Below are 72,089 nucleotides of genomic sequence, written 5' to 3'. Positions count from 1 at the left end.
GTTGGTGATTGGAGCGGAAGCTGAACTTGAGCTCCCAGATCGACCTACCGCTGATCAGAGACAATTATACCAAGCTTGGACAGAAAGAGCTCATAGAGTCTTGCACTGGCTCTCTTTATGTATCTCAGATGCCATGGTAATGCAGATAATGAACTGGAGCTCTCCTAAGAATGCATGGGACATTTTGGTCAAGCACTATGGCACAACCACAAGTGCCAGGAAGATATAGTTGAAGCAGAAGTTCAACAACATGGAGAGAAAGAGCAGATCTGTACAGGATTATGTCACGGAGGTTAAGACCATTGCGGATTAGCTGGCATCTGTTGGTTCAGAGGTTGAAGATGAAGACATGGTTGTTGTGACTTTGAATGGGTTGGGGCCTGAGTATAAGTCTTTTGACACTTCTGTGTCTGTGAGGGCTGAAAATGCCTAATTTTAATGAGCTGGTTGCATTACTTATATAGGAGGAGGTTAAACTTGGCTTGGCTACAAGGTCAGCAGTTCTAAAAATAAGAATGCAGTTTTTTATTCGAATTAGCGCGGCCGTGGCAGCCGAGGTAGAGGCTATGGATCTAGTAGAGGAGGCTAGCAGAATGCATCCTATGGCAATAACAACTAGCAGGTATCGAATGAAAGAGGTGGTGGAGACTTTAGAGGCAGGGGGAGATCTAGCCCTAGAGGTAGAGGCTCCTGGCAGCAGCAACGTCCATCAGACAATCCGAATAAGGATAAGGATTGTCATTGCTGCAGGAAGTATGGTCATATTTCCAAGGACTGCTGGAAGAAGCAGGGCAATCAAAAAGGCAACCAACATGGACACTTTGTTACGTATAGTCAGGTAGATGATACTTCAAGAGATAGATTTTTTTCCATGCAGTATATAAAAGACAAAGCTGCTGAAAAATCCACAGATGTTGCAGTTTGGTATATTGATTCAGGGGCATCAAACCACATGACCCCTCACGGTGATTGGTTTACTGATATGGTGGCTGAAAAACATGGCTATGTCTGTACAGGTGATGACATGCAGCATAGCATTGAGCGTAAAGGCAAAGTGCCTCTTGTGGTTCATGATGGTAGAAAGAAAAATTTGCATGATGTATTGCATGTTCCTTCGATTATGAAGAACTTACTGTCTATCGATCAGATGACGGAGCAAAACTTGCACGTTAGATTCAATAAGCATGGTTGCTTTATTGAAGAGTTTGGCAATGGATGCAAGTTGATAGCTCGTGGTCATAGGAATGACATAATGTTTACTCTTGATGCTACCTTGCCAGAGCTGAATTCAGATATGTTTGCCCATGGTTCTGGCACTATTAGATATTTGGAAATTCGGCACAAGAGAGTGGGGCATGTGAATTTACAAAGGCTGCAAATTATGCAAAAAAAAACAGCTTGTTATAGGTTTACCCAAGTTCCAATATTCAGATATTGGTCTTGTATGCAATGCTTACCAGTTTGGTAAGCAGTCAAGGTTGCCATTTGTCAGGCATGTAAGGCAGAGTACACGTCCGTTGCAATTAGTGAACTCTGATGTTTGGGGGCTAGCCCGTAATACATCTATGGGAGGCTCGAAGTATTATGTGACATTCATTGATGATTACAGTCGTTATACATGGGTTTACATTCTAAAGACAAAGGATGAGGTGTTTGTTGTTTTTTAGCAGTTTAAAAAGCAGATTGAAAAGGAATTTGACTACTATATCTCTTACTTGAGATCAGATAGCAGTGGGGAGTATGTGTCAAATGAGTTTGACAACTTTCTGGCTGAAAATGACATACATAGGCAGCTTACCTGCAGCTACACTCCTCAGCAAAATGGGGTAGCTGAAAGAAAGAACAGGGTCTTGATGGAAGCTGCTCGCGCCATGATGAATGAGAAGAAGATGCCGCTCTATTATTGGGCTGAGGTTGTCACGATAGCCATGTATATCTTGAATAATCGGACTCCCACTGGAGGTATTCATGAGATGACACCGTTTGAGAGGCTATATGGCTATAAGCCGAATGTAAGTCACATGAAAGTCTTTGGTTGTCTTGCTTATCTACACATTCCAGATGAGAAAAGGAAGAAGCTAGATCCAAAAGTGCATAAGTGTGTTTTCATTGGATATTCGCAGGAGAAGAAGACATAAAAATGCTATGATCCCTCTGCCAGGGAGACTTTGGTGAGCAGGGATGTTATTTTTTATGAGATGGGTTCTTGGTATGTATCACCGGCTAGAGTGCCATCAGATATGCCTTCCACTCATGTATCTACAATTGATTTGCAGCAGAGCACTGCTATGACAAGACCTAGTAGTCAGACAGTATCCCCATGGACAAGGAGATTGAGGAGCTCACCATCCGCTGACACCAGTATGTCAGTGAGGGGGAGATATGATGTCTTGGACAACAAAGGAAAAGAGAAAGCTACTGAGGATGCATCTGGTATGATGACACCTAGTAGAATGACTTCTGGCTATGAGTTTGCTGATACTTTAGACAGTGAACTTGGTATTCCGATTGTCTATAAGCCTAGCACAAGGCAGAGGATGTACATTTTGCCTCATGAAGCCTAGACTCTCACAGAGGGTCAGATACCCTATTGATAGGTTGACATACAATGGCTACTCTACAAAGCATTATACTTACATGACAAAAGTGATGGAGATCAAAGAACCAGATACATATGCTGAAGCAGTGAAAGATGAGAACTGGTGTGCAGCTATGGACGAAGAAATGAATGCCTTGGCTAAAAATAAGACATGGGATCTTGTGCCACTGCTGCCTGAAGGGAAAAAGACAATTGGTTGCAAATGGGTCTACAAAATCAAATGCGAGCTAGATGGCAGTGTGGAGAGATACAAAGCCAGGCTGGTCGCCAAGCGGTATGCCCAATAGTATGGACTTGATTATGAGGAAACATTCAGCCCTGTTGCCAAGCTGGCAACCATACGCACCATGATTGCTTTGGCTGCTGCTAGAGGCTGGAAATTGCAGCAGATGGACGTGAAGAATGCCTTTCTTAATGGTGACTTAGCAGAGGATGTCTATATGGTTTTGTCAAGATTCTGGGAGAGAAGGAAGGAGTCTCACTTGAAGCTTTCTTGCTTGCACAATGGGGGAATACACACAAGGGTGGAGGCTGAAAATAGTTTTTCTCTTCTTACTTGTGTAAGCCAAAAGAACTCTAGTACAAAGAAATAGAAGAACCCTATATATGGGTCTCAAACCAAACTCAACTAACTAAGGTGGCATACTAACTGAGCCACGAACTAGAGTAGATAAGGATAGCTATCATGTAGCTATTATTCATGGGCAGTGTACCAACCGCGTCTACAACTGACACGTCGGTGACATAAATACACAACGGTCACCCTGGCGTATCACGAGTGGAGCTCGATATCTCAACACTCCCCCTCGAGCTCAATCCCAATTCCTGCACACCAAGCAGGTCTCTGAACTTGCGCACCTTCTCTGAGCCCAATGCCTTCGTGAATATGTCAGCTACCTGATCCTCTGTGCTGACATAAACTAGATCAATAAGACCTAGTAAAACCCTCTCTCGCACATAGTGATAATGCACCTCAATGTGCTTTGTTCTAGCATGATAGGCTGGGTTATTTGCCAAGTGTATACTACTCATGTTGTCACAATAAATGACAAAGGGCCCATCTGTAGACTGATGCATATCATAAAGTAGCTTATGCAACCAAGCTACCTCACATGCAGCCATTGCTGCACCCCTGTACTCAGCCTCTGTGCTCGACAAGGCAACTGTAGGCTATTTCTTGCTGCTCCAAGTGACTGCAGCACTCCCAAAAGAGAACACATATCCACTGGTAGATCATCTATTAGAAATACTACCAGCCCAATCAGCATCAGTGTATCCATGCAACTGTATCTGAACCCCAGTCTCATAAAATAGTCCATAGTGCAATGTGGACTTCACATACCTGAGTATGCGTCTAGCTGCATCCAAATGTGGTTTCCTTGGAGCCTGCATAAACTCACTTACCAATCCAACAGCATAGCTCAAATCTGGCCTAGTAATAGACATATAAATCAAACTTCCTACTATGCATCTGTACATAGTAGGGTCTTCTAGAAGCTCACCTGCATCTGTGCTCAACTTCATATTCTGCTCCAAAGGAACTGAAATAGGCTTACAGCCTGTCATCCCAAATTTGGACAGCATGTCCAATCCATACTGCCTCTGCAAGAGCTGTATCCCACTTGGTGATCTAATCACCTCAATGCCCAAGAAATAATGCAGCTCTCCCAAATCCTTCATCTCAAACTTCTGCTTCAATAGCATTTTCACATGAAGGATATCTTCATCACTGTCACTTGTCATAATCAAATCATCAACATAAATGACAAGTAGCATAATATCTTTCTCTGTTTTTCTCACATAAAGTGAGAAATCTACCTTGGAAATCTGAAAGCCAATAGTGACAAGATACTGTCCTATCTTGTCAGACCATGCTCTAGGTGCTTGCTTCAAGCCATACAAGGCTTTCTTCAACCTGCAAACAAACTCAGGATGAACAGCATGCACATAACCTGGTGGCTGCTCCATATAGACCTCTTCTTGCAAATCACCATGCAAGAAGGCATTCTTTACATCCATTTGATGTAAAGACCATCGCTTTGATGCAGCCATAGCAATGACTACTCTTACGGTTGCCATCCTTGCAACCCGACTGAATGTTTCTTCATAGTCAATGCCATATGTTTGTGCATACCCCTTGACTACTAATCTTGCCTTGTATCTGTTCACAAAACCATTTGCATTGTGCTTCACCTTATAAACCCACTTACAGCCAATTGCATTTTTACCTTCAGGCAAAGGTACCAATTCCCATGTAGCATTTGCTTCCAAGACATCCATTTCTTCATCCATGGCTTTCTCCCATTTTTCTTTTCCCATGGCTTGCTCAAAAGAAGTGGGTTCTGGTTCCTGTATCACTTTTGACCATATATGCATAGTGAATGGCTATAAATCCATCATATTTTAGCCTATCCATAGGATACCTAGCTCTCGTAGACCTTCGCAAAGTAGGTTCACTCCTAGGTGCTCTCAAAACATCCCTGGTGTTCCTTACTCCAGGTGTAACAATAGAAGGAATACCCAACTCATCATCAATGATCTGTTCTGAGCCACTGGATTCACCATCCACATAAGAATGACCTGCATTCACATCAAACATGGGTTGATCAACCTTCTCTTTTCCTTTTTGTGATACCTGCATACCACTATCTGCATTGCTTTGAGAAGATTCTCTTGATCTCAATCTGCATGTCCATGGCGAAGAATGTGAACCACTGCTAGAGGACGCTCCAGGTCCACTAATATTTTGTGACTGCTACTGTGAATTCTGTCCAGCATTATCATTTTGTGCATCTACATCATCAATCACATTTACTGGTTTATACTAGCTACTCATCTCATCAAAAACAACATCTCTGCTCACTGTAAACTTACGAGTAGAAGGGTTATAGCATCTATACCCTTTTTGCTGCAGAGAGTAACCAATAAAAACGCACTTCTCAGCTTTTGGATCCAACTTGGATCTCAACTCATCTGGCACATGTACATAGGCAATGCAACCAAAAATTTTCAAATGAGAAATATCTGGTTTCCTACCAGTATACCTCTCCTCTGGAGTCATTCCATGTATTGCTGCAGTGGGAGTCCCGTTCATTATGTAGACAGCTGTAGCAACTGCTTCAACCCAATAAAAATCTAGCAAGTCTTTTTCATTGACCATGGCACGAGATACCTCTCCAATATGCCTGTTTTTCCTTTCTGTAATTCCATTTTGTTGTGGGGTATGACTGCATGAATATTGCTGCTTTATGCCATGCTCCTACAGGAACCTTGCAAACTCATTTGAGAGGTACTCTCCCCCTCCTTCTGACCTTAGGCATTTTATCTGCATGCCTGTTTCTTTTTCAACCATCTCTTTAAGAGTTTTGAAATGCCCAAAAACTTCACTTTTCTTTTTCATAAAATACACCCAAACTTTTCTGCTATAGTCATCAATAAAAGTGACAAAATAATGACAGCCTCCAAGAGATGTAGCTTTAGTTGTCCACACATCAGAGTGGATTAATTCCAATGGCTTCTTACTCTCTTGAACATGTCTAGGAAATGGTTTCCTTGCCTGTTTTCCAAACTGACAGGCTTCACATACCTTATGCATTTCTGCAACCTTGAATTTGGGCAATCCTGCAACAATATTTTGGGCCTGCATTGATTTAAGTCGATGTACATTAATATGACCAATGCATTTATGCCAGATATCAATATCGCCAACTACACCGATCCCATATGCAAACATTGCTGCACTCAATTCAGACATGTCTGCATCCAATGTAAACATTCTGCCCTTCTTCTTTCCTTTTACTATCAAGCGACCTTTATTTTTCATATCCTCAACAAAGCATCCATGAGGATTAAATCTGACCTGCAAGCCCTGCTCAACCATTTGACCAACAGAAACCAGATTCTTGGTGATATTCGGGACATGAAATACATCAGACAGGTATTTCTTTTTCCCATCCTGCATAGACAAGGGAATTTTTCCAATCTGCACAATAGGATGTGCAGTATCATCACCAGTCTCCACAAATCCTGGTTTTTCCATTTTCCTTGCATCCTCCATCCATTCTGCATGACCTGTCATGTGGTTTGATGCACCTGAGTCAACATACCATACATCATTGCTTTCTTCTACACTTGTCACATAATTGTTCATGTGCTGCACCATAAACAAATGCTCATTTCTGTCATCACCCTGTCTACTAGAAGATGCATAATTCCCTTGTTGCAGTTTTCCATTCATCATGTCATTCTGCTTTTTATAGCAGTCTTTAGCCATATGACCCATTTTACCACAGTAGTAGCATTCAACATTACTGTTTGCATTTTGGCCTCTTTGCCATCCACCACGACCTCTTTGGCTCCCCCTGCCTCTAGAGTTACCACGTCCTCCTCCATAGGACTAGTTTTCTTGAGTTTGCTGCATATTCTGATTTCTGCCACGGCCTCCAAATCGGCCTCCTCTACCTCTGCCTCTACCTCTTCTAGCATTTGAGTAGAAGACAACTTCTTTTGAAGTTTCTCCTGAAGAAGATGCACCACCATTTCTCTGTTCCTCAGAAATTAGAAGAGCAATCAACTCCTCAAAATCAGGAAATCTTTCACGAACTGAAATGGATGTCCGAAACTGTGCATAATCCTTTCCTAGACCATTCAAGGTCACAGAAACTAAATCATCATCTTCCACTGGCGACCCAATGGAAGCAAGTGTATCTGCAATCTTCTTCACCTTCATGTGGTAGTCATTGATGCTCATACTTTCTCTTTGCACATTATGTAACTCTTGCTTGAGCTGCATTTTCCAAGCTTGCGTATTTGTGCTATACATTTTTGACAAAGTGTCCCATGCCTCCTTTGGCGTACTTGCATCCTGAATATGCGCAATCATAGAGTCTGAAATGCTGATAGACAGCCAGTACATAACTTTCATGGCTCTCTCATGCCATGCTTTAAATGCCTGCATTTGTTGTTGATTGGGAACATCAGGAAGATTTGGTTCTTCTTCATTTCCTGCAACAAATTCCCAATATCCTTTTCCCATAAGGAAATTCGTCATTCTTGAAAATGAAACCAACACTGCTCCTCTTACCAGAACACCGCGAGCTTGGCTTGCTTTCTTGAGCTCCTTGTCAAGATTGTGGGAGAGAAGGAAGGAGTCTCGCTTGAAGCTTTCTTGCTTGCACAATGGGGGAAGACACACACGGGTGGAGGCTGAAAACAGTTTTCCTCTTCTTAGTTGTGTAAGCCAAAAAAACTCAAGTACAAAGAAATAGAAGAACCCTATATATGGGTCTCAAACCAAACTCAACTAACTAAGGTGGCATTCTAACTGAGCCACGAACTAGAGTAGCTAAGGATAGCTATCATGTAGCTATTATTCATGGGCGGTGTACCAACCGCGTCTACAACTGACAAGTCGGTGACATAAATACATAACGGTCACCCTGGCGTATCACGAGTGGAGCTCGATATCTCAACACTCCCCCTCGAGCTCAATCCCAATTCCTGCAAACCAAGCAGGTCTCTGAACCTGCACAGCTTCTCTGCGCCCAATGCCTTCGTGAATATGTCAGCTACCTGATCCTCTGTGCTGACATAAACTAGATCAATAAGACCTAGTAAAACCCTCTCTCGCACATAGTGATAATGCACCTCAATGTGCTTTGTTCTAGCATGATAGACTGGGTTATTTGCCAAGTGTATACTACTCATGTTGTCACAATAAATGACAACTGGTCCATCTGTAGACTGATGCATATCATAAAGTAGCTTATGCAACCAAGCTACCTCACATGCAGCCATTACTGCACCCCTGTACTCAGCCTCTGTGCTCGACAAAGCAACTGTAGGCTGTTTCTTGCTGCTCCAAGTGACTGCAGCACTTCCAAAAGAGAACACATATCCACTTGTAGATCGTCTATAAGAAATACTACCAGCCCAATCAGCATCAGTGTACCCATGCAACTGTATCTGAACCCCAGTCTCATAAAATAGTCCATACTGCAATGTGGACTTCACATACCTGAGTATGCGTCTAGCCGCATCCAAATGTGGTTTCCTTGGAGCCTGCATAAACTCACTTACCAATCCAACAGCATAGCTCAAATCTGGCCTGGTAATAGTCATATAAATCAAACTTCCTACTATGCGTCTGTACATAGTAGGGTCTTCTAGAAGCTCACCTGCATCTGTGCTCAGCTTCACATTCTGCTCCAAAGGAACTGAAATAGGCTTATAGCCTGTCATCCCATATTTGGACAGCATGTCCAATCCATACTGCCTCTGCAAGAGCTGTATCCCACTTGGTGATCTAATCACCTCAATGCCCAAGAAATAACGCAGCTCTCCCAAATCCTTCATCTCAAACTTCTGCTTCAATAGCATTTTCACATGAAGGATATCTTCATCACTGTCACCTGTCATAATCAAATCATCAACATAAATGACAAGTAGCATAATACCTTTCTCTGTTTTTCTCACATAAAGTGAGAAATCTGCCTTGGAAATCTGAAAGCCAATAGTGACAAGATATTGTCCTATCTTGTCAGACCATGCTCTAGGTGCTTGCTTCAAGCCATACAAGGCTTTCTTCAACCTGCAAACAAACTCAGGATGAACAGCATGCACATAACCTGGTGGCTGCTCCATATAGACCTCTTCTTGCAAATCACCATGCAAGAAGGCATTCTTTACATCCATCTGATGTAAAGACCATCCCTTTGATGCAGCCATAGCAATGACCGCTCTTACGGTTGCCATCCTTGCAACCGGACTGAATGTTTCTTCATAGTCAATGCCATATGTTTGTGCATACCCCTTGACTACTAATCTTGCCTTGTATCTATTCACAGAACCATCTGCATTGTGCTTCACCTTATAAACCCACTTACAGCCAATTGCATTTTTACCTTTAGGCAAAGGTACCAATTCCCATGTAGCATTTGCTTCCAAGGCATCCATTTCTTCATCCATGGCTTTCTCCCATTTTTCTTTTCCCATGGCTTGCTCAAAAGAAGTGGGTTCTGGTTCCTGTATCACTTTAACCATATATGCATAGTGAATGGCTGTAAATCCATCATATTTCAGCCTATCCACAGGATACCTAGCTCTCGTAGACCTGCGCAAAGTAGGTTCACTCCCAGGTGCTCTCAAAACATCCCTGGTCTTCCTTACTCCAGGTGTAACAATAGAAGGAATACCCAACTCATCATCAATGCTCTGTTCTGAGCCACTGGATTCACCATCCACATAAGAGTGACATGCATTCACAACAAACATGGACTGATCAACCTTCTCTTTTCCTTTTCGTGATACCTGCATACCACTATCTGCATTACTTTGAGAAGATTCTCCTGATCTCAATCTGCCTGTCCATGGCGAAGAATGTGAACCACTACTAGAGGACGCTCCAGGTCCACTAATATTTTGTGACTGCTGCTGTGAATTTTGTGTAGCATTACCATTTTGTGCATCTACATCATCAATCACATTTACTGGTTTATACCAGCTACTCATCTCATCAAAAACAACATCTCTGCTCACTGTAAACTTACGAGTAGAAGGGTTATAGCATCTATACCCTTTTTGCTGCAGAGAGTAACCAATAAAGATGCACTTCTCAGCTTTTGGATCCAACTTGGATCTCAACTCATCTGGCACATGTACATAGGCAATGCAACCAAAAATTTTCAAATGAGAAATATCTGGTTTCCTACCAGTATACCTCTCCTCTGGAGTCATTCCATGTATTGCTGCAGTGGGAGTCCTGTTCATTATGTAGACTGTTGTAGCAACTGCTTCAGCCCAATAAAAATCTGGCAAGTCTTTTTCATTGAGCATGGCACAAGATACCTCTCCAATATGCCTGTTTTTCCTTTCTGCAATTCCATTTTGTTGTGGGGTATAACTGCATGAATATTGCTGCTTTATGCCATGCTCCTGCAGGAACCTTGCAAACTCATTTGAGAGGTACTCTCCCCCTCCATCCGACCTTAGGCATTTTATTTGCAAACCTCTTTCTTTTTCAACCATAGCTTTAAGGGTTTTGAAATGCCCAAAAACTTCACTTTTCTTTTTCATAAAATACACCCAAACTTTTCTGCTATAGTCATCAATAAAAGTGACAAAATAATGACAACCTCCAAGAGATGCAGCTTTAGTAGTCCACACATCAGAGTGGATTAATTCCAATGGCTTCTTACTCTCTTGAACATGTCTAGGAAATGGTTTCCTTGCCTGTTTTCCAAACTGACAGGCTTCACATACCTTATGCATTTCTGCAACCTTGAATTTTGGCAATCCTGCAACAATATTTTGGGCCTGCATTGATTTAAGTCGCTGTACATTAACATGACCAATGCGTTTATGCCAGATATCAATATCTGCAACTACACCGGTCCCATGTGCAAACATTGCTGCACTCAATTCAGACATGTCTGTATCCAACGTAAACATTCTGCCCTTCTTCTTTCCTTTTGCTATCAAGCGACCTTTATTTTTCATATTCTCAACAAAGCATCCATGAGGATTAAATCTGACCTGCAAGCCCTGCTCAACCATTTGACCGACAGAAACCAGATTCTTGGTGATATTCGGGACATGAAATACATCGGACAGGTATTTCTTTTTCCCATCCTGCATAGACAAGGGAATTTTTCCAATCTGCACAATAGGATGTGCAGTATCATCACCAGTCTCCACAAATCCTGGTTTTTCCATTTTCCTTGCATCCTCCATCCATTCTGCATGACCTGTCATGTGGTTTGATGCACCTGAGTCAACATACCATACATCATTGCTTTCTTCTGCACTTGTCACAGAATTGTTCATGTGCTGCACCATGAACAAATGCTCATTTCTGTCATCACCCTGTCTACTAGAAGATGCATAATTCCCTTGTTGCAGTTTTCCATTCATCATGTCATTCTGCTTTTTATAGCAGTCTTTAGCCATATGACCCATTTTACCACAGTAGTAGCATTCAACATTACTGTTTGCATTTTGACCTCTTTGCCATCCACCATGACCTCTTTGGCTCCCCCTGCCTCTAGAGTTACCACGTCCTCCTCCATAGGACTGGTTTTCTTGAGTTTGCTGCATATTCTGATTTCTGCCACGGCCTCCAAATCGGCCTCCTCTACCTCTGCCTCTACCTCTTCCAGCATTTGAGTAGAAGACAGCTTCTTTTGAAGTTCCTCCTGAAGAAGATGCACCACCATTTCTCTGCTCCTCAGAAATTAGAAGAGCAATCAACTCCTCAAAATCAGGAAATGTTTCACGGACAGAAATGGATGTTCGGAACTGTGCATAATCCTTTCCTAGACCATTCAAGGTCACGGAAACCAAATCATCATCTTCCACTGGCGACCCAATGGAAGCAAGTGCATCTGCAATCTTCTTCACCTTCATGTGGTAGTCGTTGATGCTCATACTTTCTCTTTGCACATTATGCAACTCTTGCTTGAGCTGCATTTTCCTGGCTTGCGTATTTGTGCTATACATTTTTGACAAAGTATCCCATGCCTCCTTTGGCGTACTTGCATCCTGAATATGCACAATCATCGAGTCTGAAATACTGATAGATAGCCAATACATAACTTTCCTGGCTCTCTCATGCCATGTTTTGAATGCCTGCATTTGCTGTTGATTGGGAACATCAGGAAGAATTGGTTCTTCTTCATTTCCTGCAACAAATTCCCAATATCCTTTTCCCATAAGGAAATTCCTCATTCTAAACTTCCATGCTTGGAAGTTGTTCTTGTCAAGCTTTTCAGTGACAATCTGTGAAAGAGAATCAGATGCCATTACAGAAGACTGCAAAAAATTCTGTCACTGCAAAAACCACAGCTTCACCCTTACAAGGGAAAATCTGCAAAACTGGCGAAAGTGGTATTTGACCACACAGTCACTTTCTAGTGACGATTTTGCATCAACAGGCAACAGGGATGATTCTGTAACTCCCAACGTCTCTGCGCACAAGCATACAATGCAATTTTTACAGTAACTATTCACCGACCTGTAGAACAGTGGCTGCACAGCATAAAACTGAGCCTTTTCCTGAGTGCGTGCAGAAAACTTCCGCCTCCAAAACAGGCCCCGAAATGGCCTCAAATAAAAAAAACAAGGTCGTCAAGGGCTAAAGCCCTTGCCCGCAGCATATACTGCCCTCTTGCTTCACCGCGAAGGGAGTCTCAACCTGAGACAATGCACTCCCGCACTTCCCGGCTGTGCTACCTGCAGAGATCTGCTCCCAAAACAGAAAATGAAAGCAACACTGCTCCTCTTACCAGAACACCGCGAGATTGGCTTGCTTTCTTGAGCTCCTTACCACGAACAAGGCTCTGATACCATGTCAAGATTGTGGGAGAGAAGGAAGGAGTCTCGCTTGAAGCTTTCTTGCTTGCACAATGGGGGAAGACACACACGGGTGGAGGCTGAAAACAGTTTTCCTCTTCTTAGTTATGTAAGCCAAAAAAACTCAAGTACAAAGAAATAGAAGAACCCTATATATGGGTCTCAAACCAAACTCAACTAACTAAGGTGGCATACTAACTGAGCCACGAACTAGAGTAGCTAAGGATAGCTATCATGTAGCTATTATTCATGGGCGGTGTACCAACCGCGTCTGCAACTGACAAGTCGGTGACATAAATACATAATGGTCACCCTGGCGTATCACGAGTGGAGCTCGATATCTCAACACTCCTTACCACGAACAAGGCTCTGATACCATGTCAAGATTGTGGGAGAGAAGGAAGGAGTCTCACTTGAAGCTTTCTTGCTTGCACAATGGGGGAATACACACAAGGGTGGAGGCTGAAAACAGTTTTCCTCTTCTTAGTTGTGTAAGCCAAAAGAACTCTAGTACAAAGAAATAGAAGAACCCTATATATGGGTCTCAAACCAAACTCAACTAACTAAGGTGGCATACTAACTGAGCCACGAACTAGAGTAGATAAGGATAGCTATCATGTAGCTATTATTCATGGGCGGTGTACCAACCGCGTCTGCAACTGACACGTCGGTGACATAAATACACAACGGTCACCCTGGCGTATCACGAGTGGAGCTCGATATCTCAACAGGTTTAGCCGGAAGGGTATGTTCACCCTAATTTTCAGCATTATGTATGCAGGCTGAAAAAGGCATTGTACATGCTGAAGCAGGCTCCGAGGGCTTGGCATGCTAGGATCAGTAACTACTTGCAGACATTGGGATTTGCTGTTGGTAGGGCTGATCACAATCTGTTTATAAAAAAGACAAACAAAGGCTTGGTAGTGCTGGTTATCTATGTTGATGACCTGATAATCACAGGTGATGATGATTTGGGGATACAGCATGTTATGCAGATGATGAAATCTGAATTTGACATGAAAGATCTAGGTGAATTGAAGTACTTTTTGGGTATTGAGGTGATCAAGGCTGAAAATGGTTTATGGCTAATGCAGAAGCACAATGCCATGGAAATGTTGAAGAAGTATGGCATGGCTGAATGCAAACCATTGGATACACCTCTTAATCAGAATGTCAAGCTAGATATGAGCACTGGAGCTGAAGTAGAGGATGCAACTATGTACAGGCAGATGGTTGGAAGTATGATCTACTTGACCATCACTAGGCCAGACTTTAGTTATGTAGTTGGACTCATAAGTCAGTTTATGTAGAAGCCTACGAAGCCACATCTGGATGCTGTTAGGCGGATTATGAGATATGTTAAGTCCACTATAGATTATGGGTTGTTCTATGTGAGAGATAAGCCCTTGAGACTAGTTGGATACACAGATGCGGATTGGGCAGGATGCTCATATGATCGCAGATCTACGAGTGGTTATGCTTTTGGCTTTGGAAGTGGCATGATCAGCTGGAGCAGCAAGAAGCAACCAATGGTTGCATTTTCTAGTACTGAGGCAAAGTATAGGGGTGCTGCACTGGTAGCATGCGAGATTTCATGGCTACTCAAGCTTATGGATGATTTGGATATTCAGATGGATGCTCCAGTGACCTTATTATGTGACAATCTCAGTAGTGTACTCCTGGCAACGAATCCAGTATACCATGCCAGGAAAAAACACATAGAGGTACACTACCACTTCATCATAGAGATGGTTCTTGCAGGGAGAGTAGATCTCATGCATGGCAAGACTGATGAGCAGGTTGCAGATATCTTTACCAAGTCCTTGGGTAAAGATAAGTTTAGTGTTTTTAGATAGCTGCTTGGTGTGCGATGTTGTCTTGAGCTTGAGGGGGAGTGTTAAGAGTTCAAGCTCGATCTACTATCATTGGTATGACCATACCTGACACTTAAGTTGTCCAGCTATACCACACTATGCAGACATTAAATAAGTCGGTGCTTAGGACTTAACTGATTTTGTGTGAATGGTCCTTTGTGACCTTAGGTTGTACATCCACTAAGTAGTGTGTGGAATGATAATGAAAGTGAGAGAGTGTCAAGATTGTGGGAGAGAAGGAAGGAGTCTCACTTGAAGCTTTCTTGCTTGCACAATGGGGGAATACACACAAGGGTGGAGGCTGAAAATAGTTTTCCTCTTCTTAGTTGTGTAAGCCAAAAGAACTCTAGTACAAAGAAATCGAAGAACCCTATATATGGGTCTCAAACCAAACTCAACTAACTAAGGTGGCATACTAACTGAGCCACAAACTAGAGTAGATAGGATAGCTGTCATCTAGCTATTATTCATGGGCAGTGTACCAATCGCGTCTGCAACTGACAAGTCGGTGACATAAATACACAACGGTCACCTTGGCATATCACGAGTGGAGCTCGATATCTCAACACTCCCCCTCAAGCTCAATCCCAATTCCTCCACATCAAGCAGGTCTCTGAACTTGCGCAGCTTCTCTACGCTCAATGCCTTCGTAAATATGTCAGCTACCTGATCCTCTGTGGTGACATAAACTAGATCAATAAGACCTAGTAAAACCCTCTCCTGCACATAGTGATAATGCACCTCAATGTGCTTTCTTCTAGCATGATAGACTGGGCTATTTGCCAAGTGTATACTGCTCATGTTGTCACAATAAATGACAACTGGCCCATCTGTAGACTGATGCATATCATAAAGTAGCTTATGCAACCAAGCTACCTCACATGCAACCATTGCTGCACCCCTGTACTCAGCCTCTGTGCTGGAAAGGCAACTATAGGCTGTTTTTTGCTGCTCCAAGTGACTGCAGCACTCCCAAAAGAGAACACATATCCACTGGTAGATCGTCTATCAGAAATGCTACTAGCCCAATCAGCATCAGTGTATCCATGCAGCTGTATCTGAACCCCAGTCTCATAAAATAGTCCATACTGCAATGTGGACTTCACATACCTGAGTATGCGTCTAGCTGCATCCAAATGCGGTTTCCTTGGAGCCTGCATAAATTGACTTACCAGTCCAACAACATAGCTCAAATCTGGCCTGGTAATAGTCATATAAATCAAGCTTCCTACTATGCGTCTGTACATAGTAGGGTCTTCCATAAGCTCACCTGCATCTGTGCTCAGCTTCACATTCTGCTCCAAAGGAACTGAAATAGGCTTACAGCATGTCATCCCATATTGGGACAGCATGTCCAATCCATACTCCCTCTGCAAGAGCTGTATCCCACTTGGTGATCTAATCACCTCAATGCCCAAGAAATAACCCAGCTCTCCCAAATCCTTCATCTCAAACTTCTGCTTCAATAGCATTTTCACATGAAGGATATCTTCATCACTATCACCTGTCATAATCAAATCATCAACATAAATGACAAGTAGCATAATACCTTTCTCTGTTTTTCTCACATAAAGTGAGAAATCTGCCTTGGAAATCTGAAAGCCAATAGTGACAAGATACTGTCCTATCTTGTCAGACCATGCTCTAGGTGCTTGCTTCAAGCCATACAAGGCTTTCTTCAACCTGCAAACAAACTCAGGATGAACAGCATGCACATAACCTGGTGGCTGCTCCATATAGACCTCTTCTTGCAAATCACCATGCAAGAAGGCATTCTTTACATCCATCTGATGTAAAGACCATCCCTTTGATGTAGCCATAGCAATGACTGCTCTTACGGTTGCCATCCTTGCAATCGGACTGAATGTTTCTTCATATTCAATGCCATATGTTTGTGCATACCCCTTGACTACTAATCTTGCCTTGTATCTGTTCACAGAACCATCTGCATTGTGCTTCACCTTATAAACCCACTTACAGCTAATTACATTCTTATCTTTAGGCAAAGGTACCAATTTCCATGTAGCATTTGCTTCCAAGGCATCCATGTCTTCATCCATGGCTTTCTCCCATTTTTCTTTTCCCATGGCTTCCTCAAATGAAGTGGGTTCTGGTTCCTGTATCACTTTGACCATATATGCATAATGAATGGCTATAAATCCATCATATTTCAGCCTATCCACAGGATACCTAGCTCTGGTAGACCTGCGCAAAGTAGGTTCACTCCCAGGTGCTTTCAAAACATCCATGGTCTTCCTTACTCCAGGTGTAACAATAGAAGGAATACCCAACTCATTATCAATGCTCTGTTCTGAGCCACTGGATTCACCATCCACATAAGAATGACCTGCATTCACATCAAACATGGGCTGATCAACCTTCTCTTTTCCTTTTCGTGATACCTGCATACCACTATCTACATTGCTTTGAGAAGATTCTCCTGATCTCAATCTGCCTGTCCATGGCGAAGAATGTGAACCACTGCTAGAGGACGCTCCAAGTCCACTAATATATTGTGACTGCTGCTGTGAATTCTATGCAGCATTACCATTTTGTGCATCTACATCATCAATCACATTTACTGGTTTATACCAGCTACTCATCTCATCAAAAACAACATCTCTGCTCACTGTAAACTTATGAGTAGAAGGGTTATAGCATCTATACCCTTTTTGCTGCAGAGAGTAACCAATAAAGATGCACTTCTCAGCTTTTGGATCCAACTTGGATCTCAACTCATCTGGCACATGTACATAGGCAATGTAACCAAAAATTTTCAAATGAGAAATATTTGGTTTCCTACCAGTATACCTCTCCTCTGGAGTCATTCCATGTATTGCTACGGTGGGAGTCCTGTTCATTATGTAGACAGCTGTAGCTACTGCTTCAGCCCAATAAAAATCTGGCAAGTCTTTTTCATTGAGCATGGCACGAGACACCTCTCAAATAGGCCTGTTTTTCCTTTCTGCAATTCCATTTTGTTGTGGGGTATGACTGCATAAATATTGCTGCTTTATGCCATGCTCCTGCAGGAACCTTGCAAACTCATTTGAGAGGTACTCTCCCCCTCCATCTGACCTTAGGCATTTTATTTGCAAACCTCTTTCTTTTTCAACCATAGCTTTAAGAGTTTTGAAATGCCCAAAAACTTCACTTTTCTTTTTCATAAAATACACCCAAACTTTTGTGCTATAGTCATCAATAAAAGTGACAAAATAATGACAGCCTCCAAGAGATGCAGCTTTAGTAGTCCACACATCAGAGTGGATTAATTCTTTTCCCTTGGAGTGGAGCGTGTGTTTGTATATCTTCCTTCTTCCAAGGAGGGATCTATATGAGCAGGTTTGCTTGATTTCCTTAGGCCAGGAGAGCCAGTTGTTTTCAGGTTTTAATGATCTATTTCCTTAGGCTAGGAGGGCCACTTGCTTTAAAGTTAATAATGTCTACTTTCTTTAGGCCAAGAGGGCCAGCTAGTTTGCAGCACAATGTGCTATTTCTTTAGGCCAAGATGGCCATTCGTCTATTTGGTGCGGGTATGGTTAATGGGTACAAAGTCGCTAGAGGGAGCCTTTGTTGCGAAGGAGATTCTTGTGACCATTCCAAGTGGTTTCGTCCCCTTTCCGAGTCTTTTTCCTTAAGCAATTAATGATATATGTGTGTGCAAGGGTAACTTTCTTTTGTTTGTTGGGGACCGGCACTCACAAGGGATGAAGTCCCAGGATTCGGCTCTATATGTTTGGGGGAGGTCTAAGTAGTCATTACCTCCTGCAAGGCATTGTCAAGCATTGTAAGACATGTGTTAGATGGGAATTCTAGTGACCCTGTTCTGCTGACTTGCTAGGCGGCCATTCTAGGAGTTCCTATTAGTTGTGAGGCAGTTAGAGAAGCCTATTAAATTAATGATAGAAAGAGACAAAACCCTAAATATATGAAAGACAATATATGAATATACGGAGGTGTGTAAAAAGGGGTTCTAACCCCTATAAAAAAAGAAATGGAAAGAAAGAAAAATCTTTGAGTAGTTGTTCATTGCCTTGTGAAGGCTTGGTAGGTGCCTGGGGACGAGACAAGACTCGGGGCTGATGCCTTGTCTTCCAAGGGGTGGCATCTAGCTGAAAAACAAAGAATATAAGAAGGTTGGAGCGAAAATAAAAGTGAGTGTTAGAAAAGGATTAAGTGTCGCCTTGCACGGGCTTAGTAGGTTCTTGGGTACCGAAACATGACCTAGGGCGGATGCCTTGCTCTCCTTAGGTCACTATCCTCAACTCCCTCCTTTTTACACATCCAAGTATGGAAAATAAGAGGCTAAAGACCCAATGTGCTAAAAGACAATATTTGTTGATCATGCTATAGCAGTCCTCACCTAGTAGGAGCTCCTAGTTGAGTTGTCCTTAGTTAGGTATGTAGTTCAGACCACCACTTCGGATGACCTCTTTGATAGATCTTTTTAGCTTGGTTGTATTGGAGCAGTTGGTTAGTGACTAGCTTTTGACTTTCTATTCGATTATGCTAGGCCTACTCCTCGTGGATTTCATGCCTTGGTCTTGATTGGGGGTAGGGTAAGAGAGTTGTGTTGTGTTTTGTTGTGTATCTACTTTGTACCAGCTTGATACTCTTTGTGGTTGTGTTTATGTGCAGATTTGTTCGTGGGATTCGATGGGCTAAGTCGCCCTATCCGGTGGTCGTCGATGACAGATGATTTTTTATGCCAAGAAGTGCTTAAAAATAGCCAAAAATTCTGAATTTCAGGGGAAAAATAGACTTCGTCGAAGGTGGCGGTGGCAATCAGTACGATTTTAAGCGGCAATGCTTAGAAAAGGCTTAAAAGACCCAGTTGATGACAGTTGATGAGTTTTCATAATTATTTGGCGTGTCAGAAAGGACCCTAGGAGATGCCCGGCAGTGGAGGACTTCAAGATGAATGCCCAGGATTTTTCGGATTGCAATTCGAGTACCAGACGCAGGAGAGATAGGATGTCTGGGTGGCCAAGGACCAAAGGCAAGTGTGAATGGTCCAAAGGTCATGACCTTTGGGCCCCAAAAAAAACGAATTTGAGGGGGAGGGGGGGCGTTTTTTTTGGGCGTGAGCAGGGAGAAGGTGCCATCTCTCCAATGATTGAGAGGGGCTATGGAGGTTACAAACATGCCCCCCAACCGATTACATGCGTGCTCTACACTTGATCTTTGCTCTCCATCGCTCCAGACCACATGTCAAATGGCTGCCCGGTTGTGGAGATCACATTTCAATCTTTCTCTCTCCTCCCACTCTCTCCTGCAGGGGGCAGTTCCTGCGTGTGAAGAAGAATGAAGCTCAGTTGGTGAATGCTCGTCCCCGTGCGGTACTGGATTGCTTCCAAACCGAAGGTGGACTGAACATGGCAGTGTGGAGGTGGGCTAAGCATCAAACAGGGCCTTGTTTGCAGACCCACAAGTTTTAAAACCCAAAATAATAAAAAATACACGGTAACAGCATTTTTACAAAGAAAATGGCTCTTTTTTCACATTTGATGAGGTTAGCAATGTTCATCTGGGCTAAAAATTGACAAAAATGTTGTTTGCTGCTGGTTTTAGTCTTTCATAATTAAAAAACTCAGAAAATATACACTTCAAGTGTGGAAAATAAATGGAAAAATCTCGAAAAGCATGGTTTTTAGAGTAAAAATGGGATTTTTTGGGCTTAAAATGGGAAAAGCATGAAACAAAACACCAATAAAATCTACATGTTTGTTGTCCAAGGACTCAAGAGCCACAGCTCTAAAATAATGCTAATTTTCTTCCATTTTTATTGATAATAAATTAGAAAAAATAGGAAAAAATACTTTTTAAAAGGGAAAAAAAAAAGGAAATGGACGAAGAAAATTATGGAAGTTTATGGATGTATCTGTGAGTGTATAATGAGGATAAAGCATGAGGGTTTGTCTCAAGTTATCCCCATTTATATATTTTTGTGAGTATTTATTGCTTATTTCGTGCAAAATACACATGAAATCACCCCTTTACCTATGTAACGAGGCAAAACCTTAATCGATAGGGGAGGAGGGAAGTTTGAGTGCTGAAATGTAATATGAAATTTGATGCCTTTGCTTCATTATTCATATAGGATGACGTTAAGTTAAATAAAGGGAAGTAGAGCACGAGTGTAAGGCTCGGTGTCTTCTCTCACAGCAATTACGTGCTAGTGTATGGAAACATGAAAAGAATGGATTTGCACAATGCATGAGACTGTTTTCCAATTGTTTGAGGACTTAATCATATACACATTTGCATCAAGCATCATTAAATGGTATCAATTATAAGCTCCTGGATGCATAGCACATGGTTTCTCTAGGACTTGACCCACATAGAGAGAGTGAGCAACCTGGTTGTAGGTCTAGACGATGGGTCAAAGGGGATGGATAAGTGAGAATAACTGCATTCTTGGAATGATAAATATATTGGCTCCAATGCGTTTATGTGTGGAAGCAGCACATCGAGGGGCCAATCCCCAAGATGTAGGAGAGTTGTAGTAGGGCCACGGCAATCAGCCCCGGTGGGGTGCCCCTGTGTGTGTAATATGTGGCATTCATTGTCGATATATGTATAATCTCCCTTTGAGGAGATGGGGAAGGGAAAATTCGTTGGATTACAGACTATAAACGCGCAGTGATTAGTGTTTAGGATAGTGTATCCCTCCACAGACGCTCCTGACCCGCGAGGCCATGTTGGTGGAGTTGTCTGTTGAGGGCACGAGATTTGGCTAGTGTCTTAGCCAGTGCCAACCCATTTTAGGTCCCATCAGAGTAATTAGGCTACACTTGAAAATCAGTAATTACATGCTATTTTCTATAAATAAATAGAAAAAATAAAGAAAAAGATGAAAAATTAGATTTTTTGTGTCATAAAAATAAGATTAATGTGTGTGGATATATGATGGAGCTGAAGCATGAGGTTTAGCCTCATTTCAGTCTCATTTTTTATTAGAGTGAGTTTTTATTGCTTTCAATAAAGAAAAACACATTAAGAACCACACCTTGAACCTATCAATGCATGCAAAACCTTAAATGGTAGGGAGTAGGGGGTTGTTGAGTGGTTGAAGTGTCCTCAATGATGATGTTTCATGATGCATATCATATAGAGTTTGTGGTTGTTAAAAATTACAAAGGTACTAGTACCATGAGGAAACTCGATGCTAGCCCTAAGTAATGAAGCACTTGCGCAGAAAGGAAAATCATGACAAGAATCGTCTTCACAATTTCACATTCCTGATTTTCAATGAATATTTATTTGAGCATGATGGTCATATTCACACTTGCATTGATGCACCTCATGGTATCGTATCCTAGATGCATAGCACCTATTTATATGAGTAATGACTTGATTGATACTGAGTGTGAGGTATCACAAGCTGTAAGGCTAGATATTTGGTTCCTTAGGGGTTATTTGATGAGGTTTATCTATCATCTCCCAGATTTTATATCAAAAGAGTGGACTTGTTTCGAATGTATTTTATATTCATGATGCATCTTGGGGTCCCCAAGGTGTAGGAGAGCCGTAGTGGAGCCACGGTGATCAACCAAGGGGTGCTCCTTGTGTGTGTGCTATGAGGTATATAACACTAGCATGTTTAGGGACTCATTTTGAGGAGTAGGTAAAGAATCATTCATTGGACTACAAAATTGGACAAATGCAAAGTTCTTAAACACTCCTAGCTGTGCTCCTGGCCGCAAGGCTGTGTTGTGGGTTGGTTTTAGGTGAGGCTAGTGCCTAAGAGCCAATGTCGGGCCCGTTCTAGGTCGTGACACATGTCTAAGATTTGATTGTGGTGGTGAAAATGTATCTAATGAGTTTGATAGATACTTAGGAAAGAATGGAATTTACAAGTAGCTCACATATAGTTATACTCCAGAATAGGATGAAGTGGCTACGCCAAAGGAGGCATGGGATACTTTGTCAAAAATGTATAGCACAAATACGCAAGCCAGGAAAATGCAGCTCAAGCAAGACTTGCACAATGTGCAAAGAGAAAGTATGAGCATCAATGACTACCACATGAAGGTGAAGAAGATTGCAGATGCACTTGCTTCCATTGGGTCGCCAGTGGAAGATGATGATTTAGTCTCAGTGACCTTGAATGGTCTAGGAAAGGATTATGCACAGTTCCGAACATCCATTTCCGTACGTGAAAGATTTCCTGCTTTTGAGGAGTTGATTGCTCTTCTAATTTCTGAAGAACAGAGAAATGGTGGTGCATCTTCTTCAGGAGGAACTTCAAAAGAAGCTGTCTTCTACTCAAATGCTAGAAGAGGTAGAGGCAGAGGTAGAGGAGGCCGATATGGAGACCGTGGTAGAAATCAGAATACGCAGCAAACTTAAGAAAACCAGTCCTATGGAGGAGGACGTGGTAACTCTAGAGGCAGGGGGAGCCAAAGAGGTCGTGGTGGATGGCAAAGAGGCCAAAATGCAAACAACAATGTTGAATGCTACTACTGTGGTAAAATGGGTCATATGGCTAAAGACTGCTATAAAAAGCAGAATGACATCATGAATGGGAAATTGCAACAAGGGAATTATGCATCTTCTAGTAGACAGGGTGATGACAGAAATGAGCATTTGTTTATGGTGCAGCACATGAACAATTCTGAGACAAGTGCAGAAGAAAACAATGATGTATGGTATGTTGACTCAGGTGCATCAAACCACATGACAGGTCATGCAGAATGGATGGAGGATGCAAGGAAAATGGAAAAACCAGGATTTGTGGAGACTGGTGATGATACTGCACATCCTATTGTGCAGATTGGAAAAATTCCCTTGTCTATGCAGGATGGGAAAAAGAAATACCTGTCCGATGTATTTCATGTCCCGAATATCACCAAGAATCTGGTTTCTGTCGGTCAAATGGTTGAGCAGGGCTTGCAGGTCAGATTTAATCCTCATGGATGCTTTGTTGAGAATATGAAAAATAAAGGTCGCTTGATAGCAAAAGGAAAGAAGAAGGGCAAAATGTTTACGTTGGATACAGACATGTCTGAATTGAGTGCAGCAATGTTTGCACATGGGACCGGTGTAGTTGCAGATATTGATATATGGCATAAACGCATTGGTCATGTTAATGTACAGCGACTTAAATCAATGCAGGCCCAAAATATTGTTGCAGGATTGCCAAAATTCAAGGTTGCAGAAATGCATAAGGTATGTGAAGCCTGTCAGTTTGGAAAACAGGCAAGGAAACCATTTCCTAGACATGTTCAAGAGAGTGAGAAGCCATTGGAATTAATCCACTCTGATGTGTGGACTACTAAAGCTGCATCTCTTGGAGGCTGTCATTATTTTGTCACTTTTATTGATGACTATATCACAAAATTTTGGGTGTATTTTATGAAAAAGAAAAGTGAAGTTTTTGGGCATTTCAAAACTCTTAAAGCTATGGTTGAAAAAGAAAGAGGTCTGCAAATAAAATGCCTAAGGTCAGATGGAGGGGGAGAGTACCTCTCAAATGAGTTTGCAAGGTTCCTGCAGGAGCATGGCATAAAGCAGCAATATTTATGCAGTCATACCCCACAACAAAATGGAATTGCAGAAAGGAAAAACAGGCCTATTTGAGAGGTGTCTCGTGCCATGCTCAATGAAAAAGACTTGCCAGATTTTTATTGGGCTGAAGCAGTAGCTACAGCTGTCTACATAATGAACAGGACTCCCACCGTAGCAATACATGGAATGACTCCAGAGGAGAGGTATACTGGTAGGAAACCAAATATTTCTCATTTGAAAATTTTTGGTTACATTGCCTATGTACATGTGCCAGATGAGTTGAGATCCAAGTTGGATCCAAAAGCTGAGAAGTGCATCTTTATTGGTTACTCTCTGCAGCAAAAAGGGTATAGATGCTATAACCCTTCTACTCATAAGTTTACAGTGAGCAGAGATGTTGTTTTTGATGAGATGAGTAGCTGGTATAAACCAGTAAATGTGATTGATGATGTAGATGCACAAAATGGTAATGCTGCATAGAATTCACAGCAGCAGTCACAATATATTAGTGGACTTGGAGCGTCCTCTAGCAGTGGTTCACATTCTTCGCCATGGATAGGCAGATTGAGATCAGGAGAATCTTCTCAAAGCAATGCAGATAGTGGTATGCAGGTATCACGAAAAGGAAAAGAGAAGGTTGATCAGCCCATGTTTGATGTGAATGCAGGTCATTCTTATGTGGATGGTGAATCCAGTGGCTCAGAACAGAGCATTGATAATGAGTTGGGTATTCCTTCTATTGTTACACCTGGAGTAAGGAAGACCATGGATGTTTTGAAAGCACCTGGGAGTGAACCTACTTTGCGCAGGTCTACCAGAGCTAGGTATCCTGTGGATAGGATGAAATATGATGGATTTATAGCCATTCATTATGCATATATGGTCAAAGTGATACAGGAACCAGAACCCACTTCATTTGAGGAAGCCATGGGAAAAGAAAAATGGGAGAAAGCCATGGATGAAGACATGGATGCCTTGGAAGCAAATGCTACATGGAAATTGGTACCTTTGCCTAAAGATAAGAATGTAATTAGCTGTAAGTGGGTTTATAAGGTGAAGCACAATGCAGATGGTTCTGTGAACAGATACTTGGCAAGATTAGTAGTCAAGGGGTATGCACAAACATATGGCATTGAATATGAAGAAACATTCAGTCCGATTGCAAGGATGGCAACCGTAAGAGCAGTCATTGCTATGGCTACATCAAAGGGATGGTCTTTACATCAAATGGATGTAAAGAATGCCTTCTTGCATGGTGATTTGCAAGAAGAGGTCTATATGGAGCAGCCACCAGGTTATGTGCATGCTGTTCATCCTGAGTTTGTTTGCAGGTTGAAGAAAGCCTTGTATGGCTTGAAGCAAGCACCTAGAGCATGGTCTGACAAGATAGGACAGTATCTTGTCACTATTGGCTTTCAGATTTCCAAGGCAGATTTCTCACTTTATGTGAGAAAAACAGAGAAAGGTATTATGCTACTTGTCATTTATGTTGATGATTTGATTATGACAGGTGATAGTGATGAAGATATCCTTCATGTGAAAATGCTATTGAAGCAGAAGTTTGAGATGAAGGATTTGGGAGAGCTGGGTTATTTCTTGGGCATTGAGGTGATTAGATCACCAAGTGGGATACAGCTCTTGCAGAGGGAGTATGGATTGGACATGTTGTCCCAATATGGGATGACATGCTGTAAGCCTATTTCAGTTCCTTTGGAGCAGAATGTGAAGCTGAGCGCAGATGCACGTGAGCTTATGGAAGACCCTACTATGTACAGACGCATAGTAGGAAGCTTGATTTATATGACTATTACCAGGCCAGATTTGAGCTATGTTGTTGGACTGGTAAGTCAATTTATGGAGGCTCCAAGGAAACCGCATTTGGATGCAGCTAGACGCATACTCAGGTATGTGAAGTCCACATTGCAGTATGGACTATTTTATGAGACTGGGGTTCAGATACAGCTGCATGGATACACTGATGCTGATTGGGCTAGTAGCATTTCTGATAGACGATCTACCAGTGGATATGTGTTCTCTTTTGGGAGTGCTGCAGTCACTTGGAGCAGCAAGAAACAGCCTATAGTTGCCTTGTCCAGCACAGAGGCTGAGTACAGGGGTGCAGCAATGGCTGCATGTGAGGTAGCTTGGTTGCATAAGCTACTTTATGATATGCATCAGTCTACAGATGGGCCAGTTGTCATTTATTGTGACAACATGAGCAGTATACACTTGGCAAATAGCCCAGTCTATCATGCTAGAAGAAAGCACATTGAGGTGCATTATCACTATGTGCAGGAGAGGGTTTTACTAGGTCTTATTGATCTAGTTTATGTCACCACAGAGGATCAGGTAGCTGACATATTTACGAAGGCATTGAGCGTAGAGAAGCTGCGCAAGTTCAGAGACCTGCTTGATGTGGAGGAATTGGGATTGAGCTTGAGGGGGAGTGTTGAGATATCGAGCTCCACTCGTGATATGCCAAGGTGACCGTTGTGTATTTATGTCACCGACTTGTCAGTTGCAGACGCGATTGGTACACTGCCCATGAATAATAGCTAGATGACAGCTATCCTATCTACTCTAGTTTGTGGCTCAGTTAGTATGCCACCTTAGTTAGTTGAGTTTGGTTTGAGACCCATATATAGGGTTCTTCGATTTCTTTGTACTAGAGTTCTTTTGGCTTACACAACTAAGAAGAGGAAAACTGTTTTTAGCCTCCACCCTTGTGTGTATTCCCCCATTGTGCAAGTAAGAAAGCTTTAAGTGAGACTCCTTCCTTCTCTCCCACAATCTTGACACTCTCTCACTTTCATTATCATTCCACACACTACTTAGTGGATGTACAACCTAAGGTCACAAAGGACCATTCACACAAAATCAGTTAAGTCCTAAGCACCGACTTATTTAATGTCTGCATAGTGTGGTATAGCTGGACAACTTAAGTGTCAGGTATGGTCATACCAATGATAGTAGATCGAGCTTGAACTCTTAACACTCCCCCTCAAGCTCAAGACAACATCGCACACCAAGCAGCTATCTAAAAACACTAAACTTATCTTTACCTAAGGACTTGGTAAAGATATCTGCAACCTGCTCATCAGTCTTGCCATGCATGAGATCTACTCTCCCTGCAAGAACCATCTCTATGATGAAGTGGTAGTGTACCTCTATGTGTTTTTTCCTGGCATGGTATACTGGATTCGTTGCCAGGAGTACACTACTGAGATTGTCACATAATAAGGTCACTGGAGCATCCATCTGAATATCCAAATCATCCATAAGCTTGAGTAGCCATGAAATCTCGCATGCTACCAGTGCAGCACCCCTATACTTTGCCTCAGTACTAGAAAATGCAACCATTGGTTGCTTCTTGCTGCTCCAGCTGATCATGCCACTTCCAAAGCCAAAAGCATAACCACTCGTAGATCTGCGATCATATGAGCATCCTGCCCAATCCGCATCTGTGTATCCAACTAGTCTCAAGGGCTTATCTCTCACATAGAACAACCCATAATCTATAGTGGACTTAACATATCTCATAATCCGCCTAACAGCATCCAGATGTGGCTTCGTAGGCTTCTACATAAACTGACTTATGAGCCCAACTACATAACTAAAGTCTGGCCTAGTGATGGTCAAGTAGATCATACTTCCAACCATCTGCCTGTACATAGTTGCATCCTCTACTTCAGCTCCAGTGCTCATATCTAGCTTGACATTCTGATTAAGAGGTGTATCCAATGGTTTGCATTCAGCCATGCCATACTTCTTCAACATTTCCATGGCATTGTGCTTCTGCATTAGCCATAAACCATTTTCAGCCTTGATCACCTCAATACCCAAAAAGTACTTCAATTCACCTAGATCTTTCATGTCAAATTCAGATTTCATCATCTGCATAACATGCTGTATCCCCAAATCATCATCACCTGTGATTATCAGGTCATCAACATAGATAACCAGCACTACCAAGCCTTTGTCTGTCTTTTTTATAAACAGACTGTGATCAGCCCTACCAACAGCAAATCCCAATGTCTGCAAGTAGTTACTGATCCTAGCATGCCAAGCCCTCGGAGCCTGCTTCAGCATGTACAATGCCTTTTTCAGCCTGCATACATAATGCTGAAAATTAGGGTGAACATACCCTTCCGGCTAAACCTGTTGAGATATCGAGCTCCACTCGTGATACGCCAGGGTGACCGTTGTGTATTTATGTCACCGACGTGTCAGTTGCAGACGCGGTTGGTACACCGCCCATGAATAATAGCTACATGATAGCTATCCTTATCTACTCTAGTTCGTGGCTCAGTTAGTATGCCACCTTAGTTAGTTGAGTTTGGTTTGAGACCCATATATAGGGTTCTTCTATTTCTTTGTACTAGAGTTCTTTTGGCTTACACAACTAAGAAGAGGAAAACTGTTTTCAGCCTCCACCCTTGTGTGTATTCCCCCATTGTGCAAGCAAGAAAGCTTCAAGTGAGACTACTTCCTTCTCTCCCACAATCTTGACATGGTATCAGAGCCTTGTTCGTGGTAAGGAGTGTTGAGATATCGAGCTCCACTCATGATACGCCAGGGTGACCATTATGTATTTATGTCACCGACTTGTCAGTTGCAGACGCGGTTGGTACACCGCCCATGAATAATAGCTACATGATAGCTATCCTTATCTACTCTAGTTCGTGGCTCAGTTAGTATGCCACCTTAGTTAGTTGAGTTTGGTTTGAGACCCATATATAGGGTTCTTCTATTTCTTTGTACTAGAGTTCTTTTGGCTTACACAACTAAGAAGAGGAAAACTGTTTTCAGCCTCCACCCTTGTGTGTATTCCCCCATTGTGCAAGCAAGAAAGCTTCAAGTGAGACTCCTTCCTTCTCTCCCACAATCTTGACATGGTATCAGAGCCTTGTTCGTGGTAATGAGTGTTGAGATATCGAGCTCCACTCGTGATACGCCAGGGTGACCATTATGTATTTATGTCACCGACTTGTCAGTTGCAGACGCGGTTGGTACACCGCCCATGAATAATAGCTACATGATAGCTATCCTTAGCTACTCTAGTTCGTGGCTCAGTTAGTATGCCACCTTAGTTAGTTGAGTTTGGTTTGAGACCCATATATAGGGTTCTTCTATTTCTTTGTACTTGAGTTTTTTTGGCTTACATAACTAAGAAGAGGAAAACTGTTTTCAGCCTCCACCCGTGTGTGTCTTCCCCCATTGTGCAAGCAAGAAAGCTTCAAGCGAGACTCCTTCCTTCTCTCCCACAATCTTGACATGGTATCAGAGCCTTGTTCGTGGTAAGGAGCTCAAGAAAGCAAGCCAATCTCGCGGTGTTCTGGTAAGAGGAGCAGTGTTGCTTTCATTTTCTGTTTTGGGAGCAGATCTCTGCAGGTAGCACAGCCGGGAAGTGCGGGAGTGCATTGTCTCAGGTTGAGACTCCCTTCGCGGTGAAGCAAGAGGGCAGTATATGCTGCGGGCAAGGGCTTTAGCCCTTGACGACCTTGTTTTTTTTATTTGAGGCCATTTCGGGGCCTGTTTTGGAGGCGGAAGTTTTCTGCACGCACTCAGGAAAAGGCTCAGTTTTATGCTGTGCAGCCACTGTTCTACAGGTCGGTGAATAGTTACTGTAAAAATTGCATTGTATGCTTGTGCGCAGAGACGTTGGGAGTTACAGAATCATCCCTGTTGCCTGTTGATGCAAAATCGTCACTAGAAAGTGACTGTGTGGTCAAATACCACTTTCGCCAGTTTTGCAGATTTTCCCTTGTAACGGTGAAGCTGTGGTTTTTGCAGTGACAGAATTTTTTGCAGTCTTCTGTAATGGCATCTGATTCTCTTTCACAGATTGTCACTGAAAAGCTTGACAAGAACAACTTCCAAGCATGGAAGTTTAGAATGAGGAATTTCCTTATGGGAAAAGGATATTGGGAATTTGTTGCAGGAAATGAAGAAGAACCAATTCTTCCTGATGTTCCCAATCAACAGCAAATGCAGGCATTCAAAACATGGCATGAGAGAGCCAGGAAAGTTATGTATTGGCTATCTATCAGTATTTCAGACTCGATGATTGTGCATATTCAGGATGCAAGTACGCCAAAGGAGGCATGGGATACTTTGTCAAAAATGTATAGCACAAATACGCAAGCCAGGAAAATGCAGCTCAAGCAAGAGTTGCATAATGTGCAAAGAGAAAGTATGAGCATCAACGACTACCACATGAAGGTGAAGAAGATTGCAGATGCACTTGCTTCCATTGGGTCGCCAGTGGAAGATGATGATTTGGTTTCCGTGACCTTGAATGGTCTAGGAAAGGATTATGCACAGTTCCGAACATCCATTTCTGTCCGTGAAACATTTCCTGATTTTGAGGAGTTGACTGCTCTTCTAATTTCTGAGGAGCAGAGAAACGGTGGTGCATCTTCTTCAGGAGGAACTTCAAAAGAAGCTGTCTTCTACTCAAATGCTGGAAGAGGTAGAGGCAGAGGTAGAGGAGGCCGATTTGGAGGCCGTGGCAGAAATCAGAATATGTAGCAAACTCAAGAAAACCAGTCCTATGGAGGAGGACGTGGTAACTCTAGAGGCAGGGGGAGCCAAAGAGGTCATGGTGGATGGCAAAGAGGTCAAAATGCAAACAGTAATGTTGAATGCTACTACTGTGGTAAAATGGGTCATATGGCTAAAGACTGCTATAAAAAGCAGAATGACATGATGAATGGAAAACTGCAACAAGGGAATTATGCATCTTCTAGCAGACAGGGTGATGACAGAAATGAGCATTTGTTCATGGTGCAGCACATGAACAATTCTGTGACAAGTGCAGAAGAAAGCAATGATGTATGGTATGTTGACTCAGGTGCATCAAACCACATGACAGGTCATGCAGAATGGATGGAGGATGCAAGGAAAATGGAAAAACCAGGATTTGTGGAGACTGGTGATGATACTGCACATCCTATTGTGCAGATTGGAAAAATTCCCTTGTCTATGCAGGATGGGAAAAAGAAATACCTGTCCGATGTATTTCATGTCCCGAATATCACCAAGAATCTGGTTTCTGTCGGTCAAATGGTTGAGCAGGGCTTGCAGGTCAGATTTAATCCTCATGGATGCTTTGTTGAGAATATGAAAAATAAAGGTCGCTTGATAGCAAAAGGAAAGAAGAAGGGCAGAATGTTTACGTTGGATACAGACATGTCTGAATTGAGTGCAGCAATGTTTGCACATGGGACCGGTGTAGTTGCAGATATTGATATCTGGCATAAACGCATTGGTCATGTTAATGTACAGCGACTTAAATCAATGCAGGCCCAAAATATTGTTGCAGGATTGCCAAAATTCAAGGTTGCAGAAATGCATAAGGTATGTGAAGCCTGTCAGTTTGGAAAACAGGCAAGGAAACCATTTCCTAGACATGTTCAAGAGAGTGAGAAGCCATTGGCAGGGTGCGCAGCCCTAAATTAAATGCATCAAGTTATGGCCCATACCGCCTGTATATACAGCAAGAGGCATACACATAACATGTCGTCTAATCAAACTATGGGCCCAAGATAATAGTGGTAGATGGGTCTCAGCTACTCTCCTCATTACCCATGTCAACCATCGCCTACCATATAATGCATGGTCCGGACCAAAACGATAGATGATATGCTCAAGTAGGAAGCTAGCAGTCTCTTTTGCATTGTCCTGCCTCATCACCCGTGCTTCTGACCACTTTGTAAAGTAATCAATTGCTACTATAATGTATCTTTTCTGAGTAGTAGATGATGGGGTAATAGGTCCCACAAAATCGATGCCCCACTTCTCAAATGGAAGAATAGCCATAATAGCCATAAGTGGACGCTTCCTATTCTCTCGACTGTCATGTCTTTGACATGTATCACATCTCTTAACATAGTCAAATGAATCCTGGAAGATGGAAAACCACCAATAACTAGCTCATAAATCCTTCTATGCCCTCAACCGCCCAGCAAAGTGCCCTCCATAAGCGGAGTCATGGCACTCTTCCAAAATAAAGGGAACCTCGTCAGGCATCACACATCGGTGATAGATATCATCAACATCTTGCTGATATAATGTCCCTGTGATCAAGGAAAATTTCAATGCTTGCTGTTTAATCTTCCTCTTCTCGGGTTTTTATAGAGTAGCTCCAGTCTCTCCCATAGAAAGATAGTGCGTTATAGCAGTATACCAAGAGAGAATAGATGCTCTATCAATCTTAAACAATGTTTCAATGTCACTTCCTTCACTCACGACCTCTTTTGGCTCTCCAAAATCCAATAGACAAAACTTCGGTGGCTTGCTCTTAATCTTGCAATCAGAATCTTGCAAAGTGATTAACCACTTTGCTAAACGATCAGATAGCTCTAACTTATTCAACAACAATCAAAGCCCTTTCGCCTTCGTATAAAAAAAACACCCTCTCATAAAGAATGTAGTGCTTGAACTTCTTGGTCACAAATACCATCACAAGGCACAACTTCTCCATATAGGTGTAGTTAATTTTCGATATGCCCAACTTTCGACTAGCAAAAGCTATCGGATGGTACCACCTTTCCTCTCAAATTTGGGCCAAACAGCAACTGATACTATACATAGTTGCTGTTGAAAATATATAGAACATTTCACCCCTTTTTGGTGATTTTAAAACAAGTGCTTTGGCAAGCTCTTGCTTTAAATTGTCAAAAGATACTTTGCAAGAATCACTCCATGAAAATTGACAATTAAAGGACAATAGGTTCGTCAGTGGCAACATTCTTTTTGCCAAGGCATTGATGAACCTCTGATAATACCCTATCAATGACAAAAAGCTATGCACTTCCATTGGAGTACGCGGTGGAATCATGGGGACTATGACCTTGATCTTTTCAGGATCAGTCGTAATCCTTACGGAACTGACCACATGGCCTTACAAGAGCCCATAAGGGACTCCAAAGACGCACTTCTGTGGGTTGAGAGCTATGCAAAATTTTTTGCATTGCTCAAAACACTTCCGTAAGATAATTAATTGTCTATCCCTTACGGTAGTTGCCCCTAGATCATTAATGAATACTTTCAACTCCTCGGGGGAAATGTCACCAAAGGTCTTGTCGGTTGTTCCCTACCATGAACCTGGTGCATTACATAACCCAAATGCAATCACATGGTACGCAAAGGTACCAAAGATAGTAATAAATTTCATTTTTAGCTTGTCTTGCTCAGCAATCGCCATTTGGTTATACCCTGCAAAGCAGTCCATAAATGAATAGATTTCCCTACCCGCTAGTTGATCCAAAATTTGGTCAATAAACAGCAACGAGTAGTAATCTTTAACAATTTGTTTGTTCAACTCTCTAAAATCTACGCAAAGCCAAATCTGATTATTATTCTTCTTCCTGATCACAAGTGGTGAGCATCGTTCAGTTTGTTGAATAGGGAAGATCAAACCAGCTTTTCGTAACTTGTGTAGTTCCTCGAACAACTCGTCCCTTAATTCAAAAGGCAAACACCTTACTTTTTGACGTACAAGGCAGGTACCTTCCTTTACAGGAATAGTATGCACATCTAGACTGGGAGGAATACCCCTAAGTTCTCGTCATAGCTCCAAGAGATATCGCAAAACTCCTGAATCAGGGACACATAGTCCTCTCTCTCTTCCGAACTGAGCATAGAACCCAATTGGATTGGCCGCGAATCATTAGGCATACCAAGGTCTAGCTCAATAACATCCATGTCTCTTATTCGATCATGAGGCTCTATCAGCTCATTCAAGGTTATCTGATAAATATCCCCTATAGTGGACCCTTCCTTAGATCCATCGCTCGATGAAGTCTCACTATTAGATGGATTATCTATTGTTTCTAGTTTAGTGGAGGATAAAGGAGCTCTCTCACTCTAAGGAGACTCAAGGTAAGCATCCACTATTACACGATGGGCATCTCGACCTAGAATCACTCGACCAGCTCGTATATCAACTTGATAGTCTGTTCGTAAAATATAGGGCCTTCCTAGCAAAACTCTATAGTTAAGACTTCCTGAAAACCTTATCCCCCTAAAGTCCAGATAGCATTCCACGCTTGCAATAGTAACGTGGACTTTAGTGATGCAACCTTCCGGTTGTCTTAGACTATCATCCGCCATCCTAAGAAGTGTGGAGCTATCTTTTTGAATTTTGAGTCCTAGCTGCTCCATCAAATCTGGACTTATGATATTGACGGAGGATCCAGTGTCCACGATAGCGTGCTCTACTAATATTCCATCCACATACGCTGGAAACCTAGGGCAATGCTTTTCAACATGATCAAACCAATCTTCTCCCACTCTAGCTATGCCCAAAGATTCTACTATATATCCGATACACAATATTTTCTTGAATTAATTGCATACTCTTGGAGAAAGTTTAATCAATTGCAAGAGATTCACATCTGGTTTGACTTCGCAATGAGAACTTGCTAGGTCAAAGTCATGGTGGTTAGCCAAAGTTCTCTTCTCACGCCAAACCATTCTTTCCTTTGGTCATTGGACCGCCGGGCTTAGTGCCTCTTTTTTGACATTTGTCTTCTTTCTTGGCACCTCTCTATCCTTCTCGAGATCCACTTTACCGTCAACAGGCCTTAGAGGTCCACCTTCCATATTCAGATTCAGGACTCGGTTTTTTCTAGCATCCTACTTAGGGTTTCCCTCTACAGGTTTTACAGTTACTTTATCACCCTCTTTAATCTTTTTACCTCTTGTTACGGCTTGTAGATTAGAAATTTTAGCATCATTGACACGTATAACCTCAATAAGGCTGACTCCACTGCTATGAGGCAACTCCTCTACAACAGCCTTTCCTTGTTGCAGTATTTGTATTGGTCCCTCATCTTGCTGGAGATTATTCCCTTATGCACGATGATTAACTGGACTAGGTTGTTCACTTCCTTGTTGGAGAGAATTGATCTTACTCCAACAAGTAATAGCTAAGTGGCCAAAATTTCCGCAAATATCACATTTGACATTCGGGCAATTCCTAGGGAAATGTTGGCCACCACACCACTTACAGCTGAATCTTGAGGGGCCACCCTCTTTAGGGCGTCGACTCCCTATTAGATTATGTTGCTTCTTAAGGAAATTGATATCCACAACTATTTGTCGATACTGTTCAGAGATCATATCGGTATAGTGCTTGATCATGTCCTTAACTTCACCAAGGACATTAGAGGCACTCGACTCGTAGCCGTGATTGTCAGTTTGTCATCCCATGGGCCTAACCACTTGATTAGGGATTGGCCATTGACCTACTAGGACAACATTAGGATTCTTGTTTGGCCCCCACTACTTAGTGAGGCCGCACTGAGGCTGCCTGACTAGCCATGGGCATAGTCATGCTAGGAGGAGCTGGTAACATAGGCGAATTTGGCATGATTCCTCCTCTCCCATTCACATTTAACATGGGATCTCCTTGACTCCCATTGGTCAAGGCCAAGTTATTACCATTCCAATTTATCCTTACTGCATAAGCCGCTTGCAAGTGCGACTCTACTCCTTTTGCTTGGGTAATAGCAATGTCAATGTCGGCCAAAGCAACACTACTGAGCTGCACCTGGATATTCAAATCCAATCCATGTAAGAAATATTGTAACTAGGCAGCCATTGGAATGGGGATATAAGTATTTATTTTACGAAGAACTTGCTTTAATTTCTTGGCATAGGCCTGGACATTCTCATTTGGCTCTTGGCGTGTTACATTCAAGACACACAACCAATATTGTCCACCCTTATCAAGGAAAAAATCTCTACGGAAAGTTGTAAAGAATTGGGCATTGCTAGTTATGGTTCCGGCTTCGAGACTGTGGTACCATACTGCTACTATTCCTTTTAACGCCATGTTAAAGAACATCATTAGGTGTCCTTCGTCTTGGATTCAATAATTGAACATGAGTGTTTGAAACTCCTTAATGTGGAGTTCTCCATCTTCTTCTGCTAACCCATGGAAAATGGATAATGATGCTCCTAATGCCGGAAAATCCAGTGTCCCTGCTAGACTTGCGATAGGTTGTGCCATGACTACAACCAGATTGAGGAGTTTGTGTAGGTAAAACTACACCCCACTTTTTGTGGGCTGATTAACTGGAAGTAGGGAAGTACTAGGACTTCCACTTGCACTCAAAGAGCTACTTGTAACACTTAGGTTACTAGAACCACTACCTCTTATACGTAACGGGCTGCTCCTTTGAGGAGAATAACAACTTATGATCTCCAACCGCCATCTAGCCCTCTCAGCACATTCTACTTTTTGTATTTCCACTTGAGGGTCCTTGTCAGAGGACATAAACCAACTATTTGGTCCCTAAAAACCCTAGATTCGAGAACCACCACTTGTTGGCAGCTCCCTGAAAACGCACCATTGATGGGACCTAAAATGGGCAGGCACTAGCCGGACCTCATGCCCTGAATAGACAACCCCACCACACGGCCTTGTAGGCCAGGAGCGTCTGTGGAGGGATACACTATCCTAAACACTAATCACTACGCGTTTATAGTCTGTAATCCAACAAATGTCCCCTTCCCCATCTCCTCAGAGGGAGATTATACATATATTGGTAATAAATGCCACATGCTACACACATAGGGACACCCCATTGGCTGATTGCCGTGGCCCTACTGCAGCTCTCCTGCATCTTGGGGATTGGCCCCTCAATGCGTTGCTTCTACACATAGACACATTCAAAACAAACTCCCCTCTTAGTGCTAATATATTTATCGTTCCAGGAATGCACTTATCCTCACTTATCCATCCCCTTTGACCCACTGTCTAGACCTACAGCCAGGTTGCTCACTCTCTCTACGTGGGTCAAGTCCCAAAGAAACCAAGTGCTATGCATCCAGGAGCTTGTAATTGATACCATTTAACGATGCTTGATGAAAATTTGTATATGATTAAGTTCTCAAACAATTGGAAAATAGCCTAGTGCATTGCGCAAATCCATTCTTTTCATGTTTCCATACACTAACACGTAATTGCTACGAGACAAGAGAAGACACCGAGCCTTACACTCGTGCTGTGCTTCCCTTTATTTAAGTTAATGTCATCCTATATGAATAATGCAGCAAAGGCATCAGATTTCATATTACATTTCGGCACTCAAACTTCCCTCCTCCCCTACCATTTAAGGTTTTGCCTCGTTACATAGGTAAAGGGGTGATTTCATGTGTATTTTGCACAAAATAAGTAATAAATACTCACAAAAACATATAAATGGGGATAACTTGAGACAAACCCTCATGCTTTATCCTCATTATACACTCACAGATACATCCATAAACTTCCATAATTTTCTTCGTCCATTTCCTATTTTTTTCCCTTTTAAAAAGTATTTTTTCCTATTTTTCTAATTTATTATCAATAAAAATGGAAGAAAATTAGCATTATTTCAGAGCTGTGGCTCTTGAGTCCTTGGAAAAAAAACATGTAGATTTTATTGGCATTTTGTTTCATGCTTTTCCCATTTTAAGCCCAAAAATCCCATTTTACTCTAAAAACCATGCTTTTCGGGTTTTTTCCATTTATTTCTCACACTTAAAGTGTATATTTTCTGAGTTTTTTTATTACGAAAGACTAAAACCAGTAGCAAACAACATTTCCATCAATTTTTAGCCCATATGAACATTGCTAACCTCATCAAATGTGAAAAAAGAGCAAATTTCTTTGTAAAAATACCATTACCGTGTATTTTTTATTATTTCGGGTTTTGAAACTTGTTGTAGGTCTGTAAAGTCTTCATCCCACCTTGGGTTTGGAAACAATGTGGTATCGCGCCGGATGAGCATTCACCAACTGGGCTTCATTCTTGTTCACGCGCACGAATTGCCCCTTGCAGGAGAGAGAAAGACTGAAATCTTATCTCCACAATCGGGCAGCCATTTGACGTGCGGTCTGGAGCGATGGAGAGCGAAGATCAAGTGTAGAGCAGGCATGTAATCAGTTGGGGGGCTTGTTTATAACCTCCATAGCCCCTCTCAATCATTGGAAAGATGGCGCCTTCTCCCTGCTCAGGCAAAAAAAAAAAAAGGCCCCCTCCCTCAAATTCGTTTTTTTTGGGAAAGGTCATGACTTTTGGACCATTCACACTTGCCTTTGGTCCTTGGCCACCCGGAAATCCTATCTCCCGCTCCTATCTCCCACGTCTAGTACCTGAATTGTAGTCCGAAAAATCATGGGCGTCCATCTTGAAGTTCTCCAATGCCAGGCATCTCCCAGGGTCCTGTCTGACATGCCAAATAATTATGAAAATTCATCAACTATCGTCAAGTGGGTCTTTTAAGCCTCTTCCGGACATTGCTGCTTAAAATCATACTAATTGCCACCGTCGCCTTCAACGAAGTGTATTTTTCCCTTGAAATTTAGAATTTTTGGCTATTTTTAAGCACTTCTCGACATAAAAAATCATCTTTCATACTCTTATAGAAAATGATTTTCTTAGCATATTTCATTTCATAGGAACAATAAATGCACACCAAAACCCAAAAAATAGAATATTTTTCCTTAAGTCACTTAGTCTTGAGTTTTGCGTGTTTTGCATAGAATTATTATACGAATGATTTTTTCATGATTCTTTCAACATGATTGATTAAACAGAGCATTGGCAATAAAATCCAAGCATTACTAGCCATTTCAAACAAGAATTCATCATAAAACGATAAAATCTACATTTTTCTCATAAAATCACTCATTATGACACACGTTTTTTTATGTTGGAGGCTCACTAGTGCTCTTTCATGGTTGGCCGCTATCCAATTCGATTCATGTCTCTTTCCACTCTTTCATCATTGTTTGACCAAAAACATCCATCTCAACCCATCCCCCTCTCTTTTACATTAATCCATAAGAACAGTCCACAAGAGGAGAGAGGAGAGAGGAGAGAGAAATATTGAAATTAGATCTTGCTATAGAATGCATCAAATCCGATCATTTTTGTGGCAATGAAGAGTGAGAAAATGGTGGAGATTACAACCAAGAGGGTTCCTTTGATGATTGCAGGTCGAAAAATCCAAAATTTTAATGATTAAGGGGGCGCAAAAAAAAAAAAAGAAAATGGTTCCCCCCTCCATCCCTGGTTTCATAAATTGTTCCTTTTTATATCTAAAGCCACTAAACCAAGCTTAAAGTTTGGTTTTAAAAAAAACCAGTTCAAGTTTTGTGTTCACACTCCAACGGAAGTGGTATTTTTTCTTTTGAGGGGGTAAACACGCACGAATTTGAGATCCGTCTAGACGGTTGACTTCATGAAGTTGAAATCTATAAATCTAGCCACTGTGTCACACTTTCCAACTTTCGGATCATATAGCTACTTCATAACGCAAAACCTTTCATGGATCAAATGGGGGGTCAAACGGACTCCAATCGATGAATTAAGACTTGTGTTGGGTTCCTAGTATCAAACTCCATCTGGGAAAACTCCAGCTCATTAATCCGCAATCATTTCATTTTGCATGAAAGATTGGTCTTCGATGGCCTCCTAAACTCTTTTCTACTTCAAAAATTGCATCTAAAATCTACTCTTAACATGAGATAGGATAATCAAATTCCTTTTCAACTTGCTACTTATTATCCTTAAAAATAGTAAATACCTTATATTTATGCTTTAGGATATACGCCCATGTATACTTGCTAAAGTCATCTATAAATGTCACATAATACTTTGATCCTCCAAGAGATGCATTATGGGATGGTCCCCATACATGAGAGTGTATCAACTATAGTGGCCTAGAGCTGTTATGTACATGTTTCATAAAGGGAAACTCAATGTATGCAAACTTTGACAAGCACATCTGCTTTCTTTGTATAGTTTTTAGCCTTTGAATATTCACGTGGACCAATCCTCTTGTGCTAGATTTCAAGGTCTTTAACAATGCTATGTCCATGTACAAACATGGCTAATTTTAGTTGAGGCAATGTAGCATCCAGTGTAAACATTTGACCATATCTTTTTCCTCGAGCAATCAATTTGCAACCATTGTCGAATTCCTCTATAAAATAGCCATTCTTATTAAAGTGAAGCTACAAGTTTTGATTAGCAGCATATTCTTTTTTTTCTGGCCATCATGAACTACCAAGGGAACTATACCCTTATATTCAATACTATGCCGAGTGTCATCTCCTATACAAACAAACCCACATACCCATGCTTATTTGGAACAATGTCACTAAATCATTCCCCATGTGGTGTCATATGATTAGATGCCCCATAGTCAATATACCATACATCATCTAACTTATTCTCTTAGCAATAAGGTTCCAAACATACATCATAGCAAATAACATATCATAGTAGAAGCATCCTTAGCATGACTAGATGAAGTATAATGACCTTGCTGCTTGCTTTTCTAATTGGCTTTTTTCTTCTAACATTCCTTGGAAATGTGGCCATACTTTTCACAATAGTAATAGTCCTTATCCTTGCTTGCATTTTCATTCGTAGTCTGTGAGTCACTACCATGATCCTCTACCTCTAGAATTGGATCTCCCCCTCGCTTGAATGTATCCATCACCTCTAGCATTCTATCCATGTTGATTATTTGCATTCTAAAATGCATTCTATTGAGTTCCTCGTCCATAAGAGAACCCTTTGTCATGGTCTCTTTGATTCGAATAAAAAACCTCATCTCTACCTTTGGAGCTACTTAAGCTATAGCTAAACCAAATTTAACATCTTCATGAACAAGAAAAGTAAGGAGCTCATTGAACTTAGGTATTTCGAATCGTGATGATATGGATGTATCAAATGACTTATATACTCTATTCTAAGGCCATTCAATGTAATTGCAACCAAATCCTCGTCATCAACCTTAGCTCCAACATATGCTAGCTAATCAACAATGGTCATTATCTCTACTAGATAATCTTTTATAGATCATTCGTTCCTATCTATGGTATTAAACTTCTATTTCAACTAACTTTTGCATGCATTAGTGGTAGTACCATAGTATCACATCAAAATGTCCCATGCATCTTTTGGTGAATTGCAATTCATAATCTACATGACCATTGCACTAGAGATATATAAGGAAAGCTAGTGCAAGACATTGCAAGCATGATTAAGCCATGCACAATTTTCTCTCTATTTTCTAGCTATGAGATTGCATTTTGGAAGCTTAGATTTAACTTATTTGCCTGTCACTAGATCCCAATAGCCTTTTTTGATTAGGAAATTCTACAAAATTTCCATATAGCATACTTGTTGTTATCCAATGTTTCACCCTCTATTTAAGTGATATTGTTAGTCCTATCAGTATTTGCCATGGTTGAAGCTTTGTGTATTCATTGCAGTACTCTAACTGTCAATGCTTGACTCCCTACAAACAAAAAATAGTCTTTTCAATGACCCAATGCTTGCATAACACTCAAGCAACTTCCATAGACTCTATACTAAGTCTATTCTAGTTCATTTCAGTCATAGAGCAACCATCAATACATTAGAAAGTATCCAAAGATCTTAGTTGCATACCATAGATATACTTATTTCCAACTATTACAGTTTCAATTTAGAGTGATTGCACTAGTTTCTTCGCAATAGCTAGTAGTACAGATTTCTATACATCTCTAGAAATCTGACACAACATCCACAAGTGATAATGTACCCATGTAGATATCTTTTACTACATAACCATTATGCAGAAAAGCTTTCCAATAATAAACAAACAAGCAATCTATGAGATAACATTAGTTAATTCTTTGTGACAAAACTACAGCATTCGCAGCTCAAACAACTCAAGGACATCTTAGGAAAGTGCCCTAACCATTGGGAGTCAATACATGGGCATATGAGTATCAATGCTTGTACAATCTTCAAGTATTAGTAAGAAGAAAAATCTTTCAAATATGTTGTAGCTAGCCAATAACCCATTAAACTAGCCTTGTATGAGGCAAGAATGAGCATTCAATGCTCATGATCAACCCATTGATCATATAACACCATATCAGCATCAATGGCCAACACCTTGAGCTTCAATGAAAGCATTCAATTCAAGAGTTATGAGAGTTTCAACTTGTATGATTGTATATAGTCTAATGCATGTAGGGAATAAGTGATCACAATTCATCCAAATGCTACCTAGATATATAAGCATTTTTCCACATTGCTCACTAAGCATTTCATGTTGTTGAGTGTGCCAAATGAAGCACATAGTTTCCAAAAAATAGTGAAATCTTACACTAGTAAAAAATAGATGAAAATTCATGCTAGCTCTTCATCTCATCTTACTTCCATTTTTTATGTTTATTGTAGTCATTATGAGCATCACATAATGCATTTGTTAACCCACAACTATGCTTAGAGTTGGGAAGATGAATCTCTATCAAGTAAGGATGAAGAATGATGGGCCATCTACAACGATTCATGTTGGTTTCCGTGCTATCTTTGTAGGACTTGGGAGAGCACAATCATTGCAAATCTCCATCTGGTTGTTTCTTCTCACATGAATCAGTATCCAACATTCAACAGTGCTTCTTGTCTTTCTTCAATTGATATCTAATGGTTGATCAGAAGAGCACATGCCTCTTGCCTTTCCAATTTCAACTAACCTTTTAGCATACTAAATTTTCCCTAATACCATGATCAAAATGTAGAAAAGAAGATGTAAAGAAAGAAATGGAGCAGACATCAAGAGCAGTATGCTCCCTTCTTCTTCCGTTATTCTTTTTTTCTCAATCTCAATCTCATAGTCTACAATAGAGTAAAACGAAACCAAGCCCAACTTACTAACCATAGTTCACTAACTATGATTGATCTTAGTTTTCCTTACTTATTAATGACAGATACATGGTTACGGAAAATTAAGGTCTACAGTTGTCATGTCAGGATAAGCACGATGGTAGATGAGCTTGACTCTCAATCGTCTGTCCTAGTTAGGAATTCGATGGAGAACCTCATCGATTTTGATTACGTGGATGTGTATCCAATGATTCTAGAGTCTCGAAGATATGATGGCACAAGCTTAGATGTAGTGAGTGCCATCATAACAATACATGAGCAGATTGCCTTGGTTGAAGAAGATTACCTTGGGCTGGATATTGAGTTTGAAGCACTATAGCATGATCTTTTTGAACCAAGACCCCAACTTCCTACCAAGTAGTTTATGGATCTCTCTGCCTAGAGGTGTGCCTCATTGACACATGAGGAAACAACAATACGAGATGATCTAGAAAATGTAAGATTTCTAACTATCATATAATATTTTTCAATGAAACTTGAGTGTAGGGTGTATCCAATCCCTCAGATTCCATCGATGAAATCTTGGCAAAAAATAATGCATACAACTACACTATTTGGATTTTTTTGAGTGATACCTCCGACATATAGCTTGGAGAAAGTAGTGCTAGTGAAACAATCAAAGCTTCTCTACCCATTTGACCAAGCATGTGTTATAGCAATGTATGTATTTGCTACATTAGGTGAGCTCACAAAAGTGTCAGATTTGTGTCGTTGCTCTTGCGAGCATACTGCTAAGGCCCATGAGTTGCTTATTGTATCAAGCATTTCAAGCTGAGATCCAGGGACCCCTTATTGTTTCAAGCATTTCAAGTTGAGAGCCATGGCTACCTCTCACATAGCCATGTGCATTCTTCTACACGCAAATGTATGAGCTTATCTTTGAATCCGATTGAGTGCTTCTCCCACGAATCCATCCGTAGCTCCATGATTCAAGATACGCTCTCAAACAAGCTACATCTCCAAGCTTTGAGCTTCGACCTCCATAGCCATGTGCGCAAGAAAGGAGAAGATAAAAAGAAGAAAAAGAAGAGATGAGAAGAAGAGATTCTCTGCGGTTCCTCACTCTCACACACACACACTCTCCCTCTCTCACACCCTCTCTCCCTCTCTCATACACAAGAAGGAAGCAAGAGCAAGAAGCAACAAGAGAACAAGAGCTTCTCTACAATTCCTCACTCTCTCACATACACACTCTCCCTCTCTCACACTCCCTCTCTCCCTCTCTCATGCACAAGAAGGAATCAAGAGCAAGAAGAAAGAAGAGAAAAAGTTTGGCCACACACAAGAATGAGCTTATTCATTTGAGTTTTGACTTTTATACATGCCCTATCCCCTCCTTGGATAGCCATCCCCTTTTTGGTCCTTTATCCATTCCACTATTCCCTTTCCTCCTCCTTCCTATTGGCATTGGTCTTAGCTTGCGCCTCTCATTTCTTACAACTTGCATGAGAGAGAGCTCGACACTCTTTTACAAAATGAACTACAATGCGCCTCATGCTCTTCTTGTTGAAATATTAATGTGCGCTTATTTTGTGTGCTTCCTTCTACATTTTAGAAATTTTCATTTTCTTTGTGTCTTTAGATTTTTTGAGTGTGCCTTCGTCCTCTATCTTCCTCTTGCCTTGGGATTTCCTTCTACTACCGATTGTTTTCAAACTTTTCCATCCCGATCTTTTGAGAATTAACATTACTCATTACCCCCTCTAATCCCATGGCACTTAATGGTATGGATTGAAGTTGTTGAGGGTTCATGTGGAATGGTTCTTGGGGCCTTTGGAGAGGTGGGTCATGTTGGGAATGCTCTTGAAGCAAGTTTTAAAAGTTGCTGATGTTGGACAAAGATGGTTGGTTGAAGAGGGCCTCCATAGTTATTGTCTTTTAATTCCCTTATACAATGTACTTGAAAAGAAGAAGAGTGCACTTTCTAGGGGGTCATGTCTACCTTATCGTCCAATGTACTATACAAGTGATAGTGAAATTGGGAGATATGTCGAGGTAAGCCTAAGATGTTGTCCCACACTTGAGGATCCAGTTTGTGTAAAGGAAGGTGTTAGGAGTGACTTAGGGAGACAAGTCTATCAAAATTTCCTACCCTTGATATGCCCTAATTTGTGAAGTGGGGAAGGGCTAGGGTGGTCCCTAGGTTTAGTGATTGTGATGGTCATAAAGTGCAGATGGACGGATTTCATGTTTGTGTTCCTTTGCTTTTTCACTTCTTCTCTTCTTCTTTTTTTAAAAAATTTTCTCTTCTTCTTTATTTTTTCTTTTATTTTCTCTTATTTTTTAATTACAAAGAGAGAACATTAAGTGGCATCCTATTCCATGAAGTAGGGGTCAAGCTGCGTGGAGGCTTAAGGGATTTACTTAGGAGGGCCCTACTTTGCATATACATTTTCAAGTTATCTCTTACATTGAGAGGATTAGAAGACAAATATGGGTGGTTGCACCTAGTGAATCTACTGTCACTCATATCCTCTAATACTCATATAAAATGCTAGCAAGAGGGTGGATCTCATCTTGAGGTGGACCATTCCACAACTATGTATTCCTGCATTAATATAAAAAAAGAGGGGTGGCAATTGATCTTTCTATGCAATAGGTTTTTGTTTTAGTAGTATTCACAAAAGGCAAATATAGTTACCTATTATCAATAGTAGGTTTCCTGAGGAATACATATGATAATGAAAAATCTATGAGGAAACCTACAATTGATGGACGGAGATCTCTTTCAGTGAAGATCAAGCATTCTTCATAAGAGATGAGGCATTCACATTGTAGATAAGAGGGAAGTTAACTCCAATCCTTTGTAGGTAGTAGGTCATGTAGATAGGATCATCCCTTTTGTGTGGTAGAGTGCTACAAAAAGAAATCTAGGCCTCTAAGTTAGAGTCCCTGATGTTTCTATGCCACTTAGGTTAAGCCTCATACTCTTCCAATCTCTAGGGTTCCTCCACCACCTTGTCTTCCCAATACTCTTTAGGTTCTTATTGCCACCTCATGGGGTGTCTTTACCAATATCTTTATTACATCCTCCACCACTCTTGGAGATAATACCCTATCCATCATTCGAGGGAAAGTGAATGCTAATTTGAATGGGAAGCTGCATTTTTCCCACTACTCCCAGATAGCAAGTTCATGGTCCTAGTTTAGAGGATCACACTCGTCTCCTTGAGGGATGGCCACATATGGAACTTGCAGTGGCCTAGGTTAGAGCTTCTTGCATACTAGTTTTATCTGCTCTCTCCACATGTGTCTCATCTCCACCGTTCTTTCAGGTGGTACGGCAAAGGGGCGACTTGACTCCTATAGTTATTCTTCCTCTAGCTAGTCCTACTCAAAGTCGGGCCCTTCTTCATGGGTTGCCTCTATTGGATCTTGTGAGAGAGTTTGCACCCACTGCTCCAGCTCCTCAAACCCTAGCAAGTTGAGTTGTTTTGATTCTATCCTCATTCTTGGCTGCCCATTTGTTTCCTTTCTCTTTCATCTGCTCCAACACTTGATTATGATACTGATCTAGAGTGGTGATTACTTACTTCTGCTCCCACCACAATACATGCATTTGCTCTTTTTCTTGGTTTTGGTACTCTACTTGCTCCTTTAGATTGCATGTTAGTGGAGAGCTGCTTGAAGTTGGTTATGAAACTCTACTAGCTTCTTCCTAGCCTCCTCATCCTTTTGCATTTTTTTTGCATGTAGCTCTTTCCTTCCCTCCTCTCTTTGCTTTTTTAACTCCTCATTTTCTAGCTCTACACATCTATTCTCTCTGTGGAGTTGAAGGCACACATCTTCTTTACAACCATATGATTGTCTCTTTCTTCATTGTATATATATTTAAGGCTTTCTTCACCTTGACTTGCCATTAAGGCCTCTTTTAATGCAATCATATTCTTATTTATAATGGTCATTACCCTCGTTTTTTCTACCCTATAGGTTGCAAAGGCGTTCTTTGCTTCTTCCAACTTTGCAAGCATGATCTTTTTCTCCTTAGTCATCTTGTCAAGTTGGTTTTGAAGTTTCTATACCAACTCATGATATTCTTCTATGTCATGCATAGCTAAGGCCACCAAAGTAGTTGACACTTCCAAATAGGGTATCTTCGGCCCTTGGCACGATTCAGCATTCAACTTCCTATCAGCCTTCTAGTACCTACCAAAAGGAGGGCTTCTTCACTTGGTGCAGGTGCAAGTTATTACACTATGCTCACTAAATATTACATCCAAGCCATGACATTGGTTTCATTGATTGCCCCTCCACTGGTTCCTTACATTGGTGTGATCATCGAGGTGACCATGGCTGACAAGACTGCATATAGAGAAGCATTTCTCTTGCCTTGTGCCACACTGTCCTCTATCCTACCTCTTCTACTGCAGGACTCGTGGTGGCTGGCACATCCTTGTCCGTGGGGCTCATCATTGCTAATTCTTGAGATCAGGAGAGTTGCTCTACTGATTTCCTAATAGCCAATGCTATATGTTCCTTCTCTTATAGCCTCAATCTTTTTTTCTCTTCCTTTTGTTTCTTCCTATGCTTCTCTTCAAGCCTCCTACATTCATCTTCCACCCCCTATAGTTCTTGGTTTTCTTCTGAGGTGGATCAAGTTCTCCTAATGGGGATTTTTAGTGTGATCTTCCTTCTTCCTTCTGTTGAGATATCGAGCTCCACTCGTGATATGCCAGGGTGACCGTTGTGCATTTATGTCACCGACTTGTTAGTTGCAGATGGAATTGGTACACCGCCTATGAATAATAGTTAGATGACAGCTATCCTTATCTACTCTAGTTCGTGGCTCAGTTAGTAGGCTACCTTAGTTAGTTGAGTTTGGTTTGAGACCCATATATAGGGTTCTTCTATTTCTTTGTACAAGAGTTCCTTTTGGCTTACACAACTAAGAAGAGGAAAATTGTTTTCAGCCTCCACCCTTGTGTGTATTCCCCCATTGTGCAAGCAAGAAAGCTACAAGTGAGACTTCTTCCTTCTCTCCCACAATCTTGACATGGTATCAGAGCCTTGTTCGTGGTAAGGAGCTCAAGAAAGCAAGCCAAGCTCGTGGTGTTCTGGTAAGAGGAGCAGTGTTGCTTTCATTTTCTGTTTTGGGAGCAGATCTCTGCAGGTAGCATAGCCAGAAATTGCAAGAGTGCATTGTCTCAGGTTGAGATGCCCTTCGCGATGAAGCAAGAGGGCAGTATATGCTGCGGGATAGGGCTTTAGCCCGAGGCGACCCTATTTTTTTTATTTGAGGCCATTTTGGGGCCTGTTTTGGAGGTGGAAGTTTTCTACATGCACTCAGGAAAAGACCCTATTTTATGATGTGTGACCACTGTTCTACAGGTCGGTGAAAAGTTACTGTAGAAATTGCATCGTATGCTTGTGCGCAGAGACATTGGGAGTTTCAGAATCATCCTTGGTTCCTGTTTATGCAAAATCGTCACTAGGAAGTGATTGTGTGGTCAAATACCACTTTTCCCAGTTTTGCAGATTTGCCCTTGTGAGGGTGAAACTGAGTTTTTTGCAGTGACAGAATTTTTTGCAGTGTTCTGTAATGGCGTCTGATTCTCTTTCACAGATTGTAACTGAAAAGCTTGACAAGAACAACTTCCAAGCATGGAAGTTTAGAATGACGAATTTCCTTATGGGAAAAGGCTGATATTGAGAATTTGTTGCAGGAAATGAAGAAGAACCAGTTCTTCCTGATGTTCCCAATCAATAGCAAATGCAGGCATTCAAAGCATGGAATGAGAGAGCCAGGAAAGTTATGTACTGGCTGTCTATCAGTATTTCAGACTCTATGATTGTGCATATTCAGGATGCAAGTACGCCAAAGGAGGCATGGGATACTTTGTCAAAAATGTATAGCACAAATACGCAAGCCAGGAAAATGCAGCTAAAGCAAGAGTTGCATAATGTGCAAAGAGAAAGTATGAGCATCAATGACTACCACTTGAAGGTGAAGAAGATTGCAGATGCACTTGCTTCCATTGGGTCGCCAGTGGAAGAGGATGATTTAGTTTCTGTGACCTTGAATGGTCTAGGAAAGGATTATGCACAGTTTCAGACATCCATTTCAATTTGTGAAAGATTTCCTGATTTTGAGGAGTTGATTGCTCTTCTAATTTCTGAGGAGCAAAGAAATGGTGGTGCATCTTCTTCAGGAGGAACTTCAAAAGAAACTGTCTTCTACTCAAATGTTGGAAGAGGTAGAGACAGAGGTAGAGGAGGCCGATTTGGAGGCTGTGGTAGAAATTAGAAAATGCAACAGACTCAAGAAAACCTGTCCTATGGAGGAGGACGTGGTAACTCTAGAGGCAGGGGGAGCCAAAGAGGTCGTGGTGGATGGCAAAGAGGCCAAAATGCAAACAACAGTGTTGAATGCTACTACTATGGTAAAATGGGTCATATGGCTAAAGACTGCTATAAAAAGCAGAATGACATCATGAATGGAAAATTGCAACAAGGAAATTATGCATCTTCTAGTAGACAGGGTGATGACAGAAATGAGCATTTGTTTATGGTGCAGCACATGAACAATTCTGTGACAAGTGCAGAAGAAAGCAACGATGTATGGTATGTTGACTCAGGTGCATCAAACCACATGACAGGTCATGCAGAATGGATGGAGGATGCAAGGAAAATGGAAAAACCAGGATTTGTGGAGACTGGTGATGATACTGCACATCCTATTGTGCAGATTGGAAAAATTCCCGTGTCTATGCAGGATGGGAAAAAGAAATACATGTCCGATGTATTTCATGTCCCGAATATCACCAAGAATCTGGTTTCTGTTGGTCAAATGGTTGAGCAGGGCTTGCAGGTCAGATTTAATCCTCATGGATGCTTTGTTGAGGATATGAAAAATAAAGGTTGCTTGATAGCAAAAGGAAAGAAGAAGGGCAGAATGTTTACATTGGATGCAGACATGTCTGAATTGAGTGCAGCAATGTTTGCACATGGGACCGGTGTAGTTGCATATATTGATATTTGGCATAAATGCATTGGTCATGTTAATATACACCGACTTAAATCAATGCAGGCCCAAAATATAGTTGTAGGATTGCCTAGATTCAAAGTTGCAGAAATGCATAAGGTATGTGAAGCCTGTCAATTTGGAAAACAGGCAAGGAAACCATTTCCTAGACATGTTCAAGAGAGTAAGAAGCTATTGGAATTAATCCACTCTGATGTGTGGACTACTAAAGCTGCATCTCTTGGAGACTGTCATTATTTTGTCACTTTTATTGATGACTATAGCAGAAAAGTTTGGGTGTATTTTATGAAAAAGAAAAGTGAAGTTTTTGGGCATTTCAAAACTCTTAAAGCTATGGTTGAAAAAGAAACAGGTCTGCAAATAAAATGCCTAAGGTCAAATGGAGGGGGAGAGTACCTCTCAAATGAGTTTGCAAGGTTCCTGCAGGAGCATGGCATAAAGCAGCAATATTCATGCAGTCATACCCCACAACAAAATGGAATTGCAGAAAGGAAAAATAGGCATATTGGAGAGGTATCTCGTGCCATGCTCAATGAAAAAGACTTGCCAGATTTTTACTGGGCTGAAGCAGTTGCTACAGCACTCTATATAATGAACAGGACTCCCACTGCAGCAATACATGGGATGACTCCAGAGGAGAGGTATACTGGTAGGAAACCGGATATTTCTCATTTGAAAATTTTTGGTTGCATTGCCTATGTACATGTGCCAGATGAGTTGAGATCCAAGTTGGATCTAAAAGCTGAGAAGTGCATCTTTATTGGTTACTCTCTGCAGCAAAAAGGATATAGATGCTATAACCCTTCTACTCATAAGTTTACAGTGAGCAGAGATGTTTTTCATGAGATGAGTAGCTGGTATAAACCAGTAAATGTGATTGATGATGTAGATGCACAAAATGGTAATGCTGCACAGAATTCATAGCAGCAGTCACAAAATATTAGTGGACCTGGAGTGTTCTCTAGCAGTGGTTCACATTCTTCGCCATGGACAGGCAGATTGAGATCAGGAGAATCTTCTCAAAGCAATGAAGATAGTGGTATGCAGGTATCACGAAAAGGAAAATAGAAGGTAGATCAGCCCATGTTTGATGTGAATGCAGGTCACTCTTATGTGGATGGTGAATCCAGTGGCTGAGAACAGAGCATTGATGATGAATTGGGTATTCCTTCTATTGTTACACCTGGAGTAAGGAAGACCAGGGATGTTTTGAGAGCACCTGGGAGTGAACCTACTTTGCGTAGGTCTACCAGAGTTAGGTATCCTTTGGATAGGCTGAAATATGATGGATTTACAACCATTCACTATGCATATATGGTCAAAGTGATACAGGAACCAGAACCCACTTCTTTTGAGCAAGCCATGGGAAAATAAAAATGGGAGAAAGCCATGGATGAAGAAATGGATGCCTTGGAAGCAAATGCTACATGGGAGTTAGTACCTTTGCCTAAAGGTAAGAATGTAATTGGCTGTAAGTGGGTTTATAAGGTGAAGCACAATGCAGATGGTTCTGTGAACAAATACAAGGCAAGATTAGTAGTCAAGGGGTATGCAGAAACATATGGAATTGATTATGAAGAAACATTCAGTCTGGTTGCAAGGATGGCAACCGTAAGAGCAGTCATTGCTATGGCTGCTTCAAAGGGATGGTCTTTACATCAGAAGGATGTAAAGAATGCCTTCTTGCATGGTGATTTGCAAAAAGAGGTCTATATGGAGCAGCCACCAGGTTATGTGCATGCTGTTCATCCTGAGTTTGTTTGTAGGTTGAAGAAAGCCTTGTATGGCTTGAAGCAAGAACCTAGAGCATGGTCTGACAAGATAGGACACTATCTTGTCACTATTAGCTTTCAGATTTCCAAGGTAGATTTCTCACTTTATGTGAGAAAAACAGAGAAAGGTATTATGCTACTTGTCGTTTATGTTGATGATTTGATTATGACAGGTGACAATGATGAAGATATCCTTCATGTGAAAATGCTATTGAAGCAGAAGTTTGAGATGAAGGATTTGGGAGAGCTGCGTTATTTCTTGGGCATTGAGGTGATTAGATCACCAAGTGGGATATAGCTCTTGCAGAGGCAGTATGGATTGGACATGCTGTCCAAATATGGGATGACAGGCTGTAAGCCTATTTCAGTTCCTTTGGAGCAAAATGTGAAGCTGAGCGCAGACGCATGTGAGCTTCTGGAAGACCCTACTATGTACAGATGCATAGTAGGAAGTTTGATTTATATGATTATTACCAGGCCAGATTTGAGCTATGCTGTTGGATTGGTAAGTCAGTTTATGCAGGCTCCAAGGAAATCGCATTTGGATGCGGCTAGATGCATACTCAGGTATGTGAAGTCCACATTGTAGTATGGACTATTTTATGAGACTGGGGTTCAGATACAGTTGCATGGATACACTGATGCTGATTGGGCTGGTAGTATTTCTGATAGACGATCTAACAGTGGATATGTGTTTTCTTTTGGGAGTGCTGCAGTCACTTGGAGCAGCAAGAAACAGCCTACAGTTGCCTTGTCGAGCACAGAGGCTGAGTACAGGGGTGCAGCAATGGCTGCATGTGAGGTAGCTTGGTTGCACAAGGTACTTTATGATATTCATCAGTCTACAGATGGGCCAATTGTCATTTATTGTGACAACATGAGTAGTATACACTTGGCAAATAACCCAGTCTATCATGCTAGAAAAAAGCACATTGAGGTGCATTATCACTATGTGCGGGAGAGGGTTTTACTAGGTCTTATTAATCTAGTTTATGTCAGCACAGAGGATCAGGTAGCTGACATATTCACGAAGGCATTAGGCGCAGAGAAGTTGCGCAAGTTCAGAGACCTGCTTGGTGTGCAGGAATTGGGATTGAGCTCGAGGGGGAGTGTTGAGATATCGAGCTCCACTCGTGATATGCCAGGGTGACCGTTGTGCGTTTATGTCACCGACTTGTTAGTTGCAGATGCGGTTGGTACACCACCTATGAATAATAGTTAGATGACAGCTATCCTTATCTACTCTAGTTCGTGGCTCAGTTAGTATGCCACCTTAGTTAGTTGAGTTTGGTTTGAGACCCATATATAGGGTTCTTCTATTTCTTTGTACAAGAGTTCCTTTTGGCTTACACAAATAAGAAGAGGAAAACTGTTTTCAGCCTCCACCCTTGTGTGTATTCCCCCATTGTGCAAGCAAGAAAGCTACAAGTGAGACTCCTTCCTTCTCTCCCACAATCTTGACACCTTCTTGGCTCGATAACTCTCAGCCTTGTTGTTTGTTGAATGTCCTTTTACTTGAGGTTCCTTGCTATTAAGTGGGTCAGTTAGTCTTTTTCTCATTATCAGGTTGTTCTATTTTATCTTATTGATCCCTGTTGAATTCTTTCTCTCTCTACTCTTTTGCTAAGAATGAAATATGGGGGCTCATTGGAGTGGGAAAGAGATGCTCCTCCTGGATTCGTGATGGTTTTGGGGTTTTCTCTACTACTTCTTATCTTTTTACCTCCCCTAGGGCCTCCTCAATTATAGTTGTTAGTACCCCTCAAAATCCTACAGTTGATGCCTTGGAAGCTGGTTTTTTCATTTTTAGCTCCACTCAAAGACTCTCCCCGTGTTGCCCTTAGAAACATTATTGCTAGCATCTTTACTAATGCTTAGATTGTTTTCATTAGGAGAAATATGGACTCTCTTTTTTGCCCTTTAAGGAGTGAATAAATAAATATAGGCCTAACCAATGAGAGAGATGGGATTCTAGATTCATGTAACATGAATCTTCTAGCCATATCTTGGCCCAAATCTTCCCTCAGCAATAAAATAAGAGGAAATGTGGGGAATAAAATGCTGACACTTCTTGGAAGTTTGTGACTCAAATTTTCATTTCTTATTTTTTCATGTTTGACTTTTCATTTCTCCCTTTTTCAGTTTTCCCCTCTTTCTTAGGTGGATCTCAAATTCATCATATCTCTTTCCCCGCTTCTTCTTTCCTGACGAAATCTTATAGCCTCATTCTTGCTTTCCCTATCTATAACCCTGTGAAGTTTCATTTCCTCTACACAAACACATAGTGAGTTTCACACGTTTTATGAGAGCAGAGCTTTTTCTACCAAAGCCCTAAGATTTTCTTCACAAAACTTTATAGGTATATCGTTCTCTTCCATGGATGTTCTATGCTAAAGTTTTATCTTGTTTTGACAAAACTTGTGCAAGTTATGTGCATTCTCTAACATGTAATTTCTTTTGTTTTGGTACTCTAGGAGTCTCTTACAGTCAAGAAAAATGATCTTTTGAACACTCAACTTCTTCTTCAATATCTTACGATTTCTTTGTAAAAAAAGTTATAGGTATGTTGTCTTGTTTTTTTGCTGCTCCATGGTTAAATTTTATCTCGTTTGGAAAAAATGTATGCAAGCTATATGCATACTGATTTTTTCTTTGTTTTTTTACTCCCAGAGTCTTTGAGGGTGGAGAACAATGATTTTTTAAAAACTCAACTTCTTCAATATCTTTGGGTGTAATATTCCGCGTAAAAAAACGAATTGGATAAATGGAAATTATTATTATTATTATTTCCCCCTATCCCTCCACCCGACTGACGAGCTGGAGGGGGAGGGAAATAGTAGGAGCCATTAAGCTCCTTGGTGGAGCCTTATGGAGGGAGGGGGAATATGCGTGATGACACGCAGGGGAGGGAAGATCCCCCTCCCCTCCACTATTTAATGAGGAGAACGCTGCAGGCCGAGGGAAGGTGGTAAGGCTAAAAGAAAAGGAGGGAGTCATAAAGCCTGAAGGGAGATTCTGAGTGTGAGGGGTGAGAGAGGGAGAACGACGTGCTGTGCGCCAGCTGTCGCCGTACGGGAGGAGCCACCGCCTTCAACCTGAAGCCGCCGCTGCCAACGTCAGGAGCCGCCGAGTTGCCAATCGACTCGCCTTCATCCACGTGGCCAACTCAGGCCCAGAAGCTTCTTGAAAGCTTCTAAGGCCTCCTCCAAGGCCCCCTTTCCCGTGGGGTTCCACCGAAGTTCATTTAAACCCCCTTCCCATGATTTGTTTCCCCCCCGCGTTTTAATCCCCATAAGGCCCTTGTTTTCCCCTCGAGTTTAATCCCCCCTAAGCCCTTGTCCCCCCCCCCCCCCCCCACTCCTCTTAACTCTTTAGGCTAATCGAGTCACACCCATAGGCTACTTTGTCCTTAGGCTACCTTGAAGACTTTCATTCTCTTTCATTGATTCCTTCGTTCACTTTTTAGATCTTTTTGTGCATGTGCTCTCTTAGCTGAGCTTTGTTTTCTTAATTTTATCAAACAAGCCAGTGTCCACACACCCCCCATGTCCTAAAATCCCCCAAGACCCCCTTCCTATACCTTTCACCCTCGGGTCTTAAAATTTTCCCCCAAGACCCCCTTCCTATACTTCCCCCCCCCCCCCCCCCCCCCCCGTGTTTTATTCCAGTAAGCCCTTTTCACCCCCTCATAACTCTTAGTTTTTTCTTTTCCCACAACTCCCTAAGCTTTCTTCTTGATCCCCCATATCCCTATTATTTTTTCCCCCTTGAACTTCAAAACCCAAATCATCATCATGGCCTCGTATGATATCCCGTAAGGGAAAAGTAGCCGTGAGATAAAAGATAGGGAGGGAAAGTAGAGGGAGTGAAAAGAAGGAGTGAAGGAGGAAGAGTGGGAAAAAGACAAAAGAAAGGGAAGGAAGGAGAATAAGTGCTTTCTATTCCTTCTACACCAAGTCAAAATCCTCCAAGGGTTCCTGTGGTTGCAAAACCACACTCACCCATAAACTTTTTTGATCCAAAGAGATGGTGGAATTCCAGAAGAAAGAGAAAAAGGCTATCTCACATTCGAACTACGATGCCGCCGAAGAAAGTCCAAGGTGTAGCTGCAGGAGGGTCATCTCCCGGTATCCATGTGGATATCTCACCCCAAAACTAGGTTTTTCTTCTTGGCTTTAATTCGGTTTTAAGTCGATCATGCAAAGAAAAATTGTTAAGGATAGGTTATATTTGTTCAAGTTATTTGTAACGAAGGAGTTTAGCTTATGAATGACAATGTATACAACTTAGCTTTCTTCGAATTGCATCAAGCATTATAAATTACGAGCAAGATTAGCCATAAACTATAGTAGTATATTTTAGTTAAATCCTAAGGTGTTGAAATTATATCTTGCACTAGTTGCCACCCCTCGAAAGACAAGGTATCGGCCAGGGGTCTTGTCTCGTCCCTAGAAACCTACCACGCCTTTGCAAGCCAATTTCTTTTTTGAGACAAGAAATCCAATTAATGTCCAATGAGCCCCTCTGCAACTTCTATTTCAAGTTAGATAATAGAAAGGTCAGGATTCGTAGTGAGCAATCCATGACATGTAAACAATGTGCTTCTCTACATATCCTTGAGATAGTGGAATCCTTGTAAATTTTTTTATATAAAGAACGAATATAATTTTTTTAAAAAAAATTATTCGTACTTTAAATTTAGATAATCTTAGTTTACTATGATCCAAGTGTGTGATAATACATACTATAATTAGTCAATCGTGCTGGTTAAAATCATAATTAAATTGCAGGTTGGAGTTCTATAACCTATGCAATATTGTCTTTGCATAATGATATATTATAGCTCATATCTTCTACTTATTTCTTAAAATTAAATATCAAATTGGATCCAAGGGATTTTGAAGGTCTTTCATATTTCTTTTCTTAAAAATTTTCTATATTTTTTGTAGCTAGACTTGCATATACTCAACGATCTAAGTATATTCGAGGATATAATAATGTAGAACAAAGCATTTGTCTGTATGAGTAATTTTAATGGTTACTTTAAAGTATTGAAATAAAGAAACTAAGGTAAGAGTTCTAATTTGAAACTTTAGTGTTAAAAAAGAACCTTTATTTAAAACCCTGGATACATAAAAGCTATAACTCCAAACTCATTTTCACTTTCATTCGCTACTTCCCTACACTTGTACTCTCCTCCCTTCTCTCTTTGTATGCCATGGCTTACCACTCCCACCTTCTCCACATGCTACACACACATAGGAGTTTAGATATACCCTAGGTTTTGCATGACCTTGAGTCTAGAGAGCTCACTTTCCGCCATAGACCCTAGCTCTAGTATACTAGCATCATTTTGTGATGCGGCAACCCTCTCACTTGCTCTATTCCGAACTCTGCTCTCAGATGGGTCCCATAGATTTCCTATATAGTTTACGTGCTCAATCAAGTAATGCAATGGTAGTAAATTGAGCCCTCGTGCATGTGGGGCAATATCTCCATGCCATAGCAGTGTCCACCTCATCCTAGGACCATGCCACAATGGATCTCATTGAGCGCGATGCAACATTTTCCATATATGTTTTTTGCACTGAGGTGCAAGAGGACAGTGAGGAAGACATCGACACACCCTCTCAGCCATAGCTAGAGTATTTCGAGAGGGAGCTTGAAGAGATCACACTTGATCCGAGAGTAGAGGCATGAGAGTGGAGTTTTGAGCCCGAGATGTGCCTAAAATTTGCCAAAAAATCCAGAATTTAGGGGAAAAACATTCAACGTCAAAGGCGGCAGCTCCAGCTAGGAGGAAGAAGAGTCAAGCTTACAAGCGGCCTACCCCTCAAGGGAAAATCTAAATTCGAGCCTTAGTCCTGGAAACAATTTGGGATTGGTTAGTGGAGATCAAGGAGTAATCGATATCCTTATGACCAACCCAAATGGTAGAGAGAGCATGATGCAAAATGTGCCTTTGTTACCAACTCCTCCAAATGTTGTTAGGCCAATAGCTAGCCAAATATCTCCTTTTGTAAACCAAGGGTCAATACATGTAGCACCTCCTTTGCACGTTGTGCAACCTAGTGGGAGAGTAGCTCCTGAAGCCACTAGTTATGAGTTCTCTACATCAAATGTTGTAGAGAAATTAAAAGATATGATGAAACACTATACCGATATGATCACTGAGCAATACTGCTAGATCATCATAAATGTTAACTTTTTAAAGTGCTTTAAAAATCTAATGGATACTAGGAAGCCTGATGATCTGGGCCCATCACGATACAACTATAAGTGGTGTGGTGGGTAGCATTTATCTCATAATTATCCTAGTTTCTAATGTGATATATGCAAGAAGTTTGGTCGTTTAGCCACTACCTGCTGGAGTAGGGTTTTTCTCTCTAGTAAGGTAGTTAGCAACCTGGGCCTATAAATCATTGTGCCAATAACAATAATACTAAAGGAGAGGGCCCTAAGTAAATTTTGCAAAAGGGTAAAGCAGAAATGCCTAGCGGAGTAAGTCTAGTTGAAACTTTTCCAATCAGTGAGAGTTTGTCTCCTAACAATATTAGGGTAGTAATTAGGGGTCAGAAGTTGAAAGACAATAAAAAAGATGACCCTAGTACAAGCAAACTTAATCATAAACCTAATAGGGATTATAAGAAGATATTAGGTACCCATGCGGGTCCTCTTAAAAATTATGGTTTTTTAGAGGAGTTTCTAGTAAAAATAAAACAAAAATCAAAAGAAAAGAAAGATACTAAGATTATCAAGAAGCAAAAAGAGCAACTAGTTGGAAAGAGAAGAATGTAGTGGCCAACTTGCGTGAGTTTGACCTAGCAAACACACTATGTAAAGTCAAACCGGATGTGAATCTACTACAACTAGTCCAACTATCAAAACAAATGTCTGTGAATAGTTTAAGAAAATCCTAAAAATGGGTTATATCATAGAACCTTTTGGTATCCATCAAGTGGGCAGTGAATGGTCGGATCATGTAGAGAAGCAGTGCCCTAGGCTACATGCATATATTGATGGAATCCTAATAGAAAATGTAGTGTAATCATTCGTAAACATTATGAATATGGATCTATTGTAGAGGCTAGGTCTACCAATCTAAAAAGATGCCATGATAGTTTTAAAAATGGTGGCTAATGATAGCCTAAGGCAACCGGAAGGAATGGTAGTGTAAGTACATGTGAGAGTTGCTAATATTGAGTGTGTCCTTGACTTCCATGTTGTTCAATTTGCTAGGAGGCCAAGCTATTAGTTATTTCTTGGATGTTCATGGCTATTACATTTCGATTGTTTGGTGGATATCCTAGTTGGTTGACTATTTTTTGGGCATGAGCTAAAGAGAATAATTTTGGATGCATACCATGAGTGCCCATTGGATGAAAGGGCATTACCTCCCACTATAAAATTGGAGGCACTAGAGGGAACTTTAGCTATTTGAACCTCAAGTTGCAATGATTTTGAAGAGGATTCTACTACTTTGGAGATTTACCAAGTATGTTTAAATGAGACAGTAGAGGCAAAGGATAGGACATGGAATTCCAATAATCCTTGCCCTATTAAACTCAGCACTATGTTATCTATTGATGAGCATGCAGATTATATGGCACTCCTAAAGGAGTTTAGGGATATATTTGTATGGATGTTTTATGAACCGAAGGGAATTGCCCCCTTGTTGTCATGCATACAATCTCATTGAAAGAAGGAAGTCAGCTAGGGAGGTAGAAGGTTAGACGTATGCCTTTTGAGTTGGGAAAGCCCCTCTTTTGAGGAAATGATGTGTTTAAGATTGGTCTGATCTTTCCAGTTGAACATACATAATGGTGCTCACCAGTGGTAATAAGAAAGTTTTGGAATAAAGAAAATAGGAAAAAAAATAGTTTTTACATTCAAAAAATCATGGAAAATTAGGATTATGTTTATGCAAGTATAATGGATATAAAGCATGAGGATGTGCCTCAGTTTACCCATTTTTATGTTTTAGTGCATATTTATCACTTACGTTATATAAAGAAACATCTATGGAAATATCTCTTAACCTACCCATCACATGCAATACCCTAAACAGTAGGAAGAGAGGGGATTTTATATGTTGAATATGGTTCAAAATATTATTTACTTGCTACACTTTTCATACAAGGTTCGATCTCATTTAAATATTAAGAGGTATAGTGGCATGGAGTAGTCTAACATTACTTTATCATCGCACCAATGTCGTTAGTGGTAGAAAATCATAGAAATAATGTTTGAGCACATTCACAATGTTGATTTTGTTTAAGTAAAATGTTTGTATATTCAAAGTCATTCATTTTTCATTGCATTGCATCAACATGGTATAAAGAGAACTATCTTTTGAATGCATAGCACTTGATTTCAAACTATTGAACCAGGATGAGTGTGAGGCTCCTATGTTATAGATTTAGTATAATTGTTTCCTTGGGGGACTGATTTGGTGAGGAGTATACTATGTCATGGAATAAATATGGTAAAGTGATCTTTATGCGTATGTGTTACATGTTGAGACGGTGCATCCTAGGGCTAATTCTCGAGGGGTGATGTAGCAGAGCCGTAGTGGGGCCATAATGATAAGCTAGAGGGTGCTCCCTTTGTTTATATTACAAAGTGCTAGCCACTAATATATTTAGGTACTCCATCTACTTGGAGCCAGAAAGGACATCAGCTTGGACTACAATCTAGAGATAGTATCTACAAATGCATTCATTTGATAGATTAGTTGATAGTGCCTACACGCTCCTAGCCTTGAGGCCATGGGGTTTTTTAGGTGAGTATAGGAGGTCCACGGTGGCTAGAGCTCTAGAGCTAGTGTTGGGCCCATTTTTGGTTGCAACAAGATCCACTATAAGTCATTGGTAATAGAGCTACTTAGTTGCGATTAATGAAAGATTTTCATGTGTTGGGGGTAAAGGCACTTGTGTTTAGGCCACCTTATATCTACTACACACACAATAACCATAGACTTGTATACTACATGTGGCAAGCACCCATCATTGTCACTTTATTCATTATTCTTTTAGTGACTATTGAATAAGGTAAGGTCAATGATACATTGTGACTATTAGAGTTTCCACATCTTGAGTCTCTCTCTCTCTCTTTGTCTCTTGCTCCATCCTCTCTCTTGCTTTCACTTCCTCGTGCTTCTACATGGGCTTCTCTCTTCAACTAGTATTAGAGTCTACCATTCAAGGAGCTTCTTTATCATTGACTTTAGCTTGTGACAAAGCTTCAGTTCAAACCTTCATGGTAGTAGCCATAGATTCTTCATCCTGAGATATACATTGAGTCTATGTCTTCTCCAAGGCTTTGAAGGTTTATTTTGGAACCTCAAAGAGGTTTTTTGGGAATTGCTTGAGGTCCTACTATGTCTAGTAGCACCCAAGAAATAGAGCACGTAACAACTCACAACTTTTGATGCATTTTGTGGGCTGCAGTCACACTTGGCTTAGTTCAGCCATTGGCTACTTCTAGCACTTGAAATACTTATTAGCAATCATTTTGGATTTTTTTGACTTGCTCCTAGGCATCATTTTAATATTTCTTACTCAACCATTGATTCAAAGTTTAGTATAAACATGTTATATACCCTATGGATTGCAAACATTGAGCTTCATAATGCAAGTTCAATGCTTTGGTGATGCCATTTTGGTGTTTGGATGATCTGTTTATGTTTTGGGATGCAACTTGGATTGTTTAGAGCTTGATTAGATCAATTTTATAGAGGTCTATTGCTATCATAATAGTTTGGACAACAAGTAAACAACATTGAGCTTTATGCTTTAAATGCCTCTTGTGTCTACATGATATTTTGCACTTGGTATATGTACGTAGTGATATCTAGCATTGATGTATGATCCAAGATATGTTTGTGGAAAGCTTTGGGACTTGGTTTTGAGCTACGCATGATGTTTTAGAGCTTTGGCTACTTTCTTCAATTGCTGCAATGCTTGTCACTTTATGGTTTCAAAGACTTATCGGGTTCTATGTTCTCGAATGTATTGGTTGATGTCTACGGCTACCTGAATGTTATATACTTTATATACTAAGCCTTGTATTTCTCTTTTGCACTCTATATATTCTTAGTGGAAGCGCTTTGAGATGTTTGTCTTTACTTGGATATTTTGCATTAGAGCATTGGATCTTCTATGCAATTGAGCTTGGTTAATTGAGACAATGACACTCTTGTCTTATGTAATGTTCTCTTGGATACTTGTGGATGTAGTTACACCTACTAGTGGATTGATTTGATCTACATGCTTTGGATGTTGGTACTTAGCTTTGTTAGCAAGATTCAAACAATGCAAGCTGTAAAGTTGGGAAACAAATAATAATCCTTTCACACTTCTCATTAGCTTGCCTCTTTAAATAGGCATATAGATACATCAAGTGCATTGTATCAAGTCTAGTTTGACTTGCCAACTTGGATCCTTATCCTTCCAACTCATCATAGTTATCTCTTAACACTCTAAGAACTCATCTATATTGAATTTTTCATACGAAGAAGCCACCGCTCTTACATACACACAAGCCTCACATATTCTTAGTATGCGCATCATGCGCGATCACTCTAAGGGGCTTCTTTACCTATCACATCAAGCATATAAATAGAAGGTGCATGAAGGATTCTATATACAGGATGTTAAGCCTATTGGATGTCCATTATATTTCAATGTAAAGGTTAGTTAGGTCAACTGTCCCCAATCAAATGAAAAAAAGGCCAAGATGGCTAGCCTCTATTATTCATCTATAGTGCATACTTTGATATATGCCATGATAGCCACTCACCTAGATATATCATTTGTAGTGGGAGTTGTCATATGCTATATGGCTATACCTAGCTGGTGAGATTAGGACGTAGTGAAGAGCATCATGAGATACCTAAAAGGCACTATAGATATAATCATTTGCTATGGTGGCTAGAGTACTACAACCATGGATTACACTAACTCCGTATGGTAGGAAATCAACCTCTGGGCACGTCTTTGCTTTTGTTGGACGTTTTATTTCTTGGATGTCAAGGGTACAAGAATGCACAAACTTATCTACTACTAAGCTAGATTATATTACAACCAGTGAAGATTGCAAGGAGGCCCTATGGTTAAGGCGGTCTGGTGGCAAATCTTGGTGTTATTATTACTCGTACACTATATTCGAATTCTATGAGTGCTATTCAATTGGCCCATAATCCAGTCTTCCATGCAAAGACAAAGAAGATTGAGATGTACTATCACTTTATTAGAAAAGTGATAGAGCATAGGTCTATTGAGATTGTCGATTAATGAGAATCTTGTAGATCTACTCAGTAAAAGTCTCTCAACAAAACATTTTACCTTCCTTAGGAAGATGATGTGTTTAGAATGAGATGATGTGTATTCCTCATCTCTTGTACCTTATGTAAATTTGTACTTTGTCACTTTTTTCTTATTTTCCTTACTAGGGGCACATGCACCTTTAAGTGGGAGGTTGTTGGGGGTATGGACACTTGAGCCTACACTACCATGTATCTACTATACATTGTGACCATACCTATACTATCATGTATCTACTACACACACTATGAGACACACCTATACACTATGGGTAATGGATTCCCAACATTTTTACTTTATTATTTATTCTTTTAGTGACTATTGAATAAGGAAAGGCTGGACACACATTGTGATAGTTAGAGCTCCCACATCTTGAGTCTCTCTCTTTCTCTCTTGCTCTCTTGCTCCATCCTCCATAGTTGGCATCTCTCTTTCTTGTGCTTGCTTATGCTTCCACTTGGGATTCTCCCTTCATTATGAGAGTTTGTGAGTTGGCCATAGAGGTTTTTGGGATACATTTGAGAATATCATGGAAAGATATCGGTGGCAAGGAATGTACAAGGATATTGCACACTTTGCGGAATCATGCATAGTTGCCAAATGTACTCATTTTGAAGCATTGAGATGGGTTGCAACCAACCTATCCTTTGTCTCTTCATTACAAATGAATGGTAGATTTGGTCACTATGCCTAAGAGACTCTAGCAAATGAGATACTTTATGCTTGCACATGAGGATTTGACAAATTAGATGGAGGAAAGAGCTCTAGGTACTTAGATTACACATGCTACATGTAGATTTCTCTTACAAGAGGTTTTTTTCCAACAAGGATGTGTTGGCAAGATAACTACTGAGGGAAAGTGGATGTGGTTGAGGCTTGTGAGTGCTTCTCTCACGGTTAGGGATAAAATTAGCATTAACTTTAGCTTATCATGCAAAAGGTAACCTTAAGAGTGAGAGAAAATATTCTCTATCATTAAGGCAATGGAAAAATCATGTAGAGGTAGGATTAAGGAATGGCCACAGATGTTACCATACACATTATGGGCTGACGGGATGAAACATGGTGTAGTGACATGATTTATCCATGCGCGGAGTTAATGTATGGTTAGAAACCTATTTTATCTATATATATATGTATGTATGTATGTATGTATGTATGTATGTATGTATGTATGTATGTATATGTATATGTATATGTATATGTATATATATATGTATATGTATATGTATATGTATATGTTTATGTATATGTATATGTATATGTATATGTATATATATATATCTATATATATATATATATATATATATATATATATATATATATATATATATACATATATATATATATACATATACATATACATATACATATACATAAACATATACATATATATATATATATATATATATATATATATATATATATATATATATATGTATGTATGTATGTATGTATGTATGTATATATATGATTTTAATATAATAAGTTAAAAAATCATTTTTATAAATTTTTTACATACACAAGGGTGTCATATAAAGGGGTTAAATACAGATTTTAAAAACAGGGTGGTTTTTTATTTAAGAAAAAATTACAGATAAGGATACTTATAAATAGGCCTTGAATGCATGTGATATAGAGGAAATGTTTGATGCTACCTTCTACCGTATATTTGCATGATCAAAATATTGGATTTTGGAGCTGATGTATAGTAGTGAATTGATTAGTGTTAGGTCATCAACTGAGCTAGAGACTCAAAGTGTTTGGGCATTTGTCCCATAAAGGATTTAGGCTACTTACAGTGTATACATTGATCTTGAATTGATGTACAAGTCATAAATTAAAGGGCTTTGTTTTGGCATCAAACTATGTGTTTGGATTCTAGAACTTTGCAATCAATTCATCTTCCTCGTCTTTTTTCTTTACTTAAACCCTTGTGGAGTTAAGAACTTCTTCCCTATATGCATCAACAATGCTTACAATTGGAAAAGAACAAGGTTTGGTCAAATGGATATGGTCTCAATTCATTTAAAAAAGACTATTTTATTTCGTATCTAAGTACAAAAGAATGATAGGTTTACCATGATACCACTTTTTGGATCTAGGCATAGCACAGGAGAACATGATGGAGCTAGTATACTTTTGAAAAGGATATTGACTCATGTGAAAATTAAACAAGTTGGAGCAAAGTTGTGATGTGCTATTGACCTTGTAAGCTTTTTGAGAAAATACATGAACACATGGTTAAAGGTTGTGCTTATTACCAAGAAATACTAATGGACATAGTACTTTGGGAACCCGAGTACGTTACTCATGAATATATGTGTGCATCACATGAGTTCAAAAAAATGTATTTTTAAAATACCATTTTTATACATTTTTTACATATAGAAGGGTGTAATATAAAGGTGTTATTTATAGATTGAATAGAAAAGGGTAATGTTTTATTCAAGAATAATTCACAGATAAGGATATTTATCAATAAGCCTTGAATACACGTGATGTAGAGAATATATACACAGTAACTTCCCCGAGTTTGGCAAGTAAAATTTGGCGAGGTTGACTAAACTATATCATGGGATTATTAACCCATTCCACGTTCCTCGTTGCATACTGTTTGTTGATATTTTAGTACAAAAAACTAAGAATAGAACATTTGTGTGCTTTTGCAAATGGAAACATTGTACAAATACATCATATGTTAAAGCATGGATATATCATGTGCTTGAGCCTCTCCTGGAAGATAGCAAGGATAACTTTGAGGATGATTATGAGTGCTTGTATGAAGGAAACCATGACATCCTTTGTGAATATTTGGAGATTGGAGATAAGTTTGCTATTGTTTAGAGTAGAATAATGAGGAAGGCCTATATTTTTATGTGTTGAAGTGCATCTCATGAAATGAGCATGCCCAAACACAATGATAGATAGGTGGGGACACAAGATCTCCATAAATACTTATGTGATCAAAGGACATTGGTATAAAGAAGTGGATGATGTCTCCTTTAGGTTAATGGGTTAGCATGAATAAGCTTTGATATATATGCATTTAGTACATGTCATTAAGATTCTAATGGAATCGATGGATGCAAGAATGAAGCAAACAATCAGATTACACTTGACATGTAGAAAATAGATGACATGCATTTCACATATTACTTGATGTATATATGGCACGGTTGCATGATGATCTTGTACACAAGTATATGTTCTTAAGTTGCCTATAATACATATTTATTGCTTTACCTAACCAAACCATTTTATTAAGTATGTAGACTGTAACATTCCATTGTTTGTAGGTTTTGTTCATGTAAGGAGTGTGGAAACAAAGTTAGTTAGAACCCAAGAACACCTCGGTCTTTAGTGAAACAAGACTTTGCATAACTCACATTTTCATTCCTTTGTATTTTCTACATAGAGTCTGCATATAGGTGTATTCACTTGAGATGTTGCTGATGGAAATTTTATCTTACATGAGCCCCTGATACCTTGCACACAACACAAATACAACCATTGTTGTATAATACTAATATATATTTGTGTATACTTATCACAAAAATGAGGGTGATTTTTATGTAAACATTGATAAATCTCCCACTCTTTTTGTTCATTATCCAAATACTCCTTGTATTAAAAGGATTCAAAAAATGGGTGATAAAACTACTCAAACAAATTTTGAGCCATGAACACACATATCTTGCAAGTACTTTTTCAATCTCTCTTGATTTTTGGTCTTCAATTTATTTTATAATACACAAGTTCTAGGAGGATCATATATAAAATTATATCCACTATCATGAATAAGCATTGTGTTTGTAGTGTGTATTTAGACTAGTTTTCCCAAAATGTTTGCATGTCCTTATAAAACACCATGTTACTTTTGAATGGTTTCTAAATTTGAAATCTACTCTCAAGTTGTTTTTTTTTTTTAGCATACACATTGAGAAATCTATCGCATCTAGTATAAAATACATATTTTAGCATGCACATTGTCCTCTCATGCCTAGCACATGTCCCAAGACATTGAATTGTTTAAAACACCATTCCAAAAAAAAAAACTGCATTGTTTTTGTCAACAAGACTTGTGTGAGGCTTTGGAAAGATTTGAATCGTCTTGAATCTAGGAATTTTTCCTTCATGCCAAATTACTTTCTATTCACATGCTTTACTATAAAGAAATCCTTTCCAATCCACATTTATAGAGTGTCTAGTTTAAAGTTGAGGATTCATAGGGTCCTCTCATGCTTTAGATATATATCGTGGATACTTACAACAATAAGAGAGCCTAGAGGGTCAACAACATCATTTTTTGTAGAATATTTTTCATCATACCTATCTTCTTGTTACATGTCTTTGTTGTCTCCACTTGCTTCCAACATACCATTCTCAGTCACCACATTCTCAAACTCTTCCAAAGCATTTTGGGAATCCAACACACCCAACTTTCTAATGTGGCTACCCTCATTTTGCACTCTGTGTAAGCCTTGGATACTATTGCCTTCATTGTCTCTAGCATGTGCTCTTTCCAAATGATCAGACGAGAAAGAATTCATTACACCTATATTTTTCATAGTAGTTGTGTCCTCATTGCCATGATCCTGTTCAATACACATGACATTATCATGACTTGCAGTGAGGTTTGGATCATCCAAACAGCGTGATGATAGCAAATCTATTACAACATCTTAACAATCATACATGCCTTTTTCACCTCAATCCTTCCCATCGCGTGTGCTGTGTCTATCCTACAATGAATTTTCAACATGCATGTCTTTATTACCAATATTTCACATCATGATTTCCCTGTCTCTCATAGAATGAGTTTGACATATTGGGCCTTCCCCATCATGATCTTGTACATAATCCATATTATGGTTTTCATGGTCTCAATCCCAAATCATACATCTGCTCTCATCTTGCATGACATGGAAGCCATGGCTACCATTAGCATCAGACCCCATGTATGGTACATATGAATCATGGGATGGGAGAGCCCTCTATTGCATCAACAATGGGCGTGTTCCAGCTAACACGGTCGTCTGTAGCATGTGTTGTAGCACTATCATGATCATCCATAATATGCATTTAACATTTCATTATCAACATGCATTGTAATCACTCATAACATTTTGACATCCAACCCAACAAAGGTGTATCTGATATGGGTATTGTATCTATAGGGCTCCTCAATGTTTGGTCCTCAAACATAAAAGATGTGTCCTTTCGAACATCCTTCAAAACATCATCCACATTTGACTTCATGTGACAATGCATAGATGCAACTTGTGAGAAGTGGGAATCTACCAGCAATAAATAATTTATGTGTGCATATAAAGTCATGCCTATAATTCAATGTGACTATTTTCACTACATTATTGTTTGTAAGATAATATATTTATTGTCAGCTAGCTCTCCACTTGTAGACTCTTGATGATTTGGTGCATACTCTGTTCTTTCTCCTACGAAAAAACCACATAAGTCACAAGTTATAAGTGGCATGAATTGTGAAAGGAAATTGTGATCATTATAGTATGCCCCAATTGAATGGTTAGCCTAACAAACTGGACTTACAACCTAGTAGCTAATGTACTTACACTACTTACCCACTACCTAAACTAGGTGGTAAAGAATGACTTGATTAGCTATCTAGTTTGACTTGGTGGCTATGCAAGAAACCGAATTACTTAAGTGACTACCTAGTGAGAAGGCTTCGTTTACCTATCTACCTAACTTGAACCTTTTAGTTGGCTACCTAGTACCATTAATCAAGAACCAAATGCATTTACTCAAGTAGGTTAGATTCTAACTAGCTAGTTAGGCATAAATGACTAGGTTACGTAAGTGACTACACAATGAGAGGGTTGTATTTACCTAGCTACTTGAAATGTTCCTTTTAGTTGGCTACATAGAACCATTAATCAAGTACCACATCCATTTACTTATGTAGGATATATTGTAATTAGCTAGTTAGGTCTATAGGTACTTATCCAATACTTAGTTACCTTACTAGTTAATTAATCCAATTAGGAGGCACCATATCTAAGTGCTCTAGTGTCTCGTAACTCAACTAGATTACCATGTAGAAAGGAGTATTAGCTATCTAACCATGTAGTAAGTTAGGATTATAGGTACTTATCCACTAGTTAGTATCATCTTTCATTCATAGAATATTGAGCACACAAGACAAGAGTGTAGATGCCAGTCAACTTGCCACACTATAGTTCCTAAAGGAATTGTCACCATGTCAAGGAACCTCTTCATGAGGGACTTGGAGTTTAAAAGCTCACTATGGTGAGTGAGAGAGAGAGAGAGAGAGAGAGAGAGAGAGAGAGAGAGAGAGAGAGAGAGAGAGAGAGAGAGAGAGAGAGAGAGAGAGAGAGAGAGAGAGAGAGAGGTTGCTGAAGGCATTTTCACCATCATTGGGAGGGATCTTCACATCTTTCGTATTAAATGACCAAAAAAATGGCCTTCCACATGAGTACGAGTGGGTGCTTCTATTAACCTCCTTCATGGCCGCCCTCGCCCTCCTATGCAAACCACACATATGATTCTGTAGGACTTGGTTAAGCTTTCAATCTAGTCAAATGCATGATTGGCTCCTTCACCTTAACCTAAATAAAAGACAATTTGTGCTTTTATACACTCTTATTTATATGATTCAGTCCTTGATCTATTTTCATTATTTTAAATTCAAATTGTCCACTTGATAATTCTAATTATAAGTTGGAGATTTGAGCTTCTAACAAGCCAACATGCTAGATTCATGAATGGATTTGAAATGGTGCTTGAATATTGGTTGCAGATATTAGCTTAATGTAGCAAAGAATTCAAAGTGGCATGATGACTTGTATTGAATTAGCATATATAATTTTCTAGAATATAAAATGATATACATGAATCCATTTTTCTTCACTAGTTGCAACTTTGTTAATATTCAGTAAAATCCAAAATCTAGTTTAAATTTTAAAATCCATGTATGATAATTAGAATTATTTATAATGGTTTTACTAGATTTATGTTGATTTACTATCTAGTTTAGTGTCTAAAGTTTCTTGTGAGAGATATGCCAAATACTAGTACAACACAACACTACATGTACACATAGAGTGTAGTTTTCAAAATAAAATTATATATATATATATATATAGAGAGAGAGAGAGAGAGAGAGAGAAGTTTTCAAAGAGTGGCTAGTATTTAAAATAGAGTATCAAGATCTAAAATGGGCATGATGGAGACTCTCTCATGCTATGAACTCTATTGGGCCTCACAGAATCAACCTCCATGGCCCTAAGGCCATGAGTGACTGGCTATCCTTAAGATATTTCATTTGACTTTAAGAAAGGAGGTATCCAACATAATGAATGTTAAATACCTCATTGCATACGCTTAAAGCTCCTCATTAACTAATTGCCTAAGATGTTACCCAATCCAAAATTAGAAGAAGGGTGGTTTGGTAGTCGTCTAGTGATCTAATCTGAGCCATCACCATCCGTGCTACTTACATGCATGTGGACCTATGTCTACCTCACAAGCAAAGCCTTTTGCATCATCCCATAAGGATTGACTTGCAAGTTTCTAATGACACAACTAGAGTTTCTAATAGCATTTTAGCATTGATCTAAGATGGTCACCATATTAGCACAAGATATCAAAGACTCAAGGCCGTGGGCAAGCATCATACTTGGTTCAATAAGAGTGAGAATGGAGGGGGTGCTAACACCACAATATTTGAACCTAACATAACAAATTTCATATTGATGATTCATTACTTCATTGCATAGAATAATAGAAAAAATTTTGAGCAAAGACATAATTCAAAGTAGAGGATTGCATTGCATTATTGTTCTCATCTGAATACATCATTGTCATTGTCATTGTTATTGTCATAGTAGAATATATCAAAATACAATAATACATTCAGCTCAATTGATAGAAGACCATAGACATGGCTTGGGACATAACTCTTGACCATTTGAGATGTGTCTCCTAACTCCTCTGCATTTGGTCTGCCGAGTGCCCAACACATGGCATACGTTGATAGAATTGAGTCCACTGACTCCATATAGTCACAATCAGTACTAGTGGACACGATCCAGAGTCAATCATCAATGTTGCATTGATGGTCCAGAGAAAGCTCATCCTAATCTATCTCCTAAGGGAGCTGGAAGAGAAACATGTAGATTACGAGAGGAACTATAGTACGAATGAGATCGAGAATCGGAATTGGAGGAACGGGAGGAGGAGGAGGCCAATGTTGGATCCTTTCATGGGCTAGCAAGTGAACGGTGTAAGAGCGGCAATAGATAATAATTGAAGTGGTCTTGCTATAACCATAAGTCGATGTGACTCCAAAGTGAAGGTTGTAACACAATATTAGTGAGTTTGGGAATCTCCCAATTTCCATTTTTTGAATACTAAAAAGGTGGCACATGGATAACATACCAATAAGTTTCTCAAAACCATATGATGTAACCTATCATTGGAAAGCGCTTGAAAAAGGAATCTATTGAGCTATAGATCACTCAATTTGGAGTTATAGTGTTTAAGTTATGACAAATCCAAAGATTTGACCACATGTCCTAAAATTATGGGAAATTCCCATATTCCCCAATATGGTGTTTTGTGGAATATTTAAGAAAAACAACTTTGTTGCCAAGACTTCAAGGTATTGAGCACCTTGTCGAACTGCCCCTTGTGGGTCATTCCACCAAACGCGAGCCACCGCTAAACTCTCCTCTAGATGATCCACTTGCTCGAGCTAGCAAATTGCTCATCCTCATAAAAATGGTGATGAATCAACATTGTCATGGAACAATTACAACAAAGCATTAGCATTGTCATGGAAGAGTTTGATGCTAGGAGGCATATTCCACGATGGATTCTATGAGACCACGGTGGATTTCGTGAGGTTTTCATTCCACGGTGGATTCCGTGAGGTTTTTGGTGGATTCCG

Source organism: Lygodium microphyllum, chromosome 11 (assembly GCF_053477565.2).
Source record: "Lygodium microphyllum isolate KBCC chromosome 11, Lygodium_microphyllum_v1.1.10, whole genome shotgun sequence".
Classification (NCBI taxonomy): Eukaryota; Viridiplantae; Streptophyta; class Polypodiopsida; order Schizaeales; family Lygodiaceae; genus Lygodium; species Lygodium microphyllum.
This window is presented reverse-complemented; position numbering follows the sequence as displayed.